General features: G+C 41.4%; 2 protein-coding genes and 1 pseudogene across 2 annotated transcripts; all 3 read left to right on the top strand.

Moving 5' to 3' along the window:
* Positions 1-38,143: 38,143 nt before the first annotated feature.
* On the top strand, positions 38,144-53,827 carry LOC114194899 (loricrin-like). Its single transcript, XM_028085305.1, has 4 exons — positions 38,144-38,328; positions 38,594-39,058; positions 44,726-45,313; positions 53,512-53,827. Exons 1-4 carry the CDS (start codon positions 38,144-38,146, stop codon positions 53,825-53,827), a joined length of 1,554 nt encoding a protein of 517 aa, XP_027941106.1.
* A 102-nt stretch (positions 53,828-53,929) lies between these two features.
* On the top strand, positions 53,930-57,777 carry LOC114194898 (glycine-rich cell wall structural protein 2-like). Its single transcript, XM_028085304.1, has 2 exons — positions 53,930-54,055; positions 57,517-57,777. The coding sequence occupies exons 1-2, from the start codon at positions 53,930-53,932 to the stop codon at positions 57,775-57,777; spliced, it is 387 nt and encodes a 128-aa protein (XP_027941105.1).
* Positions 57,778-63,058: 5,281 nt separating this feature from the next.
* Positions 63,059-65,391, top strand: LOC114194897 (annotated as a pseudogene).
* Positions 65,392-72,089: the final 6,698 nt, after the last annotated feature.

The raw sequence follows: 72,089 nt of genomic DNA, 5'->3' as shown, positions 1-72,089 counted from the left end.
AATGGTAAAGGAAAGTGGTCCTTCCTGGTGGCCTGGTTTAGTCTTCTATAATCAATACAGACCCTCCAGCTATTCTGAATACGAGTAGGAATCAACTCGTTCTTCTCATTCTTGACCACGGTGATCCCAGATTTCTTGGGGACCACATGTACAGGACTCACCCAAGTGCTGTCAGAAATGGGATATATAATACCTGCTTGTAGCAACTTGGTGACTTCTTTCTTCACAACCTCCATCAGCTGAGGATTCAGTCTCCTCTGAGGTTGCCTCACTGGCTTAGCATCCTCCTCCAAGAGTATTCTGTGCATGCAGAAAGAAGGACTAATACCAGGAATATCTGCCAAAGTCCAGCCTATTGCTCGCTTGTGATCTTTGATAACCTGCAATAGCTTTTGTTCCTGCTCGTCAGTAAGCAAGGCAGATATAATAACAGGGAGTTTCCCATCCCTCTCAAGATAAACATATTTCAAATGAGATGGTAAAGGTTTCAACTCCAAAGTGGGTGGCTGTTCCACAGATGGCAACATTTTACTGCCTAAGGTAATTTCAGCCACCTCAGCATCACACTTGGACGCCACAGAGGTATCAAATAGTGACACCGCGTCCTCAACATCACCTGTTTTAAATTTTCTCTTTCGTCTAAAATTGAGCCCGAAATATTCGAAAAGAAAAATCCAAAGAAGAAGAAAAACCAGATAAAACGTCCAAAAGTCCAAAAGCATAATTGTTCACTACATTACTCAATAAATCAATACAAAACAAAGAATGGTCTTCAATTGGGTGCTTCATGGCTTCTAGCACGTTGAACTGCACCTTCTCATCTCCTATCTCCATAGTCAAGGATCCTGCATGCACGTCTATCTTGGTACGTGCTGTCATCATGAATGGTCTTCCCAAGATGATTGTGGTTGAACTCATTCCTTCATCATCCTTCATGTCCAAGATATAGAAATCTGCAGGAAAAATTAACTTGTCCACACGGACAAGCACATCTTCTAGCACACCTGCAGGGTTAACTGTGCTACGGTTGGCCAATTGAATGACCACACCAGTAGACTTAAGAGGTCCAAGATGAAGTGAAGTAAAAACAGATAAAGGCATTACATTAATGAAGCTCCTAAATCTAACATAGCATTGTCAAACTTAGTACTTCCTATAATGCAGGGAACAGAAAACATACCTGGATCCTTACACTTTTGCGGCATTCTGACTGCAGGCTTCTTAATTAAGCTAGAGACATTTCTTCCCATGTTCACTACCTCTTTGTCCATAATACGCCTTTTATGTGTACATAATTCTTTGAGAAACTTGGCGTATTTAGGAATTTGTCTCACAGCATCCAACAAAGGAATGTTTATCTCCACTTTCTTGAAAGTATTCAGGATTTCTTTGTCTAACTCCTCCATCTTTTTAGTTTTTGGTTTCAAACGGTTTGGATAGGGAGGAGGAGGAGAATAAGGAGAAGGATTTTCAGAGGAAGTATTAGGGGATACCAACCTGGAGTTATCACTGGGTGCAGGCATCTCAGATGTTGCTTGTGTTGCTTCATCTGATCTTCCTCTTTCATCATTAGGTACAACTTCATTGTCCTTATCTTCATCTTCTTGGGCATCCCCAAGACCTTGTATTTGCTTACCCGATCTTAAAGTAATAGCACTTACATTTCTCGGGTTGATTACAGTTTGTGCAGGCAAATTGCTTGAGCCTTGTTGAGACTTCATCTGATTTAACTCATTTGCCATTTGTCCAATCTGATTTGCAAATTTTGATTGGTTGCTTCCATCGTCTGTTTCAACTCATTGATTTGTCCCTTCATCATGTCAGCCATCATTTTCATCATTGCTTCCATGTTTGAATCACCAGAGGTTGCAGCTGGTTGTGGTTGTTGCCTCTGTTGAGGTGGAACATAGACTTGTTGGTGTTGAGGCTGTTGATTTCCCCATTTCTGGCTGGGATATTCCTTCCAATCTGGGTTGTACTTGTTGGAGGACAAATCATGGTTGTATTGCTGCCGAGGTGGTCTATTATTGCCATAGATGTTTGCAGCATATGCCTGAGGTTGTTCATTGTCTAACGTCCCTGTCTCTTTTAACATAGAACAAGCCTCTGTAGGATGATTAGTAGAAGCACAAATTCCACATAAAGTAGAAGGGATAGGCTTTTTCTAATTTCTTGTGATCTGCAACATATGAAGCTTCTACTCCATGGGTTCCCTTCAATAGAGTTATAGAATTACTCCTTGTGGAAAATTGTTGATGGTTCGACGCCATAGTTTCAATCAATTGTCTTGCATTTGTTGGCGTTTTGTCCACCAATGACCCTCCACTTGCAGCATCTATCATTTGTCTATCCATGATACTCAATCCCTCATAAAAGTATTGAATGAGGAGATGCTCGTTTATTTGGTGATGAGGACAGGAAGCACATAACTTTTTGAATCTTTCCCAATACTCGTGAAGACTTTCTCTTTCTTGTTGCCTTATCCCATAAATATCTTTGCGAATAGCAGCAACTCTAGATGCTGGAAAAAACTTTTCCAGAAATAATCTTTTCAGAGTCTCCCAGTATTGATGGATCCTGGCGGAAGGCAGTATAACCAATTCTTAGCGGCATCTTGCAATGAGAATGGAAAAGCCTTAAGCTTGATATGTTCCTCTGTCACTGTTGTAGGTCTCATGGATGAACAAACAACATGAAATTCCTTCAAATGATGGTACGGGTCTTCTCCTGCTAATCCATGGAATTTGGGTAAAAGATGGATTAACCCAGACTTAAGCTCACATTCTCCATCTGGATATTGGATGCACATGTTTTGTGTAATTGCTGCATCCGGTGAAGCCAACTCTCTTATTGTTCTTTCTTCCATTCTATCTTCTTGAATTTCTGGTTCAGGTGATGGATCAGAAGATATGTTAATCACCGGAGGTGATTCTAGTGGTACACTTTCAGTGGTAGGTTCAGATGATGATGGTGCTCCTTCAGTAGAACACCTGAGTTCAAGTCTCCTACGTGATTTACGCAAGTTCCTTTCAAGTTCTGAATCAAGTTGATAAAATTGACCCGGATTGGCCCGAGTCATGCACTATGCAAGTCCACCTGAAAGTGTTTCCCTGTGTGTTTTTTTTTCTTCCTATTCTTGTTTTGGAGAAAGATTTCAAGAAAGAAATGAGTTAAGATGTCGTTGGGTCTACTCCCAGGAAAGAGAGGTGCGTCACAGTGGACAACTTAAATACCAAGTCTTTCCTAGACAGAGTTTTCCAAACTAGTCTCAAAAATTTCTTAAAAGAAATTCTTAATCAAAACAAAAATAGAACTTTGCTTGGAATATATTAACAGAAAACTAGATACTACAAAATAACAAACTATATCAAACGTATATGCGTAAAATAAATAAAAAATAAAAATAAAAATAAATAAAAATAAAATAAAATAAATAAAAAAAACAGAATCAAAATAAAAGAAATACTAACCGTATTCCCCGGCAACGGCGCCAAATTTGATATCGCTGTCGTTAGGCGATCAAATTACCACTACTTTAGCAACTTCAGTATTGCCAGTTTGTAGTGAAGAAAATAGTTAGGGTTAAGATAACCCTGAGTCGTCTCACAACGAATACGGAATTGATCTCAAATATTTGATTCTCAAAAATGCAATTTAAAACTAGCAACTATAAAAATAGGGGGTTTTGATATGCAAAGAAAATGACACGGAAGATTGTAAACACAGTAATAGTAAATAGGTCAATTCCACTGCTTTTTCTAAATAAGATTCTTCATTGGTTATCTAGAGATTATTGTTAAATTAATTATTGTTGTTGATTTACAAATAAATCAATGTAAAGACTCAATTCATTTGTTGGCATCCTCACTTTTAATCAAAGTACAGTCTCAATTAAAAGTGAGAATTATTAGATTGTCCATAGTAAATTCAATCAAAGTACAGTCTCAATTAATTTTACTATGCCTAATCATGTCTATTCCTTTGTTTCTTTACCAAATAGAAAACTTAATTAATCAAAGTAAAGTCTTGACTAATTTTAGTTAAAGTAATTACCTCTAATCAAATTAAAGTCTCAATTATTGGCAAAAACTTATTTAATCAAATGAAAGTTTCTAAACAAAATCAAAGTAAAGTCTCAATTTAATTTAAAAACCTTTTAACTCATATGATTAGCATGCATGTAGATTTAAAATCATTATTTTCTATTCGATTAAGAAGCAAAGGACATAGATAAACAAAAACCACAACAATAATCAAAATAACAAAACATATAAATTCATCTAACCTCAGAATCCATTTAAGAAATTACAGTGGAATCAACCCTAAAAGCTTAGCCCTCCATGGCTTTGATGGAATACATGATAATATGATGAAGGAAAGAAAATAAAAGAAGAGAATGAGAGATGTGGTGGAGACGGTATCTGCCAAAACCAGAGAGTGATAAGTGTCTAAGCTGTGAGTTCTAAAATTGTTAGTCGTCAAATTGTCAGTCCCATTCTGCTCCCTTTAGTCTCTTTATATAGGCTTCCACTGGACTTTGGGCTTTATCTGTCAGTTGCTAAAATCTTTTATTTTTATTTAATTAATTAGCAACTTAATTCCTGTCCAATTTCCAATTCTGCCCCTCTCATTTAACCATATTTGCAAAATTGACCAGAATTTGACCAGAATTTGACCAGTTTGACCAGAGTTTGACCAGTTGACTGCCTATCAGATGCTGACACGTGGCAGTGCAGATTCTCTCTCCAGAAATTAGGGTTTCACTCTCACACTCTTCTCCTTGGCTGCGCGGCTGACGGCGGCTGCTCCGGCTTCTTCTCCGGCGAGCGTGCGCGTTGCAGGTGCAGTTCCGGTGAGGACAGGTGCAATGGAGGGAAGCTTCGTTGGCTCGAGTTCGCCGGAGTTTCAGATCTGCGATGAAGAATGGAGGTGGCGTTGCGGAGCTGCGAAGTTGTGGCAGGTCTGCGGTGGTTCAAGCGAAGGTGGCTCACGGTGATTCTCGCAAGCGCAGATCTGTGAAGATGAAGGTGTTGTTGTTCTCGTTGTTGCTGTCGCACCGTGAACGAAGATGGTGGTTCAAATCTGGCTCGCAGGTGGTGATTGTGCTCTATTGCAGCGGGAACGGTGATGACGGAACTGCGGTGATGTTTCCGGCGTGCAGAGCTGCTGTGAAGATGGAAAACAATGGTGGCGCAAGGTGCAGATTCGTGGTGGTGGCGAGAACGGTGGCGCGGGAACTCGTGCGCGGTGGCTGACGCGAAACAAGATGGAGGCGCGGTGCTCATGGTGGTTGATGGAGATGACGGCGCGAATGGAGGAAGATGGTGGTGGCGCGCGTAGCTGTTGCGGTGGTGTTGTCGCTGCTGGTGCGTCGCGGTGGCCGGCGGCGAGATTGGTGGCTAGGGTGGCGGCTGCCATGGTGATGGAAGGAAAATTAGGGTTAGGGTTTCATGTGTGAGATGGAGGAGATGATGACGTGGCAAGATCTGAGTGGTCAATTTGGTGAGTGGAGGATTATGACACGTGGCAGCTTATGGTTGGATAATTTTAAAAGGTGGGGATTGCCACATGGCATGATCTGGTTGAGTGGAGTTTAAGTGGTAGGAAGGGTGCAACTTAGTGAAAACTGGGGTGCAGAACAGGTTTTTGTGGTCCACTTTAGGGAGGAGTGTGCAAATAAAATCTGGGGGTGCATTTAGCTCCTGATTTATTCTTTTCCAGAATTTCTTGATTTTGGACTTATTTTGTAACTTTGAATATTTCAAAATCACACTATTAATTGACCAAAAATAAATTCCAGCTGCATTAACAAACGTTAAAATATCCAATAATATTTTATGCAACTAAAATCAATTTTTACGCCACTTTTACCAAACTTACTCAATAAATCCAATAATCACAAATCCTAATTAAATCAATCTTTAAGCACAGAAAATTCAATTAAATCCCCAAATTTAAATATTGAATGAGGGCAAAAAGTTGAACTCATCAGTGGTGGTCGTGGTCGTGGTGGTGGTGTGTTTGTGGTTGTGGTGCTAGTGGTGGTGGTGGTCGTTGTGATGGTCGTGGTGGTGGTAGATGTGGTAGTGGTCGTGGTAGTGGTGGAGGTTGTTGTGATGGTCGTGGTTGTGGTGTTGGTGGTGGTGGTGGTGGTGGATATGGTAGTGGTGGTAGTGGTGGTGACTGTGATGGTCGTAGTGGTGGTGGAGGTGGTGGTGTTGGTGGTGGTTGTGGTGGTGGTGGTGGCAGTGGTGGTAGTGGCCGTGGTGGTGGTTTTGATGGTGGTTGTTGTTGTTGTGGTGGTGGTGGTGGCCGTGGTGGTGGTTGTGGTGGTCGTGGTCGCCGTGGTTCTGGCTGTTATGATGGCAATGGTGGTGGTGGTGGTGGTGGTGGTGGTGGATGTGGTGGTTGTGGTGGTGGTTGTCGTTGTGATGGCTGTGGTGGTGGTGGTGGTGGTGGTGGCTATGGTGGTGGTGGGGGTGGTGGCTGTGGTGGTGGTTGTGGTTGTGGTAGTGGTGGTGGTGGTGGCCATGGTGGTGGTGGTTGTTATGGGGTTGTGGTGGTGGTGGTGTTGGTCATAGTGGTTGTTGTGGTGGTGGTGGTGGTTGTGGCTGTGAGGATGGTGGCGGTCGTCGTCAGCATAGTTGTCAAATTTGTAGTGTTGGTAGCCATGGTGGAGGTGGTGGTGGTTATGGTGGGGTTCCTGGCCATGGTATTGGTGGTGGTGGTGGCCGCGGTGGTGGTGGAGGTGGATGAGATGGTGGTCGTGATAGTGGTTTCGATACTCGTCGTGGTAGTCGTGGTGGTGGTGGTAGTGGTGGTGGTGATGGCCTTGTTGGTTGCCATGGTGGTGGTCGTGGTAGTGGTAGTGATGATGGTTGTGGTGGTGGTGGTGGTTAGGGTGGTAGTGGTGGTGGTGGTGGTGGTGGCGGTGGTTGGCGTGGTGGTGGTGGTGGTGCCCTAGTGGTCGTGGTCGTGGGGTGGTGGTGTTGCTGGTCGTAATGGTGATGGTTGTTGTGGTGGTGGTCGGGGTGGTGGTGGTAGTGGTAGTGGTGATGGTGGTGGTTGTGGTGGTGGTGGTGGTTGGGTGGTGGTGGTGGTGGTAGTGTTGGTGGTTGTCGTGGTGGTGGTGGTGGTTGTAGTGGTGGTGGTGGTCGTGGTGCTAGCAGTGATGGCGACCATTGTTGTGGTGTTTTTGTTGATGGTGGTTGTCGTGGTGGTGGTCGTGGTTGTGCCCGAGTTGGTGGTGGTTGTCATGGTGGTGGTGGTGGTGGTCATGATGATGGTGGTGGTGGTGGTGGTGGTTTGGGTTGTGGTGGTTGTCGTGGTGGTGGTTGTGGTTGTGCCCGAGTTGGTAGTGGTTGTCGTGGTGGTGGTGGTGGTCATGATGGTGGTTGTCGTGGTGGTGGTAGTGGTGGTTGTGGTGATGGTCGTAAATATATTTTAGGTGTCAAATGGGAGTAAATATATTATAAATAGGTGTAAAAATATTTTAGGTGTCAAATGGGAGTAAAAAAAATTTGGTGTCAAATGGGTGTAAAAGTATTTTACATCTCAAATGGGTGTAAAAATATTTTAGGTGTGAAATTAGCATAAAAATATTTTACATCTCAATTGAGTATAAACAAATTTTAGGTATCAAATGGGTGTAAAATGATTTTAGGCGTGAAATGGTCGTAAAAGTATTTTACGCGTCAAATGAGTGTAAAAAAATTTTAGTTGTCAAATGCGTGTAAAAATATTTTAGGTGTCAAATGGGTGTAAAAATATATTAAGTGTGAAATGGGAGTAAAACAAATATACGTGTCTAATGGGTGTAAAAGTATTTTAGGTGTCAAATGGTAGTAAATATGTTATCAGATGTCAAATAGGTGTAAAATATTTTACGCCTCAAATGGTTGTAAAAATATTTTAGGTGTGAGATTAGCATAAAATATTTTATGTCTCAATTGGGTGTAAAAAAATTTTAGTTGTCAAGTGGTAGTAAAAATATTACAGGTTTCAAATAGGTACAAAAATATTTTAGGTACCAAATGGGTGTAAAAAAAACTCTAGTGTCAAATAGGTGTAAAAATATTTTAGGTGTCAAATGGGAGTAAAAATATTATAGGTGTCAAATAGGTGTAAAAATATTTTAGCTGTCAAATAGGAGTAAAAAAATTAGATGTCAAATGGGTGTAAAAATATTTTAGGTGTGAAATTAGCATAAAAATATTTTGTCTCAATTGGGTGTAAAAATATTTTATGTGTGAGATTAGTGTAAAAATATTTTTCGTCTGAATTGAGTGTAAAAAATTTTAGGTGTCAAATGGTAGTAAAAATATTACATGTGTCAAATAGGTGCAAAAATGTTTTAGGTATCAAATGGGTGGAAAAAAAACTTTGGTGTCAAATAGGTGTAAAAGTATTTTAGGTGTCAAATGGGAGTAAAAAAAATTTGGTGTCAAATGGGTGTAAAAATATTTTACATCTCAAATGGGTGTAAAGATATTTTAGGTGTGAAATTAGCATAAAAATAGTTTACATCTCAATTGAGTATAAACAAATTTTAGGTGTCAAATGGGTGTAAAATGATTTTAGGCGTGAAATGGTTGTAAAAATATTTTAGGCGTCAAATGAGTGGAAAATGATTTTAGTTCTCAAATTCGTGTAAAAATATTTTAGGTGTCAAATGAGTGTAAAAATATATTAGGTGTGAAATGGGAGTAAAAAAAATATACGTGTCTAGTGGGCGTAAAAGTATTTTAGGTGTCAAATGGTAGTCAATATGTTACAAGTGTAAAATAGGTGCAAAAATGTTTTAGGTGTCAAATGGGAGTAAAAAGTAGTTAGGTGTCAAATGGGTATAAAAATGTTTTAGGTGTCATGTGGGAGTAAAAATGTAATAGGTGTCAAATAGGTGTGAAAATATTTTAGGTGTCAAATGAGAGTAAAAAATATCAGATGTCAAATGGGTGTAAAAATATTTTACGTCTCAAATGGCTGTAAAAATATTTTATGTATGAAATTAGGGTAAAAATATTTTATGTCTCAATTGGGTATACAAATATTTTAGAGTTTGAGATTAGCGTAAAAATATTTTACGTCTCAATTGGGTGGAAAAAAATTTCATGTCAAATGGTAGTAAAAATATTACAGGTATCGTATAGGTGCCAAAATGTTTTAGGTGTGAAATGGGAGTAAAAAATAATCAGGTGTCAAATGGGTGTAAAAATATTTTAGGTGTCAATTGAGAGTAAAAATATAATATGTGTCAAATAGGTGTGAAAATAATTTAGGTGTCAAATGGGAGGTAAAAAAATTAGATGTCAAATGGGTGTAAAAATATTTTAGGTGTGAAATTAGTGGAAAAATATTTTACGTCTCATTTGGCTGTTAAAATATTTTATGTCTGAATTGGTTGTAAAAAAATTTAGGTGTCAAATGGTCGTAAAAATATTATAGGTGTCAAATAGGTACAAAAATGTTTTAGGTATCAAATGGTAGTAAAAATATTACAGGCGTCAAATGAGTGTAATAATATTTTAGGTGTCAAATGGGTGTAAAAATATATTAGGTGTGAAATGGGTATAAAAAAAATATAGGTGTGAAGTGGGTGTAAGAATATTTTAGGTGTCAAATGATAGTAAAAATATTACAGGAGTCAAATAGGTGCAAACAGATTTTAGGTGTCCAATGGGAATAAAAAAAAGTTAGGTGTCAAATGGGTGTAAAAATATTTTAGGTGTCATATTGGAGTAAAAATATAATAGGTGTTAAATGGGTGTGAAAATATTGTAGGTGCCAAATGAGAGTAAAAATAATTAGATGTCAAATGGGTGTAAAAATATTTTAGGTGTCAAATGGCTGTAAAATATTTTAGGTGTGAAATTTGCATAATTATATTTTAGTTATAATTAGTCGTATAGTACCCAGTTTGGGGCTAGAGTGTCAAATAGGTACTCGGTTTTAAAAAGGTGTCAATTGCATCCCAATTTTTGAAAAAGTGCTTCAATTAGGTCCCTTTCAGACAGAGTTGACTAACGCCGTTAGTCAACGTGCCACATGTTCCCGCTATGATCAACCATCCCTTCCCACCCCATCTGCTCCCTCCCCACCAACCGAGACGTCGTCACCCCTTCACCGACTTCATCGCCAACACCCGCCTTCCTGCCCAGTGGGAACTTTTCACCTTGGATCGCTATACTGGCGAAACTGACCCTAACGAGCACCTCAAAGTCTACATCACCCATGTCGCCCTGTACACGTCCCAAGATGCAGTCTTCTGCAAAGCCTTCCCCACCACCCTCAAGGGCCCTGCCCTAGAATGGTTCATAACCCTTTCGCCTTACTCCATCGACAGTTTCGACGTTCTTTCCCACATGTTCTCCACCCACTTTGCTGGCAGCCACCCACACCAAACTACCACAATCTCCCTCATGGGCATTAGACAAGAACAAGGCGAACCACTCAGAGCGTTCATAGATCGCTTCAGTAAGGGAGCTCTTCGCACCCCACACCTCAACCAGGAGATGATCCTCCAGTGCAAGGCACTTACCCTATAACCCGGCCCTTTCGCCAACAACCTCTACCTCCACCCACCTGCCTCTATGCACGAACTCAAACTACGTGCAGTCGACTACGTCTGCATGGAGGAAATGCAAACCCTCCACACCAAATTCTGTAATGACTATGCAGCCACCACCGCGAATCCTACCCCGCAGCATCCCCGCCCTGATGCTCGCCCTCGCGAGACTCGCCAACCTCGCTTCACCAGATATGCCCCCCTTACCGTAGCTCGCTCTCGCATTCTCGATGAGGCCCTACAAGCTAACCTAATCCCTCCACCACTCAAGACAACCACCCCTCCTAACGCGGACATGACCAAATATTACCGCTACCACCGCAACCATGGCGACACTACAGAAGAATGCAAAGCACTCCAGGATAAAATAGAAGAACTGGTCCGTGCTGGCCACTTTCGCCATTTCATCCGCAGAGATGACCATTCCTCTTCCTCTCAATCCCACCACCCCCTCGATCCAACCACAGACGCCCTCCACATGATTCCCGTCACGACAAACGCCCCGCCTAACCCACCAACCAAGAACCCGAACCGGCCCGCACCTACATCACCCCCGCCGACCCTCCCCTACGTGGCACCATCAACACCATCTCTGGTGGCTTCGCTAGTGGAGGATCCACTTCTTCTGCCAGAAAGAGACACCTCCGCCATATCCAATCCATCAACCATATCACCCATTCCCACCACAAACGCCGCATGCCTCCTATCATCTTCACAGATGACGACTTTCATGGCCTCGACCATCAACAAGATGACCCATGGTCATCACTGTTGAAATCGAAAACTACGCCGTTCAGAAAGTCCTTGTTGATCAGGGCAGCTTCGTTGACATCCTCTACTAGGCCACCTACCAAAAGCTTCAACTTCTGGAAACCGCCATGGTCCCGTATGACGAGCCGATCTATGGCTTCTCTGGCGAACAAGTATCCACCCGTGGCTACATCGACCTCCACACTGTCTTTCACGAGGGGACCCAAACCAAAACCATCGCAATTCGCTTCCTTATCGTCGACGCGCCAACATCCTACAATATCCTCCTGGGTTGTCCTTCCCTGAACACCTTTGGCGCTATCATCTCCACCCCCACTTGGCCATAAAGTTCCCTTCTCCTTCTGGTGACATCCTCACCATCCACTGCGACCAACACTTGGCACGCGAATGCTACATGGCCAGCCTGTGCCCACAACTCCCTATTCAACAAACCAATCAAATTGAGCCACCACCTGGCTTCGGCATCGCCCTGTCAGGCGAAGATCTCGACCCTAGAGTAGGCCAGGATGTTCGTCTCGAGCCAGTTGAGGAGACTTCCCCTCTAGAGCTTCCCAACGGCCACTCTATCAACCTAGGCACCGGTTTGAACTCTGATGAGCGTGCCATCATCACACCCATCCTCACCAACAACACAGACCTTTTCGCCTAGTTAGTCGTCGATCTTCCTGGGGAGGACCCTCTAGTGGCATCCCACAAACTATCCATCTATAAAGAAGCCCGCTACGTATCCCAGAAAAAACGCAAACTTGGCGAAGAACGTCGGCTAGTAGCTAATGTTGAAGCCGACAAACTACTGAACGCAGGATTCATAGAAGAAGCTCAATACACCACTTGGCTTTCTAACGTAGTCTTGGTGAAGAAAGCCAATGGCAAATGGCGAATGTGTGTGGACTACACGAATCTAAACAAGCCTTGCCCTCGCGATGCCTACCACTTACCCATGGCCGTATCTGACATGCACAAACCGCCTTCATCACGGACGATGCCAACTACTTCTATAAAGTAATGCCTTTTGGTCTCAAAAACGCTGGAGCTACCTACCAACGGCTGATGGACAATGTTTTCAGTCACCTAATGGGACACTATGTCGAAGTATATGTTGACGACATGGTTGTACAGTCTCCAAGTCACCACCAACATACTGAGGACCTATCAGCAGTCTTCTCTACGCTACACCAATACAACCTTCACCTCAACCCAGACAAGTGTGTATTTAGCGTCGACCGGGGTAAGTTCCTTGGTTTTATGCTGCCCAACGCGGCATAGAAGCCAATCCAGAAAAATGCAAGGCCATCATCGAGATGTGCAGCCCCGCTACCATCAAGGAGGTCTAACGGCTCATAGGCTGCCTCACAGCCATTTCCCGTTTCCTACCCAAACTAGCCGAACAAACCCAACCCATAGTCCAACTCTTAAAGAAATCCACCCGGTTCACGTGGACTGATGATTGTGAACAAACCTTCCAAAAACTGAAAACCACCCTCACCTCACCACCTATCCTCCACAAGCCGGACACCCACCAACCCCTACTCGTATACATCACAACCACCGACTACACCGTCAGCGTCGTGCACGTCCAGGAGATAGAAGGCACGCAACATCCTGTCTACTTTGTTAGCAGGACACTGTAGGATCCCGAAACCAGATATCAAATGGTAGAGAGGTTGACTTTATCTTTAGTCCACGCATCTCACCGCTTACACCCATACTTCCAAAACCACAGCATCACCGTCAAAACCGACTACCCAATCAAAAAAAATTTGCAAAAACCAGATCTAGCCGGACGGATGTCATCCTGGGCCGTCGAGCTGTCAGAATTCAATATTCGCTACGAACCCCATGGCCCTATCAAAGCTCAATGCCTCTTAGATTTTATCAACGACCTCCAGCACACCCCCACAGAGGACTAGTGGACACTTCATGTAGATGGTTCCTCAAACCTAAAAGGTGTCGGTGTTGGCATTGTATTAGAAGGACCCAACGACATCCTCATCGAAAAATCCTTTCACTTTGCCTTCAAAACGTCCAACAATCAAGCCGAATACGAAGCTATCCTCGTCGGCCTTTCCCTTGCCCGCGAAGTAGGTGTCAAGACGCTGACATGCAAAATCGACTCCAAACTCACTGTAGGACACCTAAATGACAAATTCCAGATTAAAGACCCCATCCTTCTACAATATTACCATTTGGTCCGAACATTCATTCAATCCGCCTTTGAGCGAGTTCGCATCGAACACATCCCAAGAACCGACAACATTAGAGCCGACATCCTCTCTAAATTAGCCAGCACCAAATTAAAAGGCCGCCACCGATCCATGTTGCCGCAAACACTATGGGCTTACAGGTGCACCCCTCAATCAACAACAAACGAATCCCCTTTCAGCCTAGTTTACGGCGTAGACGCCATGATACCAGTTGAAATTGGCGAACCATCCCTGCGCCGAGAACTATACGACCCAACCCACAACCATCAAAACATGGCCACTCACCTCGACCTCCTACCAGAACTTAGAGAGAAAGCTCAGATACGAAACTTAGCTGGCAAACGAAGAGCTGCCAGGAAATATAATGGAAACCTATGTCCACGATCATTCGTCATCGGGGATTTAGTATGGAGAATGGCCAACAGTGCTAGAAAGAAGGATGACAAGTTCTCTGCCAATTGGGACGCCCTATACCGCATACGTGAAGACGTAGGAGGAAGAGCTTATCGCCTGGAACACTTATCTGGGGAAGAGATTCCTAACACTTGGTATGTATCGCACCTCAATTCTATTTCAGTTAATGTATGCTGCAATAAGCCGAACACTTGTAACCCTAGGTGTAGTCTTTTTCCTTACCTGGTCTTTTCTCCCTAAGGAGGGTTTTGGCTAGGGAGGTTTTAACTAGGCACCCCATTTTCAATAAATAAAATGAAGGGTTCTCCACTATACAACTTTCCTACGTTTTACTCTAATATTCGTTTAAGTTCCCCACTCTTACCACATGTAAGCGGCCTAGGTCGAACACCCTTACTTCATGGTTAATTCGTTTAAGTGCCCCACCCTTACCACAAGTAAGCGGCCTGGGTCGAACACCCTTAATTCGTGGTTAATTCGTTTAAGTTCCCCACCCTTACCACAAGTAAGTGGCCTGGGTCGAACACCCTTAACTCGTTGGTTAATTCGTTTAAGTTCCCACCCTTACCACAAGTAAGCGGCCTGGGGTCGTACACCCTTAATTCGTGGTTAATTCGTTTAAGTTCCCCACCTTACCATAAGTAAGCGACCTGGGTCGAACGCCCTTAACTCATTGGTTAATTCGTTTAAGTTCCCCACCCTACCACAAGTAAGCGGCCTGGGTCGAACACCCTTAATTCATGGTTAATTCGTTTAAGTTCCCCACCCTTACCACAAGTAAGCGGCCTGGGTCGAACACCCTTAACATACAATCGATCGCATCACATATACACAACATATCATAAAAACCCGAAATACACAATAACATACAAGAACCTAATCACATTTTAACATAAGTGCAAGAATGTACCAATGTAACGTAATGTACAAATATTATAGACATAGGCTCAAATAATATGCTCAAATCAATAAAATCGAGATCCTATTCTGCTGCAGGTGCCACCTCTACGGCATTGCCGCTCCTTTCTCCTCCTCTACCGCCTTCTCCTCTACCTCCTCATCTGCACTACTCTCGTCCTCCTTAACAGCTTTCCGTCAACAACGTCCTTATTCACATCGAACTTTGCATTTGTGATGTCCACATCCTGATGGAAAAAGGCCGCTTGACGGAGTCCCTTCTCAGAGTCGGTGATGTACTCTTGTATAATACAATTCTTCAAGTCGTCAAGCTCACCCACGGCACCGTCATACTTCTCTTTCAATTCTTCATAAACTTCCTCCAACTCCCTTATTCTCTTGTTCAATTTTTCCTCTGAATCCAAACAACGAACCCTCCACGTTGCCAACCTCTTTCTCTCTACCTCCCAACTCTCCTTCGCCTTCTCCAACGCAGCCTTCTCTTCCTCAAGCTTGTTCACCTTTCCTTGTAACTCCTCCACCTTTTCCTGACCTCCCTCCTTCACCTCCCTTCGGTATAAAGACCCCACACGACGGCTTAAAATCAGGACTTTACTTCCAAACTCCACTATCGTCCTCACAATATGGTCCGCCTCCATATTATCAATGGAATTTATAATGGTATCTGGGAGGTTGATCGCGATATCCTTTCTCACGGATATTTCCGGCAATTCAATTAAACCAGACTCCGGTCCTTTCTCCTCACTGGCCAACCCCGCCCCGCTGGCCGACCCCGTCCCGAGCAAGACCTCCCTCGCTCTTTTCACGTCCTTCCCCTTGCCAGGTCGAGGCGGCAACTCGGCCTTCCTCTTCGTCCCACCATGTACATGTACCTCCACCACGGACTCCTGCAGGTTGGGAACATCAGTCTTCCCAGCTGCCTTAGCCTTAGCGGCCATCTCCTTCCTCAGCGACTGGAAGAGCGCCAAGTTTTTCTTCCCTGATTGCGCCATGTGCCCTACAATAATATATTATTACCCGGATTAAAACAACTTAGAATCATTAACATACTTTAAGTAACAAATAGATACCTTCAATATCTATAATCGGATGCACCGAATTATAAACTCTAACTAAGCCCTTAGTGGGCAACTTATTGACAAACTTCATTAAGATTCCCACCACCTCCTTATCCCCCGCCGATAACTCATCCATCCCCATATCCTTGTACCGAGAAGGACTACTCGTCCAGCTAAATGGGAATTTTGTACTCCCATCTACGTTCAAGAAATGAGGTTTGCCTTCTTTCTTCATAACATCCTTGAAGTACCTATCCTTGAAGTGCTTGAAAGACTAGGAAAATGCGTCCAAGCTGCTGATACTAGGACGACTTATCAGAGACAGCCAAGTAGTCGGCTGGCGGGGTCTGGTGTCGTAGAAGTACAAAAAAGCGTAAGGAGAAGGCTCCAGATATAGAGATTGACACAAGACGCGGAAAGCTTGCAAATAAGCCCAACTATTCGGGTGCAACTATGTAGGTGCCACGTTGAATGCGCGCAACACACCCATAGTAAAATCATCAAACGGTAGCCGTACATGTAGTTTCGAAAAGTGACACATGTACATATAGAAGAATTTCTCCGCGGCTCCTCCTGCCCGTGACACACACAGTCAACGGCGCTAACCCTCTCCAGGGAAACAATATCACCGCTTACCCCCTTCGAGATGACGAGCGTACAGTTCACCCAGGAGTTCAATAAACGAGACCACCGGAACAAAGATGATTGATTACGCACATCGACAGCCGCCCACCCGTAACCGCCTTTGGCTGGCCAGTCACTCTCGGCCAATTCTTTAGGGGGATCTTCTTGAACCTCCCTTACCGTCTCCATGGGAATCCTACTCGTCATACCTCCGGAACTAGTACCCTCTTCATCTACTTGCCTATCTCTACTCCTCTCCGACCCCATACTCTCACTACTAGATGTGGACAACGATATACTATCGCTACTAGACATACCTTTTTCGTGTTTACGGAAAGATGTCGGCTGAAATTGGGAACTAGTCCAATAGTAAAATGCACACAAAATCTCTGAATACAAAACTCTCGCAAATGAACCAAGTAACCCCTTACTCGTTTTGAAATCTGTATTTATAAGCCAAGATCCCAAACGACGAAAACCCTTTCCCGCCAAAAAACAGCAACTCATACCAATAGACACCATCATTACAAAATACATGATTCTTAAAAACGACGGCACCAGAACTTCCTGATTTGACCCTTGACACCCCTTCACCTACCTTCAAACGGTTACCACTTTTTAGCCTTAACACTATTCATCACACTTAAAGGCTGGGGGACTGGTGTATCACACCTAGCCGATTCCGCTAGCATTCCAACATATATCACCCTTAACCGACAACCCATATCGGCCAAGGCTGGGGGACTGGTGTACAACACCTTGCCAAACTCGACCAAATAAGTAAACGATACATATATACCAAAACAGTCAAGTATTCAGCCTAGGCCAAGTTAGCCTAAATCTTATAAGATCTAACATAAACATCTAGAGGAATAACCTGCACAAGATATCATATAACCAACCTAAGTCGTCAAGGAAAGTAACTGGCCTAGGCCGACTACTCCAATAGACTCAGTAAGATTAAAGCCCCCAACGTTCAATAGGTCCTAAGGGCTTGGGCTAGGGCCCAGGCCCACTTACAGCCAAAGCCCAAGCCAAGGACCGACCCAGAGAATAACCAGACATAATTAATGCTCTATAAATACTCATGGACCCCAATAATTAAAGGTACGCATTCATTAATCACAGAGTTGACCTTTTTGAGAGTTTTGACTCACTTGAGCTTCGGAGTCCTTTCTACAGGTAACCCCTTCTGGGTCCAAACCGACATATACCATCCGGGAAGAAGCCAACTGAGGAGATAGCTGACTACATGGTAAGGTGGCGCTTGTGCCTAACTCATCTTGTTTGTTCTTTGTAGGAACAAAGATAATTAAGTATAAATATTTTTATAAAATTAAGTACTAATATTTATATTGTTCCTCTCAATTTCAGACCAAATTTATTATTTTTATAAATGATATACTAATATTTTTTATTAAAAATGACTTTTTAAAATATTACTTTATTAATAACTTTTTTATTAAGTACTCATGTTTTGTTATTTTTTTTTAAATAGAACAATATTGTCTCTTACTAATGTTTAACCAAAATATCTATTGTTATACTAATTTTTTTTCATTAAAAATGACGTAATAAAATGACTTTTACCAATAAATTTTAATATAAATATCAAATACTTAATTTTTGTTAAACTTTTATACTTAATTACTTTTAATTTTATAAAAAAATGGATTTTAATTATTAAAAAAAATTGGGACCAAATTGACTCAGATACACACACTTAGGTACTAAATTGAAACAAAAAAACATATATGGGGACTAAATCGAAATCAACACAATGGCATCTGATAGTGATACTGACACGTGGCACTAACAATGCCACGTGTCACACAAGGACGTGACACGTGGCATTTTTATTATTTTTTTCAAAAAATTTTAAAAAAAATTAAAAAATTTTAAAAGAAATTTTAAAAAATTTACTAAAACCACAGATTGAGACGTGGCACGTTGACTAACGGCGTTAGTCAACTCTGTCTGAAAGGGACCTAATTGAAGCACTTTTTCAAAAGTTGGGATACAATTGACACTTTTTTTAAACAGGGTACCTATTTGACACCCTAAACATATTATAAGGCTATAAATGAAAAATTATGCAGAAAACTATGGTTGTGAATAGACTTAAGAGAAACATAACATTAATTGACCAACTACTATGCAACCTAAAGCTAATATGATGCCTGAAGAGATTATAAAATCGCATTCCAACTTGACAAATTGATAAATGCAACATGAAAACATAATTTAACCAAAGAGATAAATTTCTAATAGTGAACAAGAAAACAACATGCTTAAGAGAAACATAACATTAATTGACCAACTACTATGCAACCTAAAGCTAATATGATGCTTGAAGAGATTATAAAATCGCATTCCAACTTGACAAATTGATAAATGCAACATGAAAACATAATTTAACCAAAGAGATAAATTTCTAATAGTGAACAAGAAAACAACATGGGTACTACTTTCACTAAAGTTGGGAAAATTAAGATGCAAAAGTGGATTGTAAAGTGCAACACTGATTAGATAAAATGCATGATCAAAATAAAGTATACGAAAAAGATGTTAAAAGAAAAGCATCGTTAAAATAGTAAAAGCTCCAACTTAAATAAAATGCATGCTTAACTAAGAGATAAAACAATAGTTAAATGAAACAACGATTAGATAATTTAAGACTCGTGAAAATTAATTAATAAATGCGGGTAAAAGAGCCTTTATGGCATTAAATATTGTTGATATGACGTGGAAAAGTACTAGCTCAAGTGGTTGAGAGTACTTTGAATTGTGTGAAAGGAATTGGGTTTGAGTTCTATGTATGCCATTTATGTGTGTTGTGTTATTATTAATTTCAAACAATATGTATAGGTGTGGAAGTTGTAATGTAACCTTATACTGATGTGAATTAACATGAAACATGAATTGGCATAATGGTTATGCTTTTGGCCTTATGAGGAGAGGGTCACGAGTTCAAACCTTGATAGACATGAATTAACTTTTATTTTTGATAAGTCTAGTTTTGGAGGGAATGTGCTCTTTAACCCAACATTTAGACCTATAAAAGGAAAATTTTAGGTGGAAGGAAGGGTTTATGCAGTTGTTTTGTTTTTCCTTGAGAGGAGAACGAAAATTAGAGAGGGAGTGGTGAGTCTTGGGTGCACAAGAGGTTGAATTGGGAGAAGGCTTGAGGAGAGGCACTCTTTTCTTCTCAAATTTTAATCAAGAATTCCAGGTTAGGGGAGCTATCCTTTGTGCTTGTAAATTTATGAGATAAGTATGATTCTGTGTCATTGCCTTTGCAATTGAATTATGAGTGTTGTGAATTCGGTGTGTGCATGATGAAAGTACAAATTGGTTTGGTTGTTGTTGGTTGCAACACCCTTTATATGCTTTATTGGATTTGAGAACGAGGGTTTTGGTATGGAATGGTTAGGGATGATTCAATCTCGAGTATGGGGTAGCTTAGATGAACAATATAACATGTTTTGATGTTTGATGGCCATTATTTTATGCTTAGTAATGTGTGAATTGGGTTTTGGTCTGGTTGTGGTCATTTGTGTGCGTGAAACAGAGACGAAGCACTACAATTTTTGCCCAAGCGATTCCATCTCGCCTAAGCGAAAGTTGTAGAATCAAGTAATAGCTTTTGGCTTGCGCAATTCACTTAGGCGACCAGGATCATGGTTGAGCGACCTGGTCTCTCGCTTTGGCGAGAGTGGTTCACCTAAGCGAAATCGCGATGAGGCCTGCGTGTGCTGAGCGTGAATCCTCGTCCAGGCAAGGAGTTTTGTGTGTTGAGCGAACCAAGTCTCGCTCAGGCGAGCAGGGCTCGCTTAAATGAGATGATGTATTGCAGCTACTATTTCACACTCGCTCAGGCGAAGTGGGCTAGCTTAAGCGAGGCTGATGGACTAGCCTGGGTGAAGGTCCTTGGCTTAAGCGAGTGTGTTATGTATTCTATGATTGTGTGTGTTGTTTGGGATTGGTTGATTGTTAATTCTTAAATTAGAGGTATTATATGCGTGTGTGTGATGTGGTTGGACTTGAACAACTAAGTCCATAGGATTTGGGATGTGCTCGGATTGAGTCGCGAGAAAGGAGTTCGTGATGGGTGGATCAGTGTTGGTGTTGTTTGATTCTAGAGCAACACATTCCTTTCTTTCTAATGCAAGTGTGTCAAAAGTGAGCTTGGAGAAACATGACTTGGACTTGAGTTGCTGGTTTCAACTCCATCTTCGGGTTAGGTGGTTACCAGTTTGGTCTGTGTAGGGTGTTTAATGGAAGTGGCGGGCCGTAGGTTCAAAGTGAATCTCATCTACTTGCCAATGGAGGGTTTGGATGTAATTCTAGGAATGGATTGGTTGTCAGGCAATCATATTGTTGTAGATTACGGATGACGTAGTGTGATTTTCTCAGAGACCTTGGCGCTGCAGTTGATATCAGCTCAAAAGGCAATTAAGAAGGTAGAAGCTGGAGCTGCTTGCTTCATGATAGTGACTCAAGGAGAGAAGAAGAGCATCGTTAAGCAGATCAGAAACATACTTGTGGTGGATGAGTATGTTGATGTCTTCCCAGACGAGATTCCAGATTTGCCACCGAGTAGGGATGTGGATTTAACTATTGACCTCATCCCTGGAGCTGGACCAGTTTCTATGGCACCATACAGGATGGCGCCAACCGAGTTAGCTGAACTAAAGAAGCAGATTGAAGACTTGCTTGAAAAGAAGTTCATCAGACCGAGTGCATCACTGTGGGGAGCACCGATATTACTAGTGAAGAAAAAGGATGACAGTTCTAGATTGTGTGTTGATTATTGGCAATTGAATAAGCTGACCATAAAGAATAAGTATCCATTGCCGAGGATTGATGATTTATTGGATCAGCTAAAGGGAAACGCAATGTTCTCAAAAATTGACTTGAGATCTGGGTATCATCAGTTCTTGGTCAAGCTAGAGGATGTGCAGAAGACGACTTTCAGGTCACGCTACGGGCATTATAAGTATGTGGTGATGCCGTTTGGGGTGACGAATGCTCATGCGATCTTTATGGATTACATGAACAGAATTTTTCAGCCGTACTTGGATCAGTTTGTCGTTCTGAGAGTCGGGAGGAACACGCAAAGCACTTGAGAGTGGTGCTGGAAATTCTCAAAGAGCATCAACTGTATGGGAAATTGTCAAAGTGTGAATTTTGGCTGGAGGAGGTACAATTCTTGGGTCATGTAATATCATCCCAGGGGATAGTAGTGGATCCGACCAAGATTGAAACGGTGATGTAGTGGGAGAGACCGCAGACCGTTACAGAGGTGAGGAGCTTCTTGAGTCTAGTAGGCTACGACAAGAGATTTGTGGAGGGTTTCTCCAAGAGGGTGAACCCATTAACATACCTCACTAGAAAGGATCATCCTTTCGCTTGGACCGATGAATGTGAAGCTTGTTTCGAGGACATGAAGAAAAGGTTGACGACTGCAACGATGTTCGTTATTCCAGACCTGACTAAGATGTTTGAGGTACATTGTCATGCCTCATATCAGGGGCTGGGTTGCGTGCTAATGCAAGAAAAACGGCCAGTCGAATATGCATCTCGTTAGCTGAAGATGCATGAGAAGAACTACCCTACGCATGACTTGGAGCTAGCAGCGGTAGTCTTTGCCCTCAAGACTTGGAGGCATTATTTGTATAGGGCACAGTTTCAAGTATTCAGTGATCACAAAAGTTTGAAATATTTGTTCGATCAGAAACAGTTGAATATGAGTCAAAGGCGATGGATGAAGTACTTAAAGGATTACGACTTTGAGCTGTTATACCATCCTGGTAAAGCTAATGTCGTAGCAGACGCCCTGAGCAGGAAGATGATCCATGTGTGGGCCATGATGATTAAGGAGTTGGAGTTGATAGAGAGGCTGCGAGACATGAATCTAGGACTTTTGGATGGGTAAATACGACATCCTACATTTTAGAGAGAGGGTGTGTGTACCCAGGAGTCGAGTATTGAGGAAGATGCTCTTGGATGAAGGGCATAAGAGTCGTCTTAGCATACACCCAGGTATGACTAAGATGTATAAAGACTTGAAGGTGACCTTCTAGTGGACAGGCATGAAAACCGATGTGGCAGATTATGTAGCATCCTGCTTAGTGTGCCAAAAAGCGAAGATCGAGCATTAGAGGCTGGGTGGTACGTTCGAGCCTCTTGATATTCCTCAATGGAAATGGAAGAGCATTTCTATGGATTTTGTTACACACCTGCCAAGGTCAGTGAGAGGGCATGATTCCATCTAGGTAATAATGAATAGATTAACGAAGTGCGCACACTTTCTACCAATTAATCAGAAGATGTCTCTAGATAAACTGGCAGAGTTGTATGTCAGGGAGATAGTCAAGTTACATGGTGTGCCTACGAGTATCATATCAAATAGAGATCCGAGATTTACATCGAGGTTCTATCAATCCCTACAGGCAGCACTAGGCACACAATTGAGAATGAGCTCAACTTATCACCCTCAGACGGATGGGCAGTCTGAGCGAACCATACAGTCGCTGGAAGACTTGCTGAGGACTTGTGTGTTAGATCACCTGGGTACGTGGAGTAACATGTTGCCATTGGTGGAGTTCACGTACAATAATAGCTACCATTCCAGCATCGAGATGGCACCATACGAGGCATTGTATGGTAGGAGATGCAGAACTCCGTTATGTTGGCAGCAGGATGGGGAGTCTGTGGTGCTTGGGCCAGAATTCTTGCAGCAAACCATTGAGAAAGTGAAGGTGATATAGGATCGTATGCGTGTGACTCATAGTCGACAAAAGTCTTATGCAGATAAGAGGAGGAGGCCTCTAGAGTTTGAGGTAGGCGATCATGTATTTCTCAGGGTTACCCCGACAACAGGTATAGGGAGAGCTCTCAAGTCGGGGAAGCTAACTCCTAAATTCATTGGACCATACCAGATTACGAGGAGAATCGGACCAACAGCGTACGAGATTGCCTTGCCACCTCACTTGGGAAATCTGCACAACGTCTTCCATGTATCACAACTCAGGAAGTACGTGACAAATCCTACTCATGTGCTGGAGCAGGATGATGTCTAGGTGCGTGACGATTTGACTTTGGGAGTTGGATCGGTGAATATCTGTGAAGGTTCTCTAGGACGAGGCAACCCAGGAAATGACTTGGGAGATGGAGGATCTAATGAGGAAGTCTTATCCTCACCTGTTTACTGGTAAGTCTTATTTTCGTGGACGAAAACTTTTCAAGGTGGGGGGAATGTAAGACCCGTGAAAATTAATTAATTAAATAATTAATTAATTAATAAATGCAGGTAGAAGGATGCTTTATGACATTAAATATTGTTGATGTGACATGGAAAAGTACTAGCTTAAGTGGTTGAGAGTACTTTGAATTGTTTGAAAGGACTTGGGTTCGAGTCCTATGTATGCCATTTATATGTGTTGTGTTATTATTAATTTTTAACAATATGTATGGGCGTTGAAGTGGTAATGTAACCCTATACTGATGTGAATTAACATGAAACATGAATCGACATAATGGTTGTGCTTTGGCCTTATGAGGGGAGGGCCACGAGTTCAAACCTTGATAGACATTAATTAACTTTTATTTTTGATAAGTCTAGTTTTGGAGGGAATGTGAGAAGGCAAAGGAAAACCTAGTGTAAGGAGCAACCAAGGAGGAGGCTGAAAAACCATCGAATAATTACCTTTGAATGAGAATTAAACACACCATAAAACCCATTTTTTGTTTCAGCTCTTTAACCCAACATTTAGACACCTATAATAGGAAAATTTTAGGTGGAAGGAAGGGTTTTTGTAGTTGTTTTGTTTTTCCTTGAGAGGAGAAAGAAAATTGGAGAGGGAGTGGTGAGTCTTGGGTGCACAAGACGTTGAATTGGGAGAAGGCTTGAGGAGAGGCACTCTTTTCTTCTCAAATTTTAATCAAGAATTCCAGGTTAGGGGAGCTATCCTTTGTGCTTGTAAATTTCATGAGATGAGTATGATTCTGTGTCATTGCCTTTCCAGTTGAATTATGAGTGTTGTGAGTTCAGTGTATGCATGATGAGAGTAAGAATTGGTTTGGTTGTTGTTGGTTGCAACACCCTTTATATGCTTTACTGGATTTGAGAACGAGGGTTTTGGTATGGAATGGTTATGGATGATTTTAGAACAAGGGTTTTGAGTATTAATATTTTATTGTGAATGTTTAAAGTTTAAAATTTCCCGCATTTTTGGGAAATGGTTTAATAAATAAATGAGGAAATTATTTCACTTCATTTTATTCTATTGTATTTTATTTTACTTTAAGTAATATCCTACCGGGATGTTACAGATAACAACATGGGTACTACTTTCACTAAAGTTGGCAAAATTAAGATGCAAAAGTGGATTGTAAAATGCAACACTAATTAGATAAAATGCAGGATCAAAATAAAGTATACAAGAAAGGTATTAAAAGAAAAGCATCGTTAAAATAGTAAAAGTCCAACTTAAGTAAAATGCATGCTTAACTAAGATAAAATAATAGTTAAAATGAAACAACGACTAAACATCCATTTCTTTGATTGATGCTTGTAAGACCAATGAAATAATGCTTAGGATCACTAAATAACAAATATCATGTGAAAACTACTCTAATTCGAAAGCTAGAAAAAAATAACACTAACCAAAGCTTCTTAATTCAGAACTAGTGTCATCTAACAACATAGTAATCAAACCTTAAAACACATTATCATGCAAATTTGAAAAGCAAAGAACTAAGTGGAACTAACACTAAAGAAAACCATGAGAATAGTGGACAAAACTTAGAATTGCAGTGAATTGAAACTAACCCAAGAATGTCAATAGTGTATCACTTTGCTGAAATTACATTGATCCAAGAGAAGAGCTTGAGACCTCTTCTTTCTGCTCTCCATTTTTAGAAGAAAAAAACCCCATTCCTCCCCAATACATGTTCTCTTATTTTGCACCTCCGTTTTTCTATTTCCTTTCTCCAAAAAATAAAAATAAAAAACGTTCTTTTCCTAACAAAAACTGAGAAAATCCTTTTAAAAAGTTGCTGCCACACGTCCAAAAGTTGTTTTCTCTCCCTTTTTTGTGTTATTAAAGTGTGTGCTGCTAGGCCCTCTTTTGTTATGTCTGGTGATGTGGCATTAATGCCTAACCCTAGCTCTGCTCCATTTAGGCTATTTCATGTGCAGTCAAGAAGCCCATTAGGTGAAGGGAGGATCTGCTCCAAGGCCTTGGTAAATGCACCAAAAGTGCCACTTTAAAACTTCCAGATTACATTGTATCTCGTAGAAATCTCCAAAAATAGTGTTCTACCACTTTAATTAAAGCTATTTGAGTGTAGAATCAAATGCAACAAGAACCAACTCATTTGGACACCTGTAGAGAAATTTATGATCAAAACAATCAACAAAGGTCAGTGTTGAAAAAAATAGCGTTTTTTCGCTAGTGCCGAGGGACAACATGACAATGGAAAATTCTCCTTTAAGATGCGTCGAGCAACAATAAATAGCATCGGACGATACCAAAATAAGGAGTAGGCGCCTGACGGTAGGTCTGACGCAGAAATTTATTATTTTAATAAATAATTAATTAATAAATGCTGGTAGTGGAAGCCTTTATAGCATTAAATTCAGACTTGTATGACGTGAAAAAGTACTAGCTCAAGTGGTTGAGAGTACTTGATTGTTATGAGGGGACTTGGGTTCGAGTCCTATGTATGCCAATTATGTGCTAAGTGATAACATAATTATAGAATTATAGGAATTGTCACGAAACATGATATGGTTGAGTGCTTGTGCATTGAATTCGGCATTGGTATGGTCATGGTTTCAAACCTTGGTGAACCAAATTTAACTTTATTTTTGCTAAACATTAGTGTGGCATGAATATGAAAAGGTGGAGAAAACCCTACCAGAAGGGGTAGGCTAAAAGACAACTAATAAGGGCCTTGAATAGCAATTAACTTGACCATTAAAACTCATTTTTCGTTTTAGCACATTAACCTAGCATTAAGGCCCTTTAAAAGGCAAATTGTGAGAAAGAATAGAGGTTTTGGAGGCTATTTTATTGAGAGCTTTGGAATGTGTGCGGAAATTTAGAATGTATAGTGAGGATTGGGGCAATTTAGAGTTGGTTGGGAGAATTGAATTTTAAGAAAAAGGTGGTCTCGCTTCGGCGAGTAAGGCTCGCCCAAGCGAGAGTTCGAGGTTTATTTTATGCAAGGTGCTCGCTCAAGCGAGGTAACCTAGCTTAAGCAAGGTACGCTTGGGTGCTTAGGCGAAGGCTTCAAGCTTAAGCGAATGATGGAGCAATTGTGTGTTTCAAGGCAATCGTTTATGCTGTATGGGATCGGTTGGTGTTTGAATTGTGATGCATGGTCTATAAGGCTTCTAAGATATCTCAAAGGTGGGTGTGATAGTGTTCCTTGAGTTGTGGCTCGGAACATATCCCTTGAGTTATGGCTCAGGATAGGGGTTAAGCATGTGGCATTCTCTGAGTTGTGGCTTGGAATGAAATCCCATGAGTTGTTACTTGGGATAGCAGATGAACACGAGGAACTCTTGAGTTGTGGCTTGGGTTGATGAGTGTTGTCGGTGTGAGTGTGCTAGTCGTGGCCAGTACGGATGGGTCCAGATAGATTGCCCTCCTCAGTAAATAGCTGACAAGTTTGGTAGTCTTGGGACGTTACGGACTATGTTCGTATTGTGAACTCCACCTGGCGTTACGGTGTGTGATCCGTAGCATGGTTTCCCGCACGTGCTCTATCGGTTGTGACCGATAGGTATGGCAGTAAGACATCTAGAGGTACTCACAAGATGATGTAGAACACGGTCAACATGGTTGTGGCCATGTGGAAGGAAAGGATAAGATTCCTTTGTTATTTATGGATATCAAATCATGGTTGTGGAATGTATGATCAAAGGGTGGTTTTTCTTTGATGTGCTTATATTATCAAAACATGGTTGTGGCCATGTGGGATGAAGGAAGGGAATTTTATATAGTATAATTAATTGGATATATATTTGTTTTATATATATATATATGATTGCTTGATATTAGCTCACCCTATCTGCTTGTATTTGGCGATGATCGTGTACGCGGTACACGGGAGCAGATGATATTGCAGGTGGTTCTAGTGAGGCATAGGCTCAGAGCATGGGCTAGCGTGGGAATTTATTAGATTTTTAATATGTTTTGGAATTAGTTGTAATCTATTAAATTATCAGACTTGAGTTTTTTGGGAAATGATGAGTTATTAAATGAAGTTATGCATAATTTCTTTTTGATATTAATTAAACCCGTAATATCCGGTTGGGATGTTACACGAGCAATGTTGCAGCTGCTAAAAACTACCTAAAATATCACATATCTAAGCTAAGATTGAAAGATAAAAGAAACAAAAACGCCAAGTGAGTGTAATAATTCACTGATACTTCAACTTGGGTCACATATCCTTGTCCGACACGTATCTGTGTCCGATACTTTAGGATACTTTATCGATACTTATCAATGAAGTATCTAATTTATAAAGTCGTAATACACTATAAGAAACTGTTTGAATAATGATCAATTTTAGTGACAAAAAATAATTAGGCATTATATAGTGACCAGTTAATGTGCCAATTTAAAAACTAAAAATTATTGGCAACTAAAATAGTTCCAAAAAAATTATAATTGGTCTTTAAGTTAATAATTCAAATAGCTTTTATTATGGATTGATTTCTAAATTAGTCACTAACATTAGCTACCAAGGTTTTGATTACCAAAATAATTAGTTTTTAAATTGGTCACTAACATTAGCTACCAAGGTTTTGGCTACCAAAATAATTAGTTTTTAAATTGGTCACTAACATTAGCTACCAAGGTTTTGGCTACCAAAATAATTAGTTTTTAAATTGGTCACGATCATTAGCTACAAAGGTTTTGACTACCAAAATAATTGGTCTCTAATTCGACAATTGGTCTCTAACATATTTTTTATTACTAAAATTGGTCATTATTTAAGAGTTTTCTTTTAATGGTACTTTTATAGGGACAATAATTTATATTTTGTATGTTGACAACTTAAGTACATATAATTTTATTTTGGATTTCACACAGTAGCAATCATATATTTATTATGTTTTTAAGAATTATTGTGCACTTTTCAATATTTATATATCACGTATCTATCATGTATCGTATCCTATTATTTTCAAAATAAACGTATCGAATACGTGTCGTATCTGATACATGTATTGTATCCGTGCATCATAGGTAATAAGCTTCAATATGAAGGTATAGAAATTGAGTTATCAATCTCTAAAGTATTTTTCATTTGTGTGATTTCATTCAATATAGTCTCTCAAATTATTTCTAAAATACACGTTTGATATTTTTTTAATATTTTTATTTGTTGTTTATTTTTATCATGTAGAATACTATTTTTATATATTTTACATAACTATTTTTTATTTTATAACTCATTATTATACTATAATTTTGTCATTATAATTGTATAAATTAAATTTTATTTAATGTAATATAAAAATTTAATGTAATTGCCATGAATTTCTTTTTATCACTATCTAACATATATTGAAGTTTAAAAGATACAAGATCTGTGTTAGAATTTTAGTATTATTAGTTTAATCTCAATTCTTTGCGTGATTTTGATCAAGTGATGTATTGTAACTTTTATTAGTATATAAAAAAGAGATTCATTAGAATTTAAAAAATTGAGGTAAACAGACCTTTAAAATATATTTTAATTTGAATATTTTTTTACTTTTATATTTTTTAAGAATATTTTTAATTTTATCAACTAGGTTTTACTAATGCTTTCCAATTTAATAAATGTTTTTATTGTCATAAAATTTTATTTGGTATTCTAATTTGAAATGTATACAATTTTAATTTCTTTCTAAATATTTCATATAGAAAAAGCAACCCTCCGCTTAGTATTGAATAATTGATAATATTATGTTTCCTTTACTATTATTTTTTTTATTTTATAAAAATTAAATTGAAACCATGAGGGGTACAAGTATGGGTACGAGTATATACCTGTTATCCGGTAGGGATTAGGATAAGACAAAAGTTTGATACCTGTTAGATTTGGGTATGCGGATGTGGATGAATTTTTTCAATTCAGATGAGTATAAGATAACGAAACTCGTTCCAGTAATGAGCACATTTGGATATTGAATATTTGACAAATAAGGTTATTTCCTTAGGAGGTAGAGACATTTCATGATGAAAAGGAGGTTCATAATTGTGTTTTCTAGACGGGTTTAGTGGAATGGAAAAATTTTGTTTCGAGTTATGCATAACTTCGAAGATGATTTGGGGGAGGAGGGGAGGGGGGATATGGTGTTGGTGTTGGTTAAAGAATAGGATATTGGGAACTGTTAAATCCAGCCTCACACAGGTTAAAAAAGACATTAATGTGAAGTATAGGTTTTCTAACTAGAACATTTTGAATTTTATCTCATTTGCACAAGGTTCAATATGCAATTTATAGACCTTAATTTGTTAATTATGTTTGTGAGACCCACTTTATTTTAATAATAGTCAGCAACCCTTTCCACTTCATAAAGCTTGCATCTTTCTTTTTCTCTGAAATACATTTCCCTTTCCCACTTCAGCTCTACCTTAATCTCCACCTTCTGTCTTTGAACCTTCACCTTTCTTGAAATTGAGGCTGGAATTGAAACCATTGCGGAGTTCCCTATAGAACATATCAAACACTTCCTTCCTCCGCATAAGTTTAACTTCGAACCTTCGTCTTATCTCTTTTTCTAATTATAAAACAATGGTTCCGTGTTGTTCCTATTTAGAGTCTCATTTTTCATCTCTCTATACTCTGGTATTTCATTTTCTTAGGCTGTTTCGAGGTTGTGGTGCTCATTATCACCTAGGGCTTTCTTCCCCTCAAGAGTCATATCCGTTTCGAGGTAAGGGAAGCTAGTGTTTTTAAAACTTTTGAAGTGTCTTAAAATGGTGTTTAAAATGCTAGTGTGATGTTTGTGATTGTATGGAAATGAACTACGTGTTGTTTGGTTTGGATTTTTGGTTATGCATGCTGAATAGGTGAGAATCTATGTTTTCGCTCAGGCGAGGCACTTCTAGCCCAAGCGAGAATAGCAAAAAACTCACTTTTGCTTCTATGCGAGTTGTCACTCTAGCGAGAATTTTTGCCCAAGCGAGAGTAGTCTCGCCTAAGCGAGAAAGCGTAGCTTAAGCGAGAACACGCAATTTACTATGCTTGCTGCTTGAGTTCTCACTCAGGCGAGAATGTTCTAGCTTGAACGAGAGGACCCTTTCGCTTGAGCAAACCTTTTAGCCTAAACAAGAATATGGCATATTGGTGTCAATCCTTTGATTGCATATATGGTTGGCTGATTTACCTTTAAAAGCATAAAGTATGTGACTATGCATGTATTATGGGATATTTTGAATTGATGAGTTTAGCTTGGGATGGTAATTATTACTAGATAACATGTGGAGTATGTGAGGGTTTCATGGAGAAATTCCTTTGGTGGTCAAGTAGTGTATGTAATGACTTGTGGATTCAAGTAAAGTTACAATCTGACACTCTACATGATCAGTCAGACTCACACAAAGTAGACTAGTTCATGAGTGTATCAGGAGCTTCTAGTCTTTGGTAGGATAATGGCATGGACTAACCTTGTGTGTGGTAGGCTGAAACCCATTAGCAAATGACTCTGTAGAGCAATAGAGGCTAAAAGATCTTAGGATGCCTGACGGATATTCCTCCAACTTGTCAAGGTGTGCTGATATCAACAGGGGAAAGGTGATTGGGATGAAAAGTCATGGTTGTCATGTATTCATGGAATGCTTACTTCCTATAGCATTTAGTTCTTTACCAACTCATGTTCTAAATCCCATTACCTAGGTAAGTCAATTTTTCAAAGATTTGTGTTGTAAAACAGTGAAGAAGGACGACCTTAATGTGATGGAACAAAACTTTCCAATCATTCTTTGCAAGTTGGAAAGAATATTTCCTCCATCATTCTTTGATTCTGTGGAACATCTCCCTATCCATCTAGCATATTAGACAAGACTTGGTAGACCAGTCCAGTATAGGTGGATGTACCCATTTGAAAGGTAATAATATGTCTCTTAGTCTTCAGATTTGGACATAATTATCAATCCTAACATACCACTTTCATAATTGTAGGTTCATGAGATATGCTAAACCATCAGTTAAGAATAAAGCTAGGGTTGAAGGATCTATTTGTGCATAATATTTGCATATTGAGACAACTCATTTTTGTTCCCACTACTTCAATAACTTTATGTTAAGACCACATAGTAGTAGAAATGAAATTGAAATTGAAAGTGGAAGGCTTTCGACAACATTATCAGTATTTGACCAACTTGGCCGTCATTCTGGGAAGGAATCAACTCATTGGTTAAATGATGAAGAATTGACCTTAGCTCATGTTCATGTATAAATCAATTGCAATGAAGTTCAACCTTACATTGAGTAAGCCACTCACATTATTATTTTTCAAAATACTTCATTATTTTTATTAAATTTTCATTGACCAATATCATCACATGTGTGGACAGCTCCTTCTTACAATCCAATCAAATTTCTGAGCCAAATGCTTCGACTCATATACATTCAAATTTCCTTTTGTGGTTCAGGGAACAAGTATGTATCATCATTTTCTTCAAAATACTTTCTACATGACTTCTTTAATCATTCCTTCAATAGGTTCATACATTTTATGTTTGTAGGTTCATAAAGAACCCTTAAGTGTGAGGAACCAACATCTTAGAGATTTATCACTTAGTCCTTTAAGATGTGTAAAGGAATGGCACAACTTCTTTGCGAATGGATACAAATTCCATACTCATGCATGGAGTCAAGGCAAGAGAACGATAAATAGTGGGGTTCATGTAACGGGGTTTATAGAAGGAGGTGAAGATGATTTCTATGGTGTGATTAAACACATGTATTGTAACATCTCGTCAGGATATTATGGATTTTTAATATAATAAAGAAATATAAAATTATAATATCTCGAATTTATGAATAATCCCCATTTCCCAAAACACGGCAAATTTAAAACTTTATTAATTAACTAAACATCCATAATTACAAAACTGAAAGTTTAGTTAAAATAGGCCATGAGCCTTTACAACTTATTTCAAATCAAAGATAGAACCATAAACATAAAAATCCCATGATATCCCCGCTTCGCGGCTAAGCCTCACCATCACCACCTGCATCAACAACATATGCTCACGTGTACCGCATACACGATCATCGCCAAAGACAAGCAAGTAGGGTGAGCTTAATAATTAAAACATACAAAATTTGTACACACATATACAGTAGATATATATAAACAACACAATCATCCCAGAGAGTTTCAATTCTATTAATTCTCATCACCTGGCCACCACTAGATTATTCGTGTTCTACCTCTTTTAGAGATTACCCCAAGGTAATTTGCTGCCAAACCTATCGGCCACAACCGACAGAACACGTGCGGGAAACCATTGCTACGGATCATACACCGCAATGCTAGGTGGAGTTCTCAAATACAACATAAGTCGTATTGTCCCAAGACTACCAAACTCGTCAGCTATTTACTGAGGAGGGCAATCTATCTTGACCCATCCATACTGGCCATAACCAGCACACTCACATCGGCAACACTCGCCAACCCGAGCTCAACTCAAGGGTTCCTCGTGTTCATCCGCCATCCCGAGCTCAACTCGAAGGATGCCATTCTGAGCTCAACTTAAGGAATGTTATGTGCTTAACCCTTATCCCGAGCTCAACTCAAGGGATACGTTCCGAGCTCAACTCAAGGAACCCAACAATCTTCCCTTTGAAGCATCTCCAAAAAGCCTTGTAGATCACACCTGCAGATCCTAACAACTAGGACTCATAGCAGCCAAATCACCTAGCGGGGGACACATACCGTTAGGTGCAATCAGCTTCCAGGCCGCCTGGCAGGGGACACGTACCGCAAGGCACCAAGCGCTTAAAAAAAATACCAATGCTGTAGATACCGCCTGGCGGACTACCCCTACTGCCAGGCACACGAGTTTCTGGTGTGACTGTTGTAGCGGATATTGCCTGGCGGAAACTCTCTGCCGTCAGGTGCCTCAAGTCTAATCACCCCACTGGATCAACACTATCGCCTAGCGGTTCACACATCACCGCCTGGCACCATGACAGTGTTTGCGAAAATTCTGGTTTCTACTACAGTCCAAGCACATTTGCTTACATTACATTTATCTGATTATCTTGCCATCATCTTATAACTTCACGGCTACCAACAACAATAAGGCTCAATCATCACTCCCTAATTTTACAACCGTACCTAATCAAGTACGAAATTAAGCTTATTCCTTCTCATCTTATGATTGCTCTTTGATTCCTTATCAGTAAGTTGTTGCCAAGCCTATTACCACTATTATAGAGTCCTTTTCACAGTCCAGAACTAACATTACTAATCATGTGTCTCAATGCCTTGTTCCTTTCCACAACTAACAACCCAAATTTGCCCAAGTAACTTGCACATAAACATGTGTTGGAATACCTAATACTCATCTCAAATATTCTTTACAATTTAGTGTCTAATACTGTATATTTAGCTATCCTTCCACAATACTATTTTACCATCACTTATGTCCTAATCACTCATATGCAATATTCTAAACTGTATAAACTTTTAACCACAATTTTCCATCTTAGACCATTTCCACTCAATTCCCGATCATACCATTATTTCACATCTAACCTCACATGACTCTCACCACTCATCAAACACTCAATCGTGCCCCTATGATACGACGCCTAGCGGCGTCCTACGAACCATCAAATGGTTCCTGAAATCTCCAAGAACTCTCATTCTCGTAAGCCCTGAGACCTTTAAGTCTTGTACATAACTATGGTTTTTGTTCCATTACACAGTCCCCAAGCATGTGAATCTTGTCGCACATATTCGTTCAAGTAATCCCCATAATTTTCCTTAAAAGTTCGTCCTTAATTCACTTATTAGCAAAACCCTCAACGTTTCTCAACTTAACATTGTTTCATTTGAATTAACTATCCATAACATGATATCTGAAGGCAATTCAACATGAAACCATCCTCCAACGAATTACCCTGGTTTTCCCCCCATCAAAATCTCCCAGAACCCCAAAATAATCAAATAGAGCCAAAATGTTCATGTCGCCTGGCGGAAATTTATCCCCACCAGGCAGTTCAAAAAAAAATCCCAGGACTGGGAATAATTCACGCATCGCTTGGCGGTCGGGAAAGTACTGCTAGGCAATTCTTTTTCCAGAACCCAAAACCAGCATAAAATCAAAGTCTCGCCCGACAGTGATTGATCACCCGCCAGGCGGTTTCTGGAAAAATTCTAGAAACGCAGAATTTCATCAATTAATAGAGTACATTTATCCAATTTATCATAAATTACATGGTAATAGCAAAACATAGGATTCGAACCCAAGTCCTCTCACACAATTAAAGTACTCTCAACCACTTGAGCTAGTACTTTTTCACGTCATACCAATCAAAAATTAATGTCATAAATGATCTTCCCACCCGCATTTATTAATTAATTAATTAATTAAATTTTGCAAGTCTTTCATTCCTCCACCCTTAAAATTTTTCGTCCTCGAAAAAGAGAACTTACCAGTGAATAGGTGAGGATAAAATTTCCTCATAAGATCCTCCATCTCCCACGTCATCTCTTGAGTTGCTTCATCCTAGAGAACCTTCATTGTTCGGATCTCCTTCCCTCTGAGTTGCTTGATTTGAGAATCCAGGATTCTCACTAGTCCAACTCCAATCGTCAGGTCCTCGCGCACTTGGACATCATCCTCCTCCATTACATGTGTGGGATCTGCTATGTACTTCCTCAGTTGTGATACGTGGAAGACATTATGTAGGTTTGCCAAGTGTGGTGGCAAAGCCATCTCGTATGTTGCAGGTCCAATTCTCCTCGTAATCTGGTATAGGCCGATGAATTGAGGAGTCAACTTCCTCGACTTTAGTGCTCTCCCAATACCTGTTGTAGGCGTCACTCTGAGAAATACATGCTCACCTGCCTCAAACTCAAGCGGTCTCCTCCTCTTATCTGCATAAGATTTCTGCCTGCTCTAAGTCGCACACATCTGATCCTGTATCACTCTCACCTTCTCAGTAGTCTGCTGCAAGAATTCTAGCCCAAGAACCACAAACTCTCCATCTTGCTGCCAACACAATGGTGTCCGATATCTCCTACTGTACAATGCCTCATATGGTGCCATTTCAATGCTAGAATGGTAACTGTTATTATATGTGAACACTACCAATGGCAGCATATCACTCTAAGTGCCTAGATGATCTAACACGCAAGTCCTCAGCAGATCCTCCAATGACTGTATAGTCCTCTCAGACTGCCCATCGATCTGAGGGTGATACGCTGAGCTCATTCTCAGCTGAGTACCCAAGGCCCTTTGTAAAGACTGCCAAAACCTCGATGTGAACCTTGGGTCTCTATCGGATATGATACTCGCAGGCACACCATGTAGCCTGACGATCTCTCTGACATACAAGCCCGCCAATTTGTCCATAGACATCTTCTGATTAATCGGCAGGAAATGAGCACACTTCGTCAATCTGTCTACTATTACCCAGATCGAGTCATGCCCTTTCACCTATCTTGGCAGGTGTGTAACGAAGTCCATGGAAATGCTGTCCCATTTCCACTGCGGAATATCCAGAGGCTCCAACATGCCACCCGGCCTCTGATGCTCAATCTTCGCTTTCTGACATACCAAACAAGAAGCGACATAATCAGCCACGTCTGTCTTCATGCCCGTCCATCAGAAGGTAGCTTTCAAATCTTTGTACATCTTAGTCATACCTGGGTGTATGCTAAGACGACTCTTATGCCCTTCATGTAAGAGCATCTTCCTCAAGACTCTACTACTGGGAATACACACCCTCTCCTTAAATCGTAGAATACCGTCCTTGCCCATCCTGAAGTCCTTCCTCTTCTTTGTGCCTAACTCACTAATGATCTCCTGCAGTTGCTAATCATTACCCTATTCCACCCGAACCTTATCTAGGAACTCATTACTGATCCTCAGCATGCTGCACCGTATCTAACTTGCCTCGATATCCAGTCCCAGATTCATGTCTCTTAGCTGCTCTATCAGCTCCAACTCCTTAATCATCATGGCCGACACATGAACTCTCTTCCTACTCAAGGCATCTGCTACAACATTAGCTTTACCAGGGTGGTATAACATCTCAAAGTCATAATCCTTCAGATATTCCATCCAACGCCTCTGCCTCATATTTAGCTCCTTCTGATCAAACAAGTATTTTCAGCTTTTATGATCGTTGAATACCTGGAACTATGCCCCATACAAATAATGCCTCCATGTCTTGAGGGCAAACACCACCGTCGCTAACTCCAAATTGTGCGTCAGATAGTTTTTCTCATGCACCTTCAACTGTCTCGATGCATAAGCCACTGGTCTTTTGTCCTACATCAGCACACAACCCAGACCTTGATATGAGGCATCACAGTACACCTCAAACATTTTCGTGGTATCAGGAATGGCCAACATTGGAGCGGTAGTCAATCTTCTCTTCATATCCTCAAAACAGGCCTTACACTCGTTTGTCCATGAGAAAGGCTGGTCTTTTCTGGTGAGCTGTGTTAGTGGACTCACCATCTTGGAAAAATCCTCCACAAATTATTGGTAATATCCTGCTAGACCCAGAAAACTCTGCTCAACTCAAGGGATACGGTCCTAGCTCAACTCAAGGAATCCAACAATCTTACCTTTGAAGCATCTCCAAAAAGCCTTATAACCAGGACTCACAACAGCCAAATCGCCTAGCGGGGGACACGTACCGCTAGGCATAACCAGCTTCCAGGCCGCCTGGCGGGGGACACATACCGCCAGGCGCCAAGCGCCTAAAAAAATACCAAATTTGGGATGTCACGGAACATTAGAAAATTTTTGCGTTTAGCAAAAAAGGAATAAACATTGAAAATTTACTAATAAAAACTTTTAATTTTAATTTAAATTACATAGTTCAAAATATCACTTTGTCTAAAAATTCAAATAACACTTGCGTACAAAAGAAAATTACATAATTTCTTGTATCTAATTTATAACAACTAAATAACTTATAAAAAACTCCCGAGTCCACCCCAGCCTCTCGTCGATCTACTCCACGCCAAAAACATCTGCATTATCATCTGCTCCCGTATAACACACATGTTATACGATCATCACATATACAACAAACACACAAACAAACAAATAGGGGTAAGCTAACCATAAACAATGATATTCATAAAATAAATTCATAAATAAAATATGTCCAATCATACTCAATATCACATTCAAGTAACACTTAATCAAAATTCAATCAATCATGCCAAACCAAACATGGCATCACATTCCTCTCAATTCTTCACATATAATGATTATAATCAATCTTTGGTTTTTCGCGGCCTCTCACCCCACAACAACATCTAGTTTCCTAGAACAGATGGTGGTCGTGGTTGTGGATGTGAGGTGGTGGTGGTTATGGTGGTGGATGTGCTGGCGGCCGTGGAAGTGGCCGTTTTGGTGGTCGTGGTGGCCATCATGGTGGTGGTGGTGGCCATCGTGGTGGTGGTGGTGGCTTGGTGGTGGCACTGGTGGTGGTTTTGTGTTGTGGTGTTGGTGGCCGTGGTGGTGGTGGTGGTAGTGGTTATGGTGGTTGTGGCTGTGTTGGTTGCCATGGTGGTGGCTATGGTTATGGTGGTGGTGCCCATGGTGGTGGTGGTTATCGTGATGGTGGTGGTGGTTGTGGGGTGTTCCTGGTCGTGGTGGTGGTGGTGGTTTTCATGGTGGTAGTGATGGTGGTGGTGGTAGTGGATGTGGTGGCGGTCCTGGAGGTGGTTGTTGTGGTGGTGGTGATGGTGGTGGTGGTGGTCGTGGTGGGGGTGGCCATGGTGGTGGTGGTGGTTGTAGTGGTTGTGGTGGTGGTGGTAGTGGTTGTGGTGGTGGCTGTGGTTGTGGTCATTGTTGTGGTGTTGGTGGCCGCGGTGGTGGTGGTGGTGCCAGTAGTGGTGGTGGTGGTGGTGGTTGCCGTGGTGATGGCTATGATTGTGGTGGTGGTGCCCATGGTGGTGGTGGTTGTCGTGATGGTGGTGGTAGTTATGGTGTTGTTCTTGGCTGTGGTGGTGGTCGCGATAGTGGTGGTGGTTTTCGTGATGGTGGTGGTGGATGTGGTGGTGGCCGTGATGGTGGTTGTGGTGTTCGTGGTGGTAGCCGAGGGGGTGGTGGTCGTAGTGGTGGTTTTGGGCCTAGTGGTGGTGATGGGCCTAGTAGTGGCCATGATGGTGGTTGTGGTGGTGGACGTGGTTGGGATGGTGGTGGGAGTGGTGGTGGTTGTTGTGGTGTCGTGGTTGTGGATGTTGTGGTGGTGGTGGTGGTGGGGGTGGTGGTTGTGGTTGTGTTTGTTGTTGGGTGGTCGTGGTTGTGGCCGTCGTGGTGGTCGTGGTGGTAGTTGTGGCCATGATGAGATGCCTCGAGCTAAGGGACCTACAACAAAAGCCATGGCTAGGAGAATACAAGAGGAATGGGCCTTAAATGCGCATGCAAGGCCCAAGATGAACTTCACATGGGCCAAGGAAGATGTGAAGACCTAGCCTAGGACATTTTGCTTGTAAATACTAGATTAGGATTTTATTTTAGGCTTTGTAATTTGGGCCCGGTAGAATAGGGTTTTTTTTGGGCCATGTATTGGGCCTTAGAGGAAATTGGGCTTTAGAAGTAATTTTGGACCAAAAAGGGTAATTGGGCCAAATGGGCCAAGAGTAGTGTGTCTACTCTAGAAAAGTCTAGAAGCTTCTCAAACTTGCTCTCCAAGGATGAGAGTTAGCTTCCCATGGCAAGACAAGTGTGACTTGCTTAGGTGGCAAGTCACACCTCCCACATGCTCCTTTTTGGCTCCAAAATTACACTTTCTAGACTCCTTTTTCCCTCCACTTTTTGGAGACTCCTTGGTCTCATTTTAGCCTATAAATAGAAGGCTTAGGAGATGTATTTTTCAGCTTGAAATTGAGGAATGAATTGCTGCCCAAATTTGTGCACAAATATCTTTTGAGCTCACCTTAGAGTAAACTCTTCTCTAGTTTACTCTAGTCTTCTTCCTTAGGAGTTGGCCTCACCTCTCTTAAGAATCCTTTCACCTATATCCAACCAAACACCTTAAGCTTCTTTCCTTCATGCTTCCGCATCCAACACCATCCATGGAGCCTCCATTCTTCATGCAAGCTCCAATGGAGACAAGAAGAAGCCATCATGTGGTATCATGAGCCTTGGTTTTAGTGAGTTAAGTGCTTCTTCTCGATTTTTCTTTTAATTCCGTGTTGTTCATCACTTCTCCTACTTGTCTTGCTGTTTTTGTTCATTTTAATTTGAGTATTAATGTCTTTTTACTTTGGTTCATCCTCATTTGCTTCATCTTGAACCATCCTTGTGTGCTTTAGGTGTTCTATTTGGTTTCTACCGTTTACTTTTCATTTTAATTGAGTATTTGTTGTTTTTTGTTCAGTTCATTCTCTTGTTCTTGAGTTTATTTTGATTTTAAGATCCATATGTTTTGTCTAGAGTCATGTTTAGTCCATATATGTCATTAATTCCTTGTTTAGCTTTTAATTTTCTTTGAATTTGTTGGTGATGTGTTGCTGAATTTCTGTTTCAGATTTGAGTGCAGTTTTTAATCCTTAAAAATTAACACTCTCTTCTCTCTTTGAGCCTTGGAAATGAACCTTCACATCTAGACAACCTTAGTTATCTTAATGTCCAGTGGGAATTTTCCTTGTGCTTGCTTAACATCACCATAAACCACACTAAATTTCCTTTCAATTAATTGTGCTTTGGTGCTTTTTCATTTCCGTTTTTGAGTTCAGATTGCTATTTAGATCTTAGTAATGTCTTAGAGTCAATTTCCATTGTGTTTCATTGTGTTTCATGATCTTCTTTTGATTCCTTTAAGTTTCCTTCTCCTTTGTGCTTTTTGTTTCCATTAAAATGCAAATGATCATGATGAAGGATTGACCCCAACCAAGGATGGAGGCACATGCTTAAGAAGACTAAGCATGTTTAGAAAGGAAGTTCACTAATCCTTCATCCCTTTCATTTATGTTTGTTATTTTTGATACCCTAAGTTGACTTAGTTGAATCAACTTTAGTTGACTTGTTGACCTTTGACTAGGTTTGACTTGTTGACTATAGTTGACTTGACTTAAGCAAACATGCTAATCTATGTTTATTTGCTTTGTAGGTTAATTAGGAGTAAGAAAGCAATGCTAGGTGGCACATGGTGATTGGGGAGCATAAATGATGTGGAGGAGAGAGTAAAGCAAAGGCATAAAGCATAAAGAAAAGGCATAAAGCAAGTGTACCTATGTACCTTTGGTCTCCTTTGTTTTTAGCACACTATGGCCACTTTCTAGAGACATATGAGACACATTCTTGGTCTCCTTTTGTGCTAGAACGAAATTAGCCTTGCACACACCATAGTTAGCTCTTTTGTCTCTCATTTTTGTAACCTTATTTGACCTAGTTTCTAGAAGCTAGGGTTAGGTTTTTGTAGAGACATCCTTAGGTATCTTTTATTTGCTTAGAGGCCCCTAAACTCTTCTATATAAGGGTTGCTCCTAGACATGTAAAAGGGTTGAACATTTTGAAGTAAAAACACTCTTGTGTCTCAACCATTTGTGAGAGTTTCCTCCCTTGGGAGTGAATACTTCTAAGCCTTATCTTGCATAGCAAGTGGCGGCACACATCCACTCATCTTCAAGGTTGCCATGGCTTCTAGCCTAGCCTTGTAGTGGCGTGCTTCTCACATTTTTACCATTCCTTTCCTTTCCATTTTATGTTTTCTTCTTCCTTTAATTGTTCTTGGTTTTCTATGGTTTATGTGCTTTCCATTTCCTTTTTGTTTTGAATCAATCCATCATCTTCTTCTCCTGAGGTTTGTGAAAGGAACCTTCACATCTAGATAGCTTGCTATCTTAATGTCCAGTGGGGATTTCACTTAGCTTTCTTAATCAATTCACACCCTATTCAATAATCTTAAAAAGGAACATGATAATCCTTCATCAGATCAAGCATAGTGTGGTGGTGATTCTGTTTTGTGGTGGAAACTAGCTGTTGTAAGATCTATGAAAAGAAAGAAAAAGAGCACAAAAATAATACAAGCAAGTGCCAAAAAGAAAATATCAAAAGAAAGTGGCAAAAGAAGTACACTACAATCACTACCATCACTTGAGTTTGAGAGCATTATTTTGTTGCATTTTACTGCTGTTCCAGTTTCTGTTGACTGCACACTGTTTGTATTTGATTTATCATAAAAACTTTTCCGGTGCAAATCCAAATCGAATTTTTTCCTCCTTTAGCTAAGACATAGACGAAAAAGTGAAAAAAAGAATCATTGAAAAATGTTGAGAAATGAAAAAATGAAAAATAGCTGAAGCAGAGGCCTGAATTCACGTTTTTGGACTAGCAGTGAGTGAAAAATCAAATTTCAGTGCAGTTTTCTAGCTTATTTTGGTTGTTTTTCATCCATTATAGTGTCATTCATTAGGTAATTCATTTGAGTGCTTATCTTGTTTCTTTACCTTATTTCTAGTTTGTCATTTCTTTGGTAATCCTTTGAGTTTGTCATGGCATTATTCACTTTTGGTTTAGCAATTATAATTTTTTGCTTTTCTTGCTTTATTTCTTGACCTCTTTTGGTTTGGTTTCTATATTTGGTGCATACTTCTTTTTGGAGGTGATCTAATTTTCCTAAGGTAGCATCCTAGGAGGTGGAGTACCTAGTCCCGAAAGAGAATCCTCTTTGGTGAGATCAAGAGGAAGTGCAAGAGTGAAACACTTGTGAGGACCAAGCCAAGAAGACAAAACCAAGAAGACCTTTTACATGTTGTGCACTTTGATTGTATTCAGAATTGAGTTGTAAAATTGTAATGCTTTCGTTCTTGTGTTCATGGCCTAGTTAGGTGTCTTGGGGGAGTCTGAGGTACTCAATCCCATCTCCTAACTAGAACCTCTTCTATACATTAGTGAAGCGCTTTTAGTGGTGAAGTTTGAAGGTTCCAAGTGCCTTCTACTTCTACTAAAACTTAGGCTGCATATAGCTTATAATCTTTCTTGTTTTTAATTTTCTTGTTTGATAGTTTAGTGTGTGTCAACTTAGTCTTTGAATTAATTTCATTTAAGAAGTTTTGTACAAAAGTTTCAAGTTCCCTTGGCTAGGAAAGACTTGGTATGTAAGCAATCCAAGTGATTCATCTCTCTTTCCTGGAGGAGAACTAAAAGCTTTTGCTATCTACTTCTTCTTTGAAATTTTCTTTTAAAGACCAAAGTCTTCTAAAAAAAAATGTCTCAACCTCCTTCTCAATGTATGAGTGCTTCAAATGAAGAAGAAATAAGTTTGAAACAAATTGCCTTTGATTTGAGAGCACTACTACGTTGGAAGGAAGATGAAATAATTGCAAGGGAAAGGGAAAAACAAGAAAGAGATAGGTTTCATCAACTTTTAGATGAAGAGAGGAGGGGAATAAGAAATATGGAAAGGTTGCATGAGAGGATGAGTAATAGGAGTCAACATTTGTACTCCCACACTCCAACACTAGCCACACACTATGATGAGTAATAGGTTGACAACTTCTATCAACCTCCTCCTCCTCTAAGAAGAGAAAGAAGAGAGCCTAGGGAACCAAGAGCCATTAGAATAGACCTCCCTCACTTTTATGGGAAAGATGATGTTGAAGCTTATCTTGATTGGGAAATGAAGGTTGAGCAACTCTTTGCTTGCCATCAAATAAGTGAGGAGAGGAAAGTACCCTTAGCTACCCTTAGCTTCAGGGCAATGCTATGTATTGGTGGACTGCTCTCGAAAGAGATAGGAGAATCAATCAAAGTCCCGAGGTCAAATATTGGAATGACCTCAAAGGAGCCCTTAGGAGAAGACATATTCCCTCCTACTATCATAGAGAGCTAATGGATAAGCTCCAAAGACTCCATCAACATAAAATGAAAGTGGAAGAATATAGACAAAAGATGGAGTTATATATGATGAGGGTTGGGATTAGGGAGTCTGAGGATACCACCATTGCAAGGTTTCTTAGTGGCTTAAGTCTTGAGATAAGAGATAGAGTAGAATTGTTGCCCTACCAAGACTTAAATGACTTGGTTCAACTTTGCATAAAGGTAGAGCAACAAATTCTAAGGAAAAATTTTCGAAATGACTACTCTAACTCTTATACCAAGAAAGAATTCAAGAGGGAGGGTAAGCAAGTCAAAGAGGAACCCTTCCAAAAGTTTCAAGGAAAAGGAGAAACCAAGGGAAGGCACATCTTCACACACTCGCACTAGTGAAATCAAATGTTTCAAGTGTCTTGGTAGAGGTCATGTTGCATCTCAATGCCCCACCAAAAAGACCATGATCTTAAGGGGTGTTGACCACTGTAGTAGCCAAGATGAGCAAGAAAGTGAGAGTGAGACTTCTAGTGAGGAGTCTAATGATGAGTGATGAGTTCAAATTTTTGCCCTCATTTAATATTTAAATTTGGGGATTTAATTGAATTTTCTGTGCTTAAAGATTGATTTAATTAGGATTTGTGATTATTGGATTTATTGAGTAAGTTTGGTAAAAGTGGCGTAAAAATTGATTTTAGTTGCATAAAATATTATTGGATATTCTAACGTTTGTTAATGCAGCTGGAATTTATTTTTGGTCAATTAATAGTGTGATTTTGAAAATATTCAAAGTTACAAAATAAGTCCAAAATCAAGAAATTCTGAAAAAGAATAAATCAGGAGCTAAATGCACCCCCATATTTTATTTGCACACTCCTCCCTCAAGTGGACCACAAAAACCTGTTCTGCACCCCCAGTTTTCACTAAGTTGCACCCCTCCTACCACTTAAACTCCACTCAACCAGATCGTGCCATGTGGCAATCCCCACCTCTTTAAAATTAGCCAACCAGAACAAGCCACGTGTCATAATCCTACCCCTCACCAAATTAACCAATGGAAGGCTGCCACGTCATCATCTTCATCTCACTCATGAAACCCTAATTTTCTCTCTCCTTCCACCACCATGGCAGCTGCCGCCGCACCTCCACACCATTGCCGGCGACGCACCAACAACCACGGCAGCAACCATCTTCAACCTCCATCTCCAACGCACCTGTCCTCGCCGCGAACTGCACCTGCAACGCGCGCGCCACCACCATCTCCACACAAGAACTGCACCACGCGCGCGCCGTTTCCGACAACCATCGCAGCTCCACGCGCCTCCATCTTCTCCCGCAGACACCACCGCGCCGCGCCACCACGCCGGAAAACACTGCAGAACCACCGCGATGCAGCACTTCCATTTTCTCTCCATCATCTTCTTCGTCGTCACGGCAGCGCAGTTCCGTCACCACTGCATCTAGCCTCGCAAGCCACCTTCGGATTCACGACCACCGCGCATCTTCTTCCTTCACGCATTGCAGCGCCGTCCACGCCACCATGAACGAGAACGCACCATGGCAGCCCACCATTTTCGCACCAGCAGCGTCCACAAACCTTCACCACCACGCCTTCGTCGTCGGAGAAGGAGGAGCAGCCGCGCCGTCATCCACAAGCCTCCATGAAACCCTAAACGCAGCAAACCCTAGTCTGGGAGAGAGAAGTGCACTCTGCGCCACGTGTCAGCATCTGATAGGACAGTCAAACTGGTCAACTGGTCAACTCTGGTCAACTGGTCAAAGTCAGCAGTCAACTCTGGTCAAAACTGCAAATATGGTTAAATAAGAGGGGCAGAATTGGAAATTGGACAGGAATTAAGTTGCTAATTAATTAAATAAAAATAAAAGATTTTAGCAACTGACAGATAAAGCCCAAAGTCCAGTGGAAGCCTATATAAAGAGACTTAAGGGAGCAGAAGGGGGACTGACAATTTACACTGACAGCTTAGACACTTAGAACTCTCTGGTTTTGGCAGATACCGTCTCCACCACATCTCTCATTCTTTCTTTTATTTTCTTTTCATCATATTATCATGTATTCCATCAAAGCCATGGAGGGCTAAGCTTTTAGGGTTGATTCCACTGTAATTTCTTAAATGGATTCTGAGGTTAGATGAATTTATATGTTTTGTTATTTTGATTATTGTTGTGGTTTTTGTTTATCTATGTCCTTTGCTTCTTAATCGAATAGAAAATAATGATTTTAAATCTACATGCATGCTAATCATATGAGTTAAAAGGTTTTTAAATTAAATTGAGACTTTACTTTGATTTTGTTTAGAAACTTTCATTTGATTAAATAAGTTTTTGCCAATAATTGAGACTTTAATTTGATTAGAGGTAATTACTTTAACTAAAATTAGTCAAGACTTTACTTTGATTAATTAAGTTTTCTATTTGGTAAAGAAACAAAGGAATAGACATGATTAGGCATAGTAAAATTAATTGAGACTGTACTTTGATTGAATTTACTATGGACAATCTAACAATTCTCACTTTTAATTGAGACTGTACTTTGATTAAAAGTGAGGATGCCAACAAATGAATTGAGTCTTTACATTGATTGATTTGTAAATCAACAACAATAATTAATTTAACAATAATCTCTAGATAACCAATGAAGAATCTTATTTAGAAAAAGCAGTGGAATTGACCTATTTACTATTACTGTGTTTACAATCTTCCGTGTCATTTTCTTTGCATATCAAAACCCCCTATTTTTATAGTTGCTAGTTTTAAATTGCATTTTTGAGAATCAAATATTTGAGATCAATTCCGTATTCGTTGTGAGACGACTCAGGGTTATCTTAACCCTAACTATTTTTTCACTACAAACTGGCAATACTGAAGTTGCTAAAGTAGTGGTAATTTGATCGCCTAACGACAGCGATATCAAATTTGGCGCCGTTGCCGGGGAATACGGTTAGTATTTCTTTTATTTTGATTCTGTTTTTATTTATTTTATTTTATTTTATTTTATTTTTTTATTTTTATTTTTTTATTTATTTTACGCATATACGTTTAATATAGTTTGTTATTTTGTAGTATCTAGTTTTCTGTTAATATATTCCAAGCAAAGTTCTATTTTTGTTTTGATTAAGAATTTCTTTTAAGAAATTTTTGAGACTAGTTTGGAAAACTCTGTCTAGGAAAGACTTGGTATTTAAGTTGTCCACTGTGACGCACCTCTCTTTCCTGGGAGTAGACCCAACGACATCTTAACTCATTTCTTTCTTGAAATCTTTCTCCAAAACAAGAATAGGAAAAAAAAACACACAGGGAAACACTTTCAGGTGGACTGCATAGTGCATGACTCGGGCCAATCCGGGTCAATTTTATCAACTTGATTCAGAACTTGAAAGGAACTTGCGTAAATCACGTAGGAGACTTGAACTCAGGTGTTCTACTGAAGGAGCACCATCATCATCTGAACCTACCACTGAAAGTGTACCACTAGAATCACCTCCGGTGATTAACATATCTTCTGATCCATCACCTGAACCAGAAATTCAAGAAGATAGAATGGAAGAAAGAACAATAAGAGAGTTGGCTTCACCGGATGCAGCAATTACACAAAACATGTGCATCCAATATCCAGATGGAGAATGTGAGCTTAAGTCTGGGTTAATCCATCTTTTACCCAAATTCCATGGATTAGCAGGAGAAGACCCGTACCATCATTTGAAGGAATTTCATGTTGTTTGTTCATCCATGAGACCTACAACAGTGACAGAGGAACATATCAAGCTTAAGGCTTTTCCATTCTCATTGCAAGATGCCGCTAAGAATTGGTTATACTGCCTTCCGCCAGGATCCATCAATACCTGGGAGACTCTGAAAAGATTATTTCTGGAAAAGTTTTTTCCAGCATCTAGAGTTGCTGCTATTCGCAAAGATATTTATGGGATAAGGCAACAAGAAAGAGAAAGTCTTCACGAGTATTGGGAAAGATTCAAAAAGTTATGTGCTTCCTGTCCTCATCACCAAATAAACGAGCATCTCCTCATTCAATACTTTTATGAGGGATTGAGTATCATGGATAGACAAATGATAGATGCTGCAAGTGGAGGGTCATTGGTGGACAAAACGCCAACAAATGCAAGACAATTGATTGAAACTATGGCGTCGAACCATCAACAATTTTCCACAAGGAGTAATTCTATAACTCTATTGAAGGGAACCCATGGAGTAGAAGCTTCATATGTTGCAGATCACAAGAAATTAGAAGGGAAGTTGGATGACTTAGCAGCCATGGTAAGGACCTTGACAGACTTACAGAAAAAGCCTATCCCTTCTACTTTATGTGGAATTTGTGCTTCTACTAATCATCCTACAGAGGCTTGTTCTATGTTAAAAGAGACAGGGACGTTAGACAATGAACAACCTCAGGCATATGCTGCAAACATCTATGGCAATAATAGACCACCTCGGCAGCAATACAACCATGATTTGTCCTCCAACAAGTACAACCCAGATTGGAAGGAATATCCCAGCCAGAAATGGGGAAATCAACAGCCTCAACACCAACAAGTCTATGTTCCACCTCAACAGAGGCAACAACCACAACCAGCGGCAACCTCTGGTGATTCAAACATGGAGGCAATGATGAAAATGATGGCTGACATGATGAAGGGACAAATCAATGAGTTGAAACAGACGATGGAAGCAACCAATCAAATTTGCAAAATCAGATTGGACAAATGGCAAATGAGTTAAATCAGATGAAGTCTCAACAAGGCTCAAGCAATTTGCCTGCACAAACTGTAATCAACCCGAGAAATGTAAGTGCTATTACTTTAAGATCGGGTAAGCAAATACAAGGTCTTGGGGATGCCCAAGAAGATGAAGATAAGGACAATGAAGTTGTACCTAATGATGAAAGAGGAAGATCAGATGAAGCAACACAAGCAACATCTGAAATGCCTGCACCCAGTGATAACTCCAGGTTGGTATCCCCTAATACTTCCTCTGAAAATCCTTCTCCTTATTCTCCTCCTCCTCCCTATCCAAACCGTTTGAAACCAAAAACTAAAAAGATGGAGGAGTTAGACAAAGAAATCCTGAATACTTTCAAGAAAGTGGAGATAAACATTCCTTTGTTGGATGCTGTGAGACAAATTCCTAAATACGCCAAGTTTCTCAAAGAATTATGTACACATAAAAGGCGTATTATGGACAAAGAGGTAGTGAACATGGGAAGAAACGTCTCTAGCTTAATTAAGAAGCCTGCAGTCAGAATGCCGCAAAAGTGTAAGGATCCAGGTATGTTTTCTGTTCCCTGCATTATAGGTAGTACTAAGTTTGACAATGCTATGTTAGATTTAGGAGCTTCTATTAATGTAATGCCTTTATCTGTTTTTACTTCACTTCATCTTGGACCTCTTAAGTCTACTGGTGTGGTCATTCAATTGGCCAACCGTAGCACAGTTAACCCTGCAGGTGTGCTAGAAGATGTGCTTGTCCGTGTGGACAAGTTAATTTTTCCTGCAGATTTCTATATCTTAGACATGAAGGATGATGAAGGAATGAGTTCAACCACAATCATCTTGGGAAGACCATTCATGATGACAGCACGTACCAAGATAGACGTGCATGCAGGATCCTTGACTATGGAGATAGGAGATGAGAAGGTGCAGTTCAACGTGCTAGAAGCCATGAAGCACCCAATTGAAGACCATTCTTTGTTTTGTATTGATTTATTGAGTAATGTAGTGAACAATTATGCTTTTGGACTTTTGGACGTTTTATCTGGTTTTTCTTCTTCTTTGGATTTTTCTTTTTCGAATATTTCGGGCTCAATTTTAGACGAAAGAGAAAATTGTAAAACAGGTGATGTTGAGGACGCGGTGTCACTATTTGATACCTCTGTGGCGTCCAAGTGTGATGCTGAGGTGGCTGAAATTACCTTAGGCAGTAAAATGTTGCCATCTGTGGAACAGCCACCCACTTTGGAGTTGAAACCTTTACCATCTCATTTGAAATATGTTTATCTTGAGAGGGATGGGAAACTCCCTGTTATTATATCTGCCTTGCTTACTGACGAGCAGGAACAAAAGCTATTGCAGGTTATCAAAGATCACAAGCGAGCAATAGGCTGGACTTTGGCAGATATTCCTGGTATTAGTCCTTCTTTCTGCATGCACAGAATACTCTTGGAGGAGGATGCTAAGCCAGTGAGGCAACCTCAGAGGAGACTGAATCCTCAGCTGATGGAGGTTGTGAAGAAAGAAGTCACCAAGTTGCTACAAGCAGGTATTATATATCCCATTTCTGACAGCACTTGGGTGAGTCCTGTACATGTGGTCCCCAAGAAATCTGGGATCACCGTGGTCAAGAATGAGAAGAACGAGTTGATTCCTACTCGTATTCAGAATAGCTGGAGGGTCTGTATTGATTATAGAAGACTAAACCAGGCCACCAGGAAGGACCACTTTCCTTTACCATTCATGGACCAGATGTTAGATCGATTGGCAGGTAAGTCTCATTACTGTTTTCTTGATGGATTCTCTGGGTATTTTCAGATTTGTATTGCCCCAGAGGATCAACATAAGACTACTTTTACTTGTCCATTCGGTACATATGCTTATAGGAAAATGCCATTTGGCCTTTGCAATGCTCCTGGAACATTTCAGCGATGTATGATGAGTATTTTTACAGATTTGTTGGAGCATTGTATTGAGGTTTTTATGGATGATTTTAGTGTATATGGTTCATCTTTTGATCATTGCTTGTCTAATCTTGCTAGAGTCTTGGAGAGATGTGAAGAAACTAACCTTGTTCTAAATTTGAAAAATGGTCATTTTATGGTGGAACAAGGTATAGTTTTAGGTCACGTTTTTTCCAAGAATGGTATATCTGTAGATCCTGCTAAAATAGATATTATTTCACAATTGCCTTACCCCTCTTCTGTGAAAGAGGTTCGATCTTTTCTTGGACATGCAGGATTTTACAGGAGGTTTATCAAGGACTTCAGCAAGATAGCCAACCCTCTCTCCAAACTTGTTGCAAAAGGATGTAGTATTTGACTTTGGGAGAGAGGTGCAAAGATGCATTTGATACATTGAAAAAGGCGCTTACCACCACTCCTATCATCCAGCCACCTGACTGGACATTACCATTCGAGTTGATGTGTGATGCATCAAACTTTGCAGTAGGAGCGGTGGCTTGCACCAAAAAGATGGGAAGCTATCACATGTGATATATTATGCTTCCAGAACATTGGACACAGCGCAGGCTAACTACACCACGACTGAGAAGGAATTATTGGCTGTTGTGTTTGCCTTGGACAAATTCAGACCGTATATACTTGGTTCCAAGGTAATTGTTTATACTGATCATGCAGCATTAAAATTCCTTCTGAAGAAAGCAGATTCGAAACCAAGGTTGATCAGATGGATGCTACTGCTCCAAGAGTTTGACATTGAGATTCTAGACAGAAGTGGAGCACATAACTTGGTAGCTGATCATCTTAGCAGGATTGAAAATGGAGAAGATAACATTCCTATTAAGGATGACTTTCCTGATGAAGTCCTCCTAGCATTGACTGCTGTGAAAGGTATGTTTCCTGAACCTTGGTTTGCTGACATTGTTAATTATTTGGTTGTTTCTGCTATTCCTCCTTCCTTCTCCAAATATGAAAGAATCAAGCTAAAAAGTGAGGCAAAGTACTATATCTGGGAAGACCCAATCTTATGGCGCATTGGTAGTGACCAAGTCATAAGGAGGTGTGTTCCAGATATCGAGATACCTCATGTGCTTGAGTTCTGTCATTCGTCTCCTTTTGGTGGACATTATGGCACACAAAGAACAGGTAGGAAGGTGTTGGATTGTGGATTATATTGGCCTACTATTTTTAAAGATGCACAGAGGGTATATGAAAATTGTGAGCAGTGCCAAAGGGCAGCCAGATCCATTACAAGAAGGGATGAAATGCCTCAACAACCCATGCTATATTGTGAGGTATTTGATATTTGGGGTATTGATTTTATGGGTCCTTTTCCTCCTTCTTTTGGGTTTTCTTATATTTTGCTTGCTGTAGACTATGTCTCCAAATGGGTGGAAGCCATAGCTACAAGGACTAATGATTCTCGAGTTGTTATGAGTTTTGTCAGGTCTAACATTTTCTGCAGATTTGGGATACCACGAGCCATCATCAGTGACCAGGGGACTCATTTCTGTAATAGGCTACTTGAGAACATGTTGAAGAAGTATGGGGTGACACATCGCATTGCTACACCATATCACCCCCAAACCAATGGACAAGCAGAGATCTCTAACAGAGAGATTAAAAAGATACTAGAGAAAGTAGTGAAGCCTAGTCGAAAGGATTGGGCAACAAGATTGGATGAAGCACTTTGGGCACACAGGACAGCCTACAAAACACCTATAGGTATGTCACCTTTCAGGGTGGTTTTTGGAAAGGCTTGTCATCTACCTGTGGAGATTGAACATCGGGCCTATTGGGCCGTGAAAGCATGCAACTTGGATTTGGAAGAAGCAGGAAATGAGCGAAAGCTTCAGTTGCAAGAACTAGAGTAGATTAGGCTTGCAGCCTATGAAAATTCAAAGTTCTACAAAGAGAAAACCAAGAAGTTCCATGACCAAAAGCTTGTGGCTAGAAAGGATTTCAAGGTAGGCCAGAAGGTGTTACTATACAAATCCAAGCTTGGTCACATGAGTGGTAAGTTGCGTTCTACTTGGGAAGGACCATACATTGTTACAGAAGTCTTCCCTTATGGAGCAATGGAGATCAAGGAAGAATCCTCAGCAAGAACTTTTAAAGTTAATGGGCATCATCTTCGGATATTCAATGAAAATCAAGATATGCTGAACAAGACGATGGATGGGATGAACTTGACGTCTCCCTCATACCTTCCACCTTGAGGAGGTAAGTACACTTCATACTTTTTCTTTGCATTTTATACATATTGAATACATTGAGGACAATGCATGGATAAAGTGTGGGGGTGTGGGGAGATTTCCCCCTTTTCTGTTTTTGTTTTCTATTTGTTTTGTTTTTCCTTTTCTAATTTTGTTTTCTGTTTGTTTTTATTTAAAAAAAAAGTTTCTGCTTTCAATAACACATATTGACATTGGATTTTTGGATTTGATTTACTAATTGGAACGGTCATAATTCTGGGAAAATAAAAGTCATGTGCTATGAGTGGATTGTTTTCTGTGATTTACTTGATTGAGTTGATTTGAGAGTTTCTGGAATAAATCTTTTGTGAAAGAGTTTTTGACCTTGTGAGTTTTGAGCTTTATTGTAAGGATGAACTACCATGTGTCATTCCTATTTTTCTTGTGTGAAATCAAATGTTTCAAGTGTCTTGGTAGAGGTCATGTTGCATCTCAATGCCCCACCAAAAAGACCATGATCTTAAGGGGTGTTGACCACTATAGTAGCCAAGATGAGCAAGAAAGTGAGAGTGAGACTTCTAGTGAGGAGTTTAATGATGTCTAAGGAAATTGCCTATCCTTGTGAAGGAGACCTTCTAATGATTAGAAGACTTCTTAGCAACCAACCCATTCCAAAAGAGCCAACACAAAGAGAGAACATCTTTCATACAAGATGTAAAATTTTAGAAAACACTTGTTCTCTCATTGTAGATAGTGGTTCATGTTGCAAGTCGTGGTGGTGGTCTTTAGACGTGGTGGTGGTGGTGGTGGTGGCCGTGGTGGTGGTGGTGGTGGTCGTGGTGGTGGTGGTTGTGGTGGTTGTGGTGGTGGTGGTGGTGCTGGTCGTTGTTGTGGTGGTTGCTATGGTGGTGGTGGGGGTGGTGGCTGTGGTGGTGGTTGTGGTTATGGTAGTGGTGGTGGTGGTGGCCATGGTGGTGGTGGTTGTTATGGGGTTGTGGTGGTGGTGGTGTTGGTCATAGTGGTTGTTATGGTGGTGGTGGTGGTGGTGGTGGTGGTTGTGATGGTGGTGGCGGTCGTCGTCAGCATGGTTGTCAAATTTGTAGTGTTGGTAGTCGTGGTGGTGGTGGTGGTGGTTATGGTGGGATTCCTGACAATGGTGTTGGTGGTGGTGGTGGTGGTGGTGGATGTGATGGTGGTCGTGATAGTGGTTTCGATGCTCATGGTGGTAGTCGCGGTGGTGGTGGCAGTGGTAGTGGTGGTGATGGCCCTGTTGGTTACCATGGTGGTGGCCGTGGTAGTGGTAGTGATGATGGTTGTGGTGGTGGTGGTGGTTAGGGTGGTAGTGGTGGTGGTGGTAGTGCTGGCGGTGGTTGGCTTGGTGGTGGTGGTGGTGCCCTGGTGGTCGTGGTTGTGGGGGTGGTGGTGTTGCTGGTCGTAATGGTGATGGTTGTGGTGGTGGTGGTGGTGGTGGTGGTAGTGGTGATTGCCTTGGTGGTGGCCATGCTGGTAGCCGTGGTGGTGCTGGTGGTGCTGGCCATGGTCGTAGTGATGGTGGTGGTGATGGTTGTGGTTGTGGTGGTAGTGGTGGTGGTGGTGACTGTGATGGTCGTAGTGGTGGTGGAGGTGGTGGTGTTGGTGGTGGTTGTGGTGGTGGTGGTGGTAGTGGTGGTAGTGGCCGTGGTGGTGGTTTTGATGGTGGTTGTTGTTGTTGTGGTGGTGGTGGTTGTGGTGGTCGTGGTGGTCGTGGTCGTCGTGGTTCTGGCTGTTATGATGGCGATGGTGGTGGTGGTGGATGTGGTTGTGGTGGTGGTGATGGTTGTGGTTGTTATGATGGTGGTGGTGGTCGTGGTGGTGGTGGTGATGGTGGTGGTGCATGTGGTGGTGGTGGTTGGGGTGGTGGCAGTGGTAGTGATGGTCGTGGTAGTGATGGTGGTCGTGGTTGATGACGACACTCCATCGTGGAATCACCGGAAAATAGCTTCAATCGTGGAATCTCAAAACATGCAACTAAGCTCTCTGGTTTCTCGCTGGAAACACATACATGGTATTTGGAACCCTAGGAGGAGAAATCCTCATCTAAAGGTGAAGGGTGAGCTAAGATGAACGGTGGGAGTGTTCTCAACCAAATCAACATTCATCAAAGTTGTGATTACAATAGCTAGCTGGCCTTTTATAGTGAGAAGAAGACCACCATGAGGGACTGAACAGAAAAAGGAGAAGAGAATGTCGTTCTAATAATCCTAACGGCGAGATCCTAAACTAACGCTATGAAAGAACAAGCGTCGTGAAGTAGTGATGGTGGTGGTAGTGGTGCATGTGCTGGTGGTGGTGGTGGTGGCTGTGAGGGTGGTGGTGGTGGCGACGATGATGGCGGTGGTTGTCGTGGTTATGGTATTTGTGGTGGTGGTGGTGGTGTTGGTGGTGGCAGTGGTTGTGTTTGTGGTGGTGGTGATGGTGGTGGTCGTGGCGTCCGTGAAGGTGGCCATTGTGTTGGTGGTGATGGTATTGGCGGCCGTCATGGTGGCCGTGGTTGTGGTTGTGGTGGTGGTGGTGGCTGTAGATGTGGTGGTGGTGGTGGTGATGTTGGTGGCCATGGTGGTGGTGGTGGTGGTGACAATGGTGGTGGATGTGGTGGTGACCAAGAGCAAATGAGCAGTCAGCCACTTTTGAGAGTAAAAAGCAGGAAACAATAAAAGTTTAAATTTGAGGCAAGGAGAACATCAAGTGATAGATTTAATGACAAACTCAATGGAGAGCCAATGAAGACAAGCAAGAATACAAGCTAACCAATAAAGAAGGCACACAAAAGGAACCTAAGGAATGTATCTAGAATATGATGAATAAAACTAAAATCAAACAAGACTCAAACCAGTTGAATCAAGAGCACATGCACATTGTATTGGAAAGGAATGGTCAATACTAAGTGTGAACCGTTTTTTTGTTTTTAATTCACTCTTTCTTTTCACTCAAGTGAGTTAAAGATTATCCATCAATGCAGATTTTCACATCATATTCTTGTCCACAAATTTTCTTTTCAACTCACATAAATCACATATGCAATTAATCTTTGAAAGCATAGTTCACTTCGATGGCAGTTTTCCAATTCCATTCAAGTGGTCAATGGCATGTGACAGATTAAAAAATTGATTCAACTAACAAAAATATTTGGAAAAACACAAGTAAATAGTGTAGTGAAACTGTAAAAGAAAACACATAATTTCAGTCAAAGAAAAACATCGAAATATGCTGGAATCATCAGATTAAAGCACTAGTTTGACTCAAACAATTTGACAGTGCAAAATAAAGCAACATGAACCAGTATGGGATGAAGACTTAGGATATGAAAAAAACCAAGTTGAGGCACCAAATTTCATAAAACATGAAGAGAACAATAGTAGGCAATTAATCAACAGAACTAATGCTGATGCAATGAAATAGAAATGGCTGAACAACTTCACTCACAAGAAATACCATTGAAGATTTAGCAAACAGAATGTTCACAGATCGAACATGGTATTACAGAATATAAGCACATATGCAACTGAGAGACGTGGATAACTCTAAACTAGTGCACATAGTTGCAGCAAAGGAAATAAGTTATAATAGCAGACAAATGTTTGTCACAGACTGAATGAATGAACTATACTGCAACAATTTTTAATGCACATAATCTGCGGAAACATAAGATGTAAAGCAAAAAAAGATTAATCAACATTCAAGACAAATAACTAAGCTAACCACAGAAACAATAACATGTGATTAAGTAGACACACAAGTAAAGCAAATGCAGTTTCCATTCAGATTCCAACGACCAAGCAAGATGTCCAAAATCTGGATATGAATTGATCAAAGCAAATCTAAATTGCAGAAAGAACATGAAACCCGTGAATGCTCAAATATATTGATACAACACTCAAACTTAAACAAATATACTAGTCCATCAACAATATTTGAGCACAAAACCAAGATTTAATCATCTGTGAAGGAATAGAAGACTGTAGTAAACAAGGTACTTATAATACCTATGCTTTCACGGACCAAGCTTGCATTTCCACACATAGATTCTGATATGAATTAGAGTACAATGTGATGGAATGCGCATGAAAGGCTTCAGTCACAACTTGGCTAATAGTTTCAATTTCAGTAAAGCAATAGATTCAAAGTGAAATGCAAAGATAGATGCACACAAATTGAAACAAGAGCACTTTAAGTAGAAATTAAACACGAGTAGTGAAAAAATGAAGCACTGTAGAATATTTCCATTGATCTACTAACAATATTAGAACTCCATAACACATACCAGAACAGAAACTAATGAGTCAAACACCAAACAGGAACTGAATGAGATGCGAAATAGTGAACAAAACACATTGTAGGCACACATCTATGGAATCAATAACATATAAAACAAATTAAACACTTCCCAAGACAAAACAGAGATCATAAAATTTTAAACCAAAGTAAAAAAAATGAAATCAAACCTAAGACATGCATTTGAGCAGCAGATTCAGAGAGCTATGACAATGAATCACGGTATTGATTCAGAAAATTAGATCAACAAAATTTGAATCAATTTCAGCAAGGAAAACATATCAAGAGCACAAAATCAACACCAGAGAAGCAAAAATGACTCAAATGAATATAGAACAAGACAAAATCGAACATATAAAGAGAAAAACAGTAGAGATAATGCTCGAATACTTAGCTTTCACGATATTTGAGAATCGAGTGGTTCTGAATACCACTTGATGAGGCTCCTCCATCGTGGTGGTGGTCTTTCGACGTGGTGGTGGTGGTCGTCGTTGTCGTTGTGGTGGTGGTCGTCGTTGTGGTGGTGGTCGTGGTGGTAGTGGTTGTGGTGGTTGTGATGGTGGTGGTGGTGTTGGTCGTTGTTGTGGTAGTGGCTATGGTGGTGGTGGGGGTGGTGGCTATGGTGGTGGTTGTGGTTGTGGTAGTGGTGGTGGTTGTTCTGGGGTTGTGGTGGTGGTGGTGGTGGTTGTGATGGTGGTGGCGGTCGTTGTCAGTATGGTTGTCAAATTTGTAGTGTTGGTAGTCGTGGTGGTGGTGATGGTGGTTATGGTGGGGTTCCTGGCCATGGTGTTGGTGGTGTTGGTGGTCGCGGTTGTGGTGGTGGTGGATGTGATGGTGGTCGTGATAGTGGTTTCGATGCTCGTGGTGGTAGTCGCAGTGGTGGTAGTAGTGGTGGTGGTGATGGCCCTATTGGTTGCCATGGTGGTGGCCGTGGTAGTGGTAGTGATGATGGTTGTGGTGGTGGTGGTGGTTAGGGTGGTAGTGGTGGTGGTGGTGGTGGTGGTGGTGGTTGGCGTGGTGGTGGTGGTGGTGCCCTGGTGGTCGTGGTCGTGGGGGTGGTAGTGTTGCTGGTCGTAATGGTGATGGTTGTGGTGGTGGTGGTCGGGGTGGTGGTGGTGGTGGTAGTGGTGATTGCCCTGGTGGTGGCCATGCTGGTAGCCGTGGTGGTGGTGGTGCTGCTGGCCATGGTAGTGGTCGTGGTGATGGTGGTGGTGATGGTTGTGGTTGTGGTGGTGGTGGTGGTTGGGTGGTGGTGGTGGTGGTGGTGTTGGTGGCCGTCGTGGTGGTGGTGGTGGTGGTGGTTGTAGTGGTGGTGGTGGTCGTGGTGCTAGCAGTGATGGCGACCATTGTTGTGGTGTTTTTGTTGATGGTGGTTGTTGTGGTGGTGGTCGTGGTTGTGCCCGAGTTGGTGGTGGTTGTCGTGGTGGTAGTGGTGGGGGTCATAATGATGGTGGTGGTGGTGGTGGTGGTGGTGGTGGTTTGGGTTGTGGTGGTTGTCGTGGTGGTGGTCGGGGTTGTGCCCGAGTTAGTAATGGTTGTCGTGGTGGTGGTTGTCGTGGTGGTGGTGGTGGTGGTTGTGGTGATGGTCGTAAATATATTTTAGGTGTCAAATGGGAGTAAATATATTATAAATAGGTGTAAAGATATTTTAGGTGTCAAATGGGAGTAAAAAAATTTGGTGTCAAATGGGTGTATGATGAAGGATTATCTTGTTCCTTTTTAAGATTATTGAATATGGTGTGAGTTGATTAAGAAAGCTGAGTGAAATCCCCACTGGACATTAAGATAGCAAGCTATCTAGATGTGAAGGTTCCTTTCACAAAGCTCAAAAGAAAAAGATGATGGATTGATTCAAAATGAAAAGGCAATGGAAAGCACATAAATCATAGAATACCAAGAACAATTAAAGGAAGAAGAAAACATAAAATGGAAAGGGAAGAAATGGTAAAAATGTGAGAAGCACGCCACTACAAGGCTAGGCTAGAAGCCATGACAACCTTGAAGATGAGTGGATGTGTGCCGCCATTGTATGCAAGATGGCTTAAAAAGTATTCACTCCCTAGGGAGGAAACTCTCACAAATGGTTGAGACACAAGAGTGTTTTTACTTCAAAATGTTCAACCCTTTTACATGTCTAGGAGCACCCTTATATAGAAGAGTTTAGGGGCCTCTAAGCAAATAAAAGATACCTAAGGATGTCTCTACAAAAACCAAACCCTAGCTTCTAGAAACTAGGTCAAATAAGGTTACAAAAAATGAGAGACAAAAGAGCTAGCTATGGTGTGTGCAAAGCTAATTTCGTTCTGCACAAAAGGAGACAAAGAATGTGTCTCATATGTCTCCAAAAAGTGGCCAAAGAGTGCTAAAAACAAAGGAGACCAAAGGTACTAGGTACACTTGCTTCATGCCTTTTACTTTATGCTTTATGCCTTTGCTTTACTCTCTCTTCCACATCATTTATGTCCCAATCACCATGCGCTGTAGACCGGTAGAATTTAATTAATTAAATAAATAATTAATTAATAATACGGGAGGGGGTAATAATTATGAACATTAATTATGGTTGGTATGACGTGGAAGAGTGCTAGCTCATATGGTTGAAGCACTTTGATTGTTCGAGAGGATTGGGTTCGAGTCCTATGTATGCTAACTTTTGATGTTATGGTTTTGTTATTTAATTTATGAAACATGTTCTTGTATGTTATGATACTTGAATTGTGAAGGTTAGCATGAAACATGATTGGTTGAAATGGTTATGCACTTGAGTGGTAACAAAGGGGTCATGGGTTCAAACCTTAGAAAGGCTAAATGGAATTATGCTTGTTTTTATTTTGCTAATGGTGACTTTAGAGGAAATGGAAAGGTTAACAGAGGCAATGGGAAGCAGTACGGCCAAGGGGGGGTTGCATTCCCATTCATGATGAGAGATGGAGGGTTATTAAAAGGTAAATGAAATTAAATTCGTTTAATATTTTTAAGTAACCTAAAGTACTAGTTTAAAAGGAAAAAGTTGGAGTTTAGGCAAGGTTTTGGCAAGGCTGAACCTAGACTTAGAAAACAGAGGCAAGGGTGAGTGAGAGGGGCTGACGTGAGGGAGTTGAAGGTAGAATTGAGGGAAACCAAGGGTGGCCATTGGTGATCAAGGGAGAGCTTCATCAATTGTTCTAATTTAAGCTAAGGAACCAGGTTAGGGGAGCTTTTACGCGTTAACTTTATTTTTAATTTGAATGGCATGCTAAATAGGGTAATTCATGCGCTGATTAATTTAATTTGATTGGTATGCTGAATTTGGTATGATTATGTAGGATTTGTATATTTCATTTTTAAAGATTGTAATTCTGGGAAATTTTCCAGAATTAGTCTGGTTGGTGGTGAACTGCCGCCAGACTATCTTTTCCTTCCTAGGCCAATTTAGGGTTCCTATAGAGGAACCACCTGCCAGATATAGCCTAAAATAGATAATTTGACCACTGTTGACCAATCCTTGCCCAGAGTTGACTGGTTGACCAGTCTTGACTTTTGACAGCCCATTGAGAGACTGCCACGTGTCAGGGAAGTCTCTCTCCCTATTAGGGTTTGGCTGCCGTGAGTGGTTCAGGCGAGATTATGGTGGTTGTCGCGGTGGCTGCGAAATTGTCGCGAAGGTGTTGTGGGGTCTGGACTGTCAGGGGGGGGGGAAGTGGCGTCACGGTGGGGCTGGATGGTGGAGGAGCAGGAGGCTCGAGTGCGATGTGGTGGCTGCCATGGAAGCGATGCTGTCGACAACGGCGCGGGAGTGAACGGGGTCGACACAGTTCTTACGTGAGCGCGACGAGGGGCGCAGGTGCAGGCGCAAACTCGCGGTGGCTTCCATGGCGAACTCGTGGTGGTTTCCATAGCTTTGATGGTGGCGCGAGAATGATGTAGCGGAGCTCACGTTTGCTGCTGCAGGACTCGCTAGTGCTGCAACAATGGTGGTTGCCGACGACGTGAATGAAGGAGCACGTTGTTCTGACGCGAGGAAGCATGGAGGACCTCGAGTATGGTGCAGCAATGAAGGCGCGATGGTGGCGCGATGGTGTCGTGATGGTGGCCGAGAGTTGCAGAAGATGGAGGTGCGATGGAGACACGAGGAAGACGACGTTGCGGCTGGAGTCATGGCGGCGCGGGAGTGGCAGGTTCGAGATGTTGAGCGCGACGGTGGGGGCAGCAGTCCGGCGGGAGTGCAGCGGTTGGCTGCATTCCGGCGTGAGCTGCGGTGGTCGGACGAGGTCATGGCGGCAATGAAGGTGGCGGCTGCTTAATGGAATGGAGATGGAAGGAGAGAAAGAGTTAGGGTTAGGGTTTTGGTTGTTTGAAGGAGAGAGAGAGAGTGATGATGTGGCATGTTTCGATTAGTGATGTGAGTTAATGGAAGATTGATGATGTGGCAAACTGTGAATGGTTAATTTAGTAAGTGGAGGATTGCCACGTGGCGAAATCTGATGGATTAGATCTTAAGTAACATTAAGGGTGCAGCTTAGTAAAAAGGAGGGGTGCAAAGCAGAAATTTAAAGTTAAATTACAGAAGGGGGTGTAAACCTGAAAACAGGGGGTGCAGCTAGCTCTAGAAATATTTTATTTTAATAATAGATATTCCATTTCGAAAAAGGGGTGTAAACATGAGAATTGGGGGTGCATTTAGTACCTGAACTATTTCTCTCCAAATTCCTATTTTGGGACTTAATTTATGAATTAAAAGATTCATTATTTACACCCTTAAGGACCTAAATTAAATTACACTTGCATTATTAAACTCAAGAATATCTAATAATAAATTTGATGCAACTAATATCAAATTTGTAAGCGCAAAAATAATATTAAATTCCCCAAAAGTTAATTATTGAATGTGAGCCAAGGTTCGACTCATCATAGCTTCCAAGCGGTCTGGAAGCTGTGGCGCCTAGCGGTACGTGTCTCCCGCCAGGCGGTTTAGCTGCTGTAAGTCCTAGTTGTTGGACTTCATAGGGTGTTCTACAAGCTTCTGGTAGTGCTTTAGAGTGAGGTTGTTGGAGTTCCTTGAGTTGTGGCTCGGAACGTATCCCTTGAGTTGTGGCTCGGATAGGGGTTAAGCACGTGGTATTCCTTGAGTTGTTGCTCGGAATAGCATCTCTTGAGTTGTGGCTCGGGATGGCGGACGAACACGAGGAACCTTGAGTTGTGGCTCGGGTTGGCGAGTGTGGCCGGTATGAGTGTGCTGGTTGTGGCCAGTACGGATGGGTCCAGATAGATTGCCCTCCTCAGTTGTTGGCTGACGAGTTTGGTAGTCTTGGGACGATACGGACTTTGTTTGTATGTGGGAACTCTACCTGGCGTTGCGGTGTATGATCCGTAGCATGTATTCCCGTACGTGCTCTATCAGTTGCGGCCGATAGGTATGGCAGCAAGTCACCTTGAAGTAATTAGCAGACGAGGTAGAACACGAATAAACGTATTGGAGATTGAATCGAGGGAATAAAAAAATATAGGGCAATGTGGAAAGTTAAATTTAAGTGATGTTATGTGTATGTATACTGATTTATATATATATATAATATATATATATATATATATATATATGTTTATAGCTTCGAATATATATGTGTTTTATCTGCTAAGCTCACCCTATCTGTGTGTGTGTGGCGATGATCGTGTACGCGGTACACGGGAGCAGATGCTGGTGATGTAGGTGGCTTAGGTGCAGCTTAGGCGCGGAGAGGGGATTGAGTTGGGGAGACTTTTTACTTGTATTACTTGTTTGGAAATATTTGTAAACCCGGATGGGTGACTTAATACATTGGATTTTAATTATGTGATGGACGTTCTAAGTTTTTATCAGCAATTAATAAAGTTTTAAATTTTCCCGCGTTTGGGGAAAATGAGGTATTATTAAACATGTTGTCTTAATTATTCCAATTATTTATTTATAAATTAGTAATATCCTGACGGGATGTTACATTTGGTATCAGAGCAATGGTTTTCAAAATGATTTTGGGGTCTATGGGGAGTGAGCATACCGCGTTACGTTTGTGTAACTAATTGCTGTGTTATTAGTTTATTTTTGGATATGAAATCCTAATATGGGCTGTGTGTGTGAACCAGCTATAATATGTGGCGTGCATGAGCTATGGCTAACAGGAGGAGGAGGAACACCGCTGGAGCTGATGACATAGCTCAAGCGATCCATCGTATGGTGGACGCGATGCAGCCCATAGCGGCGCCACCCAGAGCTGTAGTGGCACCTACCGGCCAGTAGCTATGGAAGATTTCATGAAACACCGGCCGGCCAAGTTCTCTGGCAAAGCCACTCCTGACGAGGCAGATGCTTGGATGCGGGAGTGTGAGAAGATCTGTAGAGTGCTGGGATGCACAGATGAGCAGAGGCTGTTGTTTGTCACGTTTCTTCTGGTGGCAGACGCAGAGTATTGGTGGCAGGGGATGCAGCAGTTGATGCAGACCCGTGGGGAGCAGGTGACGTGGACTGTCTTCAGGACGAGGTTCCTGGAGAAGTACTTTCTCGACAGTGCGAGGCACGAACGGGAGGCAGAGTTCCTTACTCTTCAGCAGGGGACTATGACCGTGGCGGCTTATATAGAGAGGTTCGAATACCTGGCGCGTTTCTACACTCCAGAGGTTACTGAGGAGTGGAGGTGTAGGAGGTTCGAGGGCGGATTAAAACATGAGATACGCCGCTTCATTGTGCCACTTCGGATTAGAGAGTTTCCAGTTTTGGTCGAGCAGGCCAAAACCGTGGAGCAGTTGGAGACTGGGTCGAGTAGTGGGGGGAAACAGTAGAGGACTACCTCAGATGTCAGACCTCAGAGGAAACCTTATAGCAGACCGCCGACTACCTGGGGAAGATTACGGTGTTTTAACTGTGGCGGGGAACACTTGAGGAGGGATTGTACTAAACCTGCCAGCAGTACAGGTGGAGGCAGTAGTACTGGTAGGTGCTACGCATGCCAGCAGACAGGGCACTTTGCACGTCAGTGTCCTACAGAAGACAAGCTGGTGGTGCGCCAGCTTACGAGACCAGTAGGAGACCGACCTAGAGCACCGGGGCGTGTGTTCGCCTTGACGACCACAGAGGCGAAACAGTCAGGTAATCTTTTGCAGTTTCTATGTTTGTTGTGTGACCACGAGGTAGTGGTGTTGTTCGACTCAGGAGCCACTCATTCGTTTGTGTCTAATGAATGTGTGAGGAGGCTCGGGCTCACGATGCGAGAGCTGGGGTGCGAGCTTTTAGTGGCGACGCCAGCGTCTGGAGAGGTATCCACCACTTCTATGTGCGTGGGGTGTCCTATGGAGGTGGCAGGCCGTAGGTTCAGGTTGAACCTCATTTGTTTGCCGATGGAGGGTCTAGACGTGATTCTGGGCATGGATTGGTTGTCGAGCAACTATGTCGTCATTGATTGCGGGCAGCGTCAGATAGTGTTTCCTGAGACGGTGGGGCTAGAACTGATCTCGTCTAATCAGGCGGCGAGAGAGATTGAGGCTGGAGCTACCTGTTACATGATTGTGGCCCAGGCAGAGAAGATGAGCACGGTTGAGCAGATCAACAGGATCCCGGTAGTGGATGCATATGCAGATGTATTTCCGGATGAGATTCCAGAACTACCGCCTAGCAGGGATGTAGATTTCTCCATTGACCTCATCCCTGGCGCTGGGCCAGTTTCTATGGCACCGTACAGAATGGCGCCTGCTGAGTTAGCTGAGCTAAAGAAACAGATTGAGGATCTGCTTGAGAAGAAGTTCATCCGACCGAGTGCATCACTGTGGGGAGCACCAGTTCTGTTAGTGAAAAAGAAAGATGGTAGCTCCCGGTTGTGTGTTGATTACCGGCAGCTGAATAAGCTAACGATAAAGAATAAGTACCATTGCCGAGGATTGATGATCTGTTGGATCAGTTGAGGGGAGCTGCGGTGTTCTCAAAAATAGACCTGAGATCTGGGTATCATCAGATCCTTGTCAGGCCGGAGGATGTCCAGAAGACAGCTTTTCGATCACGGTATGGTCACTACGAGTATGTAGTGATGCCTTTTGGGGTGACCAATGCGCCGGCTATATTCATGGATTACATGAATAGGATTTTCAGGCCATATTTAGATCAGTTTGTAGTAGTGTTTATCGATGACATTCTGATCTACTCCGAGAGCAGAGAAGAACACGCAGAGCATCTAAGAGTAGTATTGGGGATTCTCAGAGAGCACCAGTTGTATGGGAAGTTGTCGAAATGTGAATTCTGGTTGGAAGAGGTACAATTCCTGGGCCATGTGATCTCAGCCCAAGGAATAGCCGTTGATCCGGCGAAGATAGAGACTGTGGTGAAGTGGGAGAGGCCCCAAACAGTTTCAGAGGTGCGAAGTTTTGTGGGTTTGGCAGGGTATTATCGACGGTTTGTGGAGGGTTTCTCCAAGATGGTGAGTCCTCTTACACAGCTTACGAGAAAGGACCAGCCTTTCTCGTGGACAGACGAGTGTGAAGCTTGCTTCGAGGATATGAAGAGGAGACTGACCACCGCACTGATATTGGCAATCCCTGACACGACTAAACATTTGAGGTGTACTGTGATGCCTCGTATCAGGGGTTAGGCTGTGTGCTGATGCAGGATAAACGGTCGGTAGCTTATGCATCGAGACAGTTGAAGGTGCATGAGAAGAATTACCCGACACACGACTTGGAGTTAGCGGCAGTCGTGTTTGCCCTCAAGACATGGAGACACTACCTGTATGGAGCGCAGTTCCAGGTATTCAGCGATCATAAAAGCTTGAAATACTTGTTTGATCAGAAAGAGCTGAATATGAGACAGAGGCGTTGGATGGAATACTTAAAGGACTACGACTTTGAGCTATTGTACCACCCTGGTAAAGCTAATGTCGTAGCGGATGCCTTGAGTAGGAAGAGAATTCATGTATCAGCTATGATGATTAGGGAGTTAGAGCTGATAGAACAGTTGAGGGACATGAATCTGGGGTTGGATATGGGGCCTGGACAGATACGATGCCAGCATGCTGAGGATCACGAATGAGTTCCTAGATGAGCTTCGGGTGGAACAGGGGAAGGATTAGGAACTGCAGATGATAATTGGAGAGTTGGGCACTGAGAAGAGGAAGGATTTCCGAATGGGCAGCGACGGGATCCTACGGTTCAGGGAGAGAGTGTGTGTTCCAAACAGCAGGGTTCTGAGGAAGATGCTCCTAGATGAGGGGCATAAGAGTCGTCTTAGCATACATCCGGGTATGACTAAGATGTACAAAGATTTGAAAGCCTCTTTCTGGTGGACGGGTATGAAGACGGATGTGGCTGATTACGTCGCTTCTTGCTTGGTATGTCAGAAAGCGAAGATAGAACACCAGCGACCGGGTGGTATGTTAGAACCTCTAGATATTCCACAGTGGAAATGGGACAGTATTTCCATGGATTTCATCACTCACCTGCCGAGATCAGTGAGAGGACACGACTCAATCTGGGTGATAGTAGACAGGTTGACGAAGTGTGCTCATTTTCTGCCGATTAACCAGAAGATGAATATGGATAGGCTGGCGGATTTGTATGTGCGAGAGATTGTTAGATTACATGGAGTGCCAGCGAGTATTGTGTCAGATAGAGACCCGAGGTTCACATCGAGGTTCTGGCAGTCGCTGCAGAATGCTTTGGGTACTTAGCTCAGGATGAGCTCCGCCTATCATCCTCAGACAGATGGACAGTCTGAGCGGACTATACAGTCGTTGGAGGACCTGTTGAGGACATGTGTTTTAGACCATCTGGGTACATGGAGTGATGTGTTGCCATTGGTAGAATTCACGTATAATAACAGTTACCATACCAGTATTGGAATGGCTCCCTACGAGGCCTTGTATGGTAGGAGATGTAGGACGCCATTGTGTTGGCAACAAGATGGTGAGGCAGTGGTTCTTGGGCCAAAGTTCTTACAGCAGACCACCGAGAAGGTGAGGGTGATTCAGGATCGGATGCGCGCGACTCAGAGCAGGCAGAAGTCGTACGCGGACAAGAGGAGGAGGCCGCTTGAGTTTGAGGCACGGGACCACGTATTTCTCAGAGTTACCCCTACTGCAGGTATTGGCAGGGCACTTAAATCGAGGAAGCTGACACCTCGATTCATCGGACCATATCAGATCATGAGGAGGATTGGTCCTGCAGCGTACGAGATGGCATTGCCACCACACTTGGGAAACTTGCATAATGTTTTCCATGTGTCACAGTTGAGAAAATATATAGCCGATCCTACACACATTCTGGAGTATGATGATGTGCAGATACGGGAGGACTTAACTATTGGAGCCGGACCAGTGAGAATCTTGGATTCTCAAACGAAACAGCTCAGAGGGAAGGAAATCAAACCGTGAAAGTCCTATGGGATGAGGCAACTCAAGAAATGACATGGGAGATGGACGATGTCATGAGGCGATCCTATCCTCATCTCTTCACTGGTAAGTTCTCTTTTTCGAGGACGAAAAATTTAAAAAGGGGGGAGTATTGTAAGACCCGTAGAATTTAATTAATTAAATAAATAATTAATTAATAAATACAGGAGGGGTAATAATTATGACATTAAATTATGGTTGGTATGACGTGGAAGAGTGCTAGCTCATATGGTTGAGAGCACTTTGATTGTGCGAGAGGACTTGGGTTCGAGTCCTATGTATGCTAACTTTTGATGTTATGGTTTTGTTATTTAAATTTATGAAAACATGTTCTTGTATGTTATGATACTTGAATTGTGAAGGTTAGCATGAAACATGATTGGTTGAAATGGTTATGCACTTGAGTGGTAACAAAGGGGTCATGGGTTCAAACCTTAGAAAGGCTAAATGGAAATTATGCTTGTTTTTATTTTGCTAATGGTGACTTTAGAGGGAAATGGGAAAGGTTAACAGAGGCAATGGGAAGCAGTACGGCCAAGGGGGGGCTGCATTCCCATTCATGATGAGAGATGAAGGGTTATTAAAAGGTAAATGAAATTAAATTCGTTTTAATATTTTTAAGTAACCTAAAGTACTAGTTTAAAAGGAAAAAGTTGGAGTTTAGGCAAGGTTTTGGCAAGGCTGAACCTAGACTTAGAAAAACAGAGGCAAGGGTGAGTGAGAGGGGCTGACGTGAGGGAGTTGAAGGCAGAATTGAGGGAAACCAAGGGTGGCCATTGGTGATCAAGGGAGAGCTTCATCAATTGTTCTAATTTAAGCTAAGGAACGAGGTTAGGGGAGCTTTTACGCGTTAACTTTATTTTTAATTTGAATGGCATGCTAAATAGGGTAATTCATGCGCTGATTAATTTAATTCTGATTGGTATGCTGAATTTGGTATGATTATGTAGGATTTGTATATTTCATTTTTAAAGATTGTGATTCTGGGAAAATTTCCATAATTAGTCTGGTTGGTGGTGAACTGCCGCCAGACTATCTTTTCCTTCCTAGGCCAATTTAGGGTTCCTATAGAGGAACCACTTGCCAGATATAGCCTAAAATAGATAATTTGACCACTGTTGACCAAATCCTTGCCCAGAGTTGACTGGTTGACCAGTCTTGACTTTTGACAGCCCATTGAGAGACTGCCACGTGTCAGGGAAGTCTCTCTCCCTATTAGGGTTTGGCTGCCGTGAGTGGTTCAGGCGAGATTATGGTGGTTGTCGCGGTGGCTGCGAAATTGTCGCGAAGGTGTTGTGGGGTCTGCGGCTGTCAAGGGGGGGGGAAGTGGCGACACGGTGGGGCTGGATGGTGGAGGAAGCAGGAGGCTCGAGTGCGATGTGGTGGCTGCCATGGAAGCGATGCTGTCGACAACGGCGCGGGAGTGAACGGGGTCGACACAGTTCTTACGTGAGCGCGACGAGGGCGCAGGTGCAGGCGCAAACTCGCGGTGGCTTCCATGGCGAACTCGTGGTGGTTTCCATAGCTTTGATGGTGGCGCGAGAATGATGTAGCGGAGCTCACGTTTGCTGCTGCAGGACTCGCTAGTGCTGCAACAATGGTGGTTGCCGACGACGTGAATGAAGGAGCACGTTGTTCTGACGCGAGGAAGCATGGAGGACCTCGAGTATGGTGCAGCAATGAAGGCGCGATGGTGGCGCGATGGTGTCGTGATGGTGGCCGAGAGTTGCAGAAGATGGAGGTGCGATGGAGACACGAGGAAGACGACGCTGCGGCTGGAGTCATGGCGGCGCGGGAGTGGCAGGTTCGAGATGTTGGAGCGCGACGGTGGGGGCAGCAGTCCGGCGGGAGTGCAGCGGTTGGCTGCATTCCGGCGTGAGCTGCGGTGGTCGGACGAGGTCATGGCGGCAATGGAGGTGGCGGCTGCTTAATGGAATGGAGATGGAAGGAGAGAAAGAGTTAGGGTTAGGGTTTTGGTTGTTTGAAGGAGAGAGAGAGAGTGATGATGTGGCATGTTTCGATTAGTGATGTGAGTTAATGGAAGATTGATGATGTGGCAAACTGTGAATGGTTAATTTAGTAAGTGGAGGATTGCCACGTGGCGAAATCTGATGGATTAGATCTTAAGTAACATTAAGGGTGCAGCTTAGTAAAAAGGAGGGGTGCAAAGCAGAAATTTAAAGTTAAATTACAGAAGGGGGTGTAAACCTGAAAACAGGGGGTGCAGCTAGCTCTAGAAATATTTTATTTTAATAATAGATATTCCATTTCGAAAAAGGGGTGTAAACATGAGAATTGGGGGTGCATTTAGTACCTGAACTATTTCTCTCCAAAATTCCTATTTTGGGACTTAATTTATGAATTAAAAGATTCATTATTTACACCCTTAAGGACCTAAATTAAATTACACTTGCATTATTAAACTCAAGAATATCTAATAATAAATTTGATGCAACTAATATCAAATTTGTAAGCGCAAAAATAATATTAAATTCCCCAAAAGTTAATTATTGAATGTGAGCCAAGGTTCGACTCATCATAGCTTCCAAGCGGTCTGGAAGCTGTGGCGCCTAGCGGTACGTGTCTCCCGCCAGGCGGTTTAGCTGCTGTAAGTCCCAGTTGTTGGACTTCATAGGGTGTTCTACAAGGCTTCTGGTAGTGCTTTAGAGGTGAGGTTGTTGGAGTTCCTTGAGTTGTGGCTCGGAACGTATCCCTTGAGTTGTGGCTCGGGATAGGGGTTAAGCACGTGGTATTCCTTGAGTTGTTGCTCGGAATAGCATCTCTTGAGTTGTGGCTCGGGATGGCGGACGAACACGAGGAACCTTGAGTTGTGGCTCGGGTTGGCGAGTGTTGCCGGTATGAGTGTGCTGGTTGTGGCCAGTACGGATGGGTCCAGATAGATTGCCCTCCTCAGTTGTTGGCTGACGAGTTTGGTAGTCTTGGGACGATACGGACTTTGTTTGTATGTGGGAACTCTACCTGGCGTTGCGGTGTATGATCCGTAGCATGTATTCCCGCACGTGCTCTTCAAGAGCAAAATTGTGAGGATAATACAATAGAGAAACCAAGTGCAGTTGAAGAGCCAACAATATTCGAAGATGCAGCTGAAGCATCTACTATTGCAACTAACTTGGTTAATGATGAAGCAGCGGAGTCAACAACATTAGGTGAAAATATTTACTCAGAAGATGAGATTATGAGGATTACTGATGATCTGTTTAACCATTCGAATGCACCTGATGATACTCAAGTTGAGTTGAAGTCACACACTCCACACATCAAGTTTGTTGATGTGAATGATGCAAATAAGTTTTCAATGGTTGTCTTTGTTGACATGGCTGCAGAAAAAGAAGAAAGGTTGCTACAACAGGTAAAAAGCTTAGATTCAAATTCTTTTGAAATCACTGTTGATAGAAAAGTTAATTTGCATGCATGTTTGTTTTCTGTTTCTGTTTTTAATTTTAAAAATATTAAAAAAATTTCAAAAATATGTGTTTTTGTTTTCTTTAATAAAATTGTACAAGCTGACTTGTACTTTATAAAGTTAAAGAAAATAAATTTTGACATATGGCCAGATTGAGCCAAGAGTCATAAATTTTTCATTTCCTCCCCAAAATAAGTCCATCAAGGACATTTTTTTTTGAAATAAGTGTGGGGGAGACAAACTGTAGGTAGGATTTTTTATTATTATTATTTTTATTATTTTATTATATATTATTTTTTTATGTTTTTCAATTTTTGTTTTCATTAAAAAAATTGTGATTTCTTTTTGAGAAAATTGTGAAAGTATTAACTTTTTACTAAGTGAAACTTTTAAACAATATGTCTCATAAGAAATCCACCAAAAATATTTCCCTTCTTTCAATAAAACATATTGACATTGGATTTTTAGGATTTGATTCAGTAATTGGGATGATCATAATTCTTGAAAAATAAAAGTCATGTTGATATGAGTGGATTGTTTCTATGATTTGCTAAATGAGTTGATTTGAGAATTTCTTGATTAAATCTTTTGTGAAAGAATTTGACCTTGTGAGTCTTGAGCCTTAATGTAAAGGATGAATTGTCATGTGTCATTCCTATTTTTTCTTGAGTGACTTGCTCATGTTTGTTTATACTCAAATATTTAGCTTGATTCTTTTGTTTTGCATCTTAGGTGAATATGCATAATTTGATATGACTGAGGCATTTCTTGTTTTAAGCTACTTGGCCAAATAAGCCCGCCTTGATATTAATCCATTGGTAGCCCCTTTGAGCTTTAAACCTTTTTTTCTTGTTTTAAGCCTATTGCATAACCTTGAAAAGAAAAAGACCATATTCTACCTTAGGAAGAAAGAAGGAGCTAATGGATTATGTTCAGGAATGGTTGAGGAATAAAGTGTGTGGGTGAGTACCTCACCCACAAATTAATAAAAATGGCAAAAGGAAAAATTGTTGATGAAAAAGTGTTGAAATAATTGCTTTCTAAAAAAAAGAGAGAGCAACAAAGCAATAAACGAAAAGGAGTTGTTTTTGAAATTATGCTCCATTATCTTTCTATATCCCAAAAATCTTAAATTTTTTCCTACCTTTGCCTTAGCCCCATTATAACCTGTGAAAAGTCCTCATGATCTTTGAATGCATATTTTCTGAAAGTTTATGAATATTAGAGTCTTGTTAAGTATTATGAGAGTTTACTTACATGAGTATTTTGAGTGAAAACACAAGCCAAAACACTTGAGAGAATTTTGGTGAGAAAATACACATTTAACTTGAGTGCTTTCTTTCATAATTGATTGTCTTGTGAATTCAAAAGATTAACTCATGTGTGAAAATTAGAACCTTTCTGTTTGTATATACATGATAATTTGATCTCTAGAGTATTGATTTGTCTCCAGTGATGTTCATTCCTTTGATCCAGTGTT

Source organism: Vigna unguiculata, chromosome 8 (assembly GCF_004118075.2).
Source record: "Vigna unguiculata cultivar IT97K-499-35 chromosome 8, ASM411807v1, whole genome shotgun sequence".
In the NCBI taxonomy this organism is placed as follows: Eukaryota; Viridiplantae; Streptophyta; class Magnoliopsida; order Fabales; family Fabaceae; genus Vigna; species Vigna unguiculata.
Note: the sequence above shows the minus strand (reverse complement) of the source record. Positions and strands in the feature narration are given on the sequence as shown.

Coding starts and splice junctions, on each gene's coding strand:
- LOC114194899 (XM_028085305.1), top strand. CDS start 38,144: ATGGTGGTGGATGTGCTGGCGGCCGTGGAAGTGGCCGTTTTGGTGGTC. Junction 39,059..44,725: donor GGGGTGGTGGTTGTGGTTGT/GTTTGTTGTTGG, acceptor CCACCATGGCAG/CTGCCGCCGCACCTCCACAC. Junction 45,314..53,511: donor AGAAGTGCACTCTGCGCCAC/GTGTCAGCATCT, acceptor TGTTGGTCATAG/TGGTTGTTATGGTGGTGGTG.
- LOC114194898 (XM_028085304.1), top strand. CDS start 53,930: ATGGTGATGGTTGTGGTGGTGGTGGTGGTGGTGGTGGTAGTGGTGATT. Junction 54,056..57,516: donor TAGTGATGGTGGTGGTGATG/GTTGTGGTTGTG, acceptor GGTCGTTGTCAG/TATGGTTGTCAAATTTGTAG.